Source organism: Bufo gargarizans, chromosome 3 (assembly GCF_014858855.1).
Source record: "Bufo gargarizans isolate SCDJY-AF-19 chromosome 3, ASM1485885v1, whole genome shotgun sequence".
Lineage (NCBI taxonomy): Eukaryota > Metazoa > Chordata > Amphibia > Anura > Bufonidae > Bufo > Bufo gargarizans.
In genome coordinates this window covers 17443834-17515565 of record NC_058082.1, presented here as the reverse complement: position 1 = coordinate 17515565, position 71732 = coordinate 17443834, and the positions used below count along the sequence as shown (strand labels likewise).

Sequence of the window (71732 nt, the reverse complement as noted above, 5' to 3'; positions counted from 1 at the left end):
AGGGGGGCACGTAGGTCATTCCTTCCTATAATCTGTTAGTGGAATAAAACTTCTAGGAATCATAATTTTTAGGAAAACTTGACAGCAATAGTAAATTATGTCAGAGTGACACGGACATACATAGCTGTGGGGAAACGCGTGTTTGACGGTGTTAAAGGGGTTATCCGACTTAAATAAATCTATTGTAATTGCTTTTATTGTAGACCAGTGAATGATTCTTAAAATCACTTACATCACCTATCTATCACTATTTGGCCAGTTCAGTTCTGGGTCATGTGACCCCTGACGTCAGCAAGCCTGCTCTACTGATGACGTTTCGTTTACAGCCTTCTCCCTGCTTGAGGCAGTGGCCAGGCTGTGTAAACGAAACGTCAGAGCCTCTGGTGCCCTCCCCCCTCCAGCTCTCCTCGCTGCCTCGGCTCTGGTGCCCTCCCCCCTCCAGCTCTCCTCACTGCCGCGGCTCTGGTGCCCGCCCCCTCCAGCTCTCTTCACTGCCTCGGCTCTGGTGCCCTCCCCCCTCCAGCTCTCCTCCTGCCTCGGCTCTGGTGCCCTCCCCCCTCCAGCTCTCCTCACTGCCTCGGCTCTGGTGCCCGCCCCCCTCCAGCTCTCTTCACTGCCTCGGCTCTGGTGCCCGCCCCCCTCCAGCTCTCCTCACTGCCTCGGCTCTGGTGCCCGCCCCCCCCAGCTCTCCTCACTCTCTCACTGCCTCGGCTCTGGTGCCCTCCCCCCCCCCCCTCCAGCTCTCCCCCGGCCTGGTGCCCCCCCAGCTCTCACTGCCTCGGCTCTGGTGCCCTCCCCCCTCCAGCTCTCCTCACTGCCTCGGCTCTGGTGCCCTCCCCCCTCCAGCTCTCCTCACTGCCTCGGCTCTGGTGCCCTCCCCCCTCCAGCTCTCCTCACTGCCTCGGCTCTGGTGCCCTCCCCCTCCAGCTCTCCTCACTGCCTCGGCTCTGGTGCCCTCCCCCCTCCAGCTCTCCTCACTGCCTCGGCTCTGGTATGCGATCTCTCATGTGCAGTACAGACCAGAGCCGAGGTGATCTCTTCTCCGGCAGCAGGGTATGTCATTCCCTCCTGCATTCACTGGGGCTAGAGGTGGCAGTTTGTAAACGTTCCCCTCTGCGTCTGAGGATCGTTATTACAGCCCTGGCCCCCCCTCCCCCACTAGTACACATTGAACACCCCTTGGGAAATATAAATAAATAATTGGCCATCATCATCATTATTCATCTATATAAAATCCCTATCTGCCACCAATATATGTATTTATCTAAGCAATATCCATATTGAATATACAGGTCCTTCTCAAAAAATTAGCATATTGTGATAAAGTTCATTATTTTCTGTAATGTACTGATAAACATTAGACTTTCATATATTTTAGATTCATTACACACCAACTGAAGTAGTTCAAGCCTTTTATTGTTTTAATATTGATGATTTTGGCTACAGCTCATGAAAACCCAAATTCTATCTCAAAAATTAGCATATCATGAAAAGGTTCTCTAAACGAGCTATTAACCTAATCATCTGAATCACTAATTAACTCTAAACACCTGCAAAAGATTCCTGAGGCTTTTAAAAACTCCCAGCCTGGTTCATTACTCAAAACCGCAATCATGGGTAAGACTGCCGACCTGACTGCTGTCCAGAAGGCCATCATTGACACCCTCAAGCAAGAGGGTAAGACACAGAAAGAAATTTCTGAACGAATAGGCTGTTCCCAGAGTGCTGTATCAAGGCACCTCCAGTGGGAAGTCTGTGGGAAGGAAAAAGTGTGGCAGAAACGCTGCACAACGAGAAGAGGTGACGGACCCTGAGGAAAGATTGTGGAGAAGGAACCGATTCCAGACCTTGGGGGACCTGCAGGAAGCAGTGGACTGAGTCTGGAGTAGAAACATCCCAGAGCCACCGTGTACAGGCGTGTGCAGGAAAGGGCTACAGTGCCGCATTCCCCAGGTCAAGCCACTTTTTGAACCAGAAACAGCGGCAGAAGCGCCTGACCTGGGCTACAGAGAAGCAGCACTGGACTGTTGCATGTCATTCGGAAATCAAGGTGCAGAGTCTGGAGGAAGACTGGGGAGAGGGAAATGCCAAAATGCTTGAAGTCCAGTGTCAAGTACCCACAGTCAGTGATGGTCTGGGGCGCATGTCAGCTGCTGGTGTTGGTCCACTGTGTTTTATCAAGGGCAGGGTCAATTGCAGCCGCTATCAGAGATTTTGGAGCACTTCATTCTTCATCTGCTGAAAAGCTTTATGGGAGATGAAGATTTCATTTTTCAGCACGACCTGGCACCTGCTCACAGTGCCAAAACCACTGGTAAATGGTTTACTGACATGGTATTACTGTGCGCAATTGGCCTGCCAACTCTCCTGACCTAACCCCATAGAGAATCTGTGGGATATTGGGAAGAGAAAGTTGAGAGACGCAAGACCCAACACTCTGGATGAGCTTAAGGCCGCTATCAAAGCATCCTGGGCCTCCATAACACCTCAGCAGTGCCACAGGCTGATTGCCTCCATGCCACGCCGCAGTGAAGCCTCCTGGGCCTCCATAACACCTCAGCAGTGCCACAGGCTGATTGCCTCCATGCCACGCCGCATTGAAGCCTCCTGGACCTCCATAACACCTCAGCAGTGCCACAGGCTGATTGCCTCCATGCCACGCCGCATTGAAGCCTCCTGGGCCTCCATAACACCTCAGCAGTGCCACAGGCTGATTGCCTCCATGCCACGCTGCATTGAAGCCTCCTGGGCCTCCATAACACCTCAGCAGTGCCACAGGCTGATTGCCTCCGTGCCACGCCGCATTGAAGCAGTCATTTCTGCAAAAGGATTCCCGACCAAGTATTGAGTGCAGAACTGAACATAATTATTTGAAGGTTGACTTTTTTTGTATTAAAAACACTTTTATTTTATTGGTCGGATGAAATTTGCTAATTTTTTGAGATAGGAAATTTGGGTTTTCATGAGCTGTAGCCAAAATCATCAATATTAAAACAATAAAAGGCTTGAACTACTTCAGTTGTGTGTAATGAATCTAAAATATATGAAAGTCTAATGTTTATCAGCACATTACAGAAAATAATGAACTTTATCACAATATGCTAATTTTTTGAGAAGGACCTGTATATTTGAATAATATAGATATTGCTTAGATACAGATAATGCTAATGATATTTTCACACTAGCGGCAGGACGTATCCGACAGGCTGTTCACCCTGTCGGATCCGCCCTGCCGCTATTTGCCCGTGCCGCTGGACGGATCCGTTATTGCAATGCATTTCTAGACGGATCCGCAACTGGATCCGTCTACAAATGCTGTCAGTTGTCACACTGATCGGCGGATCCAGCAGGCACGCAGCTCCGACGATGGAGCTGCCTTGCGGATCCGTCCTTCCGGTCTGCGCATGCACAAACCGGGAATACTGTGAAAAAGACTGACAGAGGGATCCATCCATCCGCATGACAAGTGTGTATTTTTTATTTTTTTTGCAAAGTGCAGAGCAGGGTGAGGGAAAGGTCAGGTTGTTCACGCCCAGAAATATTCATGAGGCAGAGCTCAGGCTTTGTCAGTACACGCCCCCTCAGCATGTACTTCAGCCTGTAAACACAGCAATAACACAACCATGAAAAGGTGTAATGTATGGGTTTTAACTTGATGAAATCTAGCTTAACCAAATTATATGTATATCCTGATGGATTTTAACTGTTTTTTAATTTTTTTTATTAACTCGGATAACCCCTTTAACTGGGGTAATTTATCAACTGGTGTACAGCAGAACTGGCTTAGTCGCCCATAGCAACCAATCAGATTCCAGCATTCATTTTCCAAAGGAGCTGTCAACAATGAAAGGTGGAATCTGATTGGTTGCTATGGGCGACTAAGCCAGTTCTATTGTTCACCAGTTTGATAAATGACCCCAAACGTGTTTATTATCACACCGCGCCGGCACATCTCATGCTGTATCATATTCCAAAGCTTCCAAGAATTGTCCCTGATCGGGGGCAGATGATGTTTAACCACCTCAGGACCGCCGTACGCAGGATTGCGTCCTGCCGGCGGTCCTGCTCTTCTGGGTGGACGCATATACGCGTCCTCCCGCGAGAGCCGAGATTTCCTGTGAACGCGCGCGCACAGGCGCGCGCGCTCACAGGAACGGAAGGTAAGCGAGTGGATCTCCAGCCTGCCAGCGGCGATCGCTCGCTGGCAGGCTGGAGATCCGAATTTTTTAACCCCTAACAGGTATATTAGACGCTGTTTTCATAATAGCGTCTAATATACCTCCTACCTGGTCCTCTGGTGGTCCCTTTTGTTAGGATCGACCACCAGAGGACTCAGGTAGGTCAGTACAGTCGCACCAAACACCACACTACACTACACACCCCCCCCCCGTCACTTATTAACCCCTTATAAACCCCTGATCACCCATGATCACCCCATATAAACTCCCTGATCACCCCCCTGTCATTGATCACCGCCCTGTCATTGATCACCCCCCTGTCAGGCTCCGTTCAGACGTCCGTATGATTTTTACGGATCCACGGATACATGGATCGGATCCGCAAAAAGCATACGGACGTCTGAATGGAGCCTTACAGGGGGGTGATCAATGACAGGCGGGTGATCACCCATATACACTCCTGATCACCCCCTGTCATTGATCACCCCCCTGTCATTGATCACCCCCCTGTAAGGCTCCATTCAGACGTCCGCATGATTTTTACGGATCCATGGATACATGGATCGGATCCGCAAAACACATGCGGACCGTCTGAATGGAGCCTTACAGGGGGTGATCAATGACAGGCGGGTGATCACCCATATACACTCCCTGATCACCCCCCTGTCATTGATAACCCCCCTGTAAGGCTCCATTCAGACGTCCGCATGTGTTTTGTGGATCCGATCCATGTATCCATGGATCCGTAAAAAATCATGCGGATGTCTGAATGGAGCCTTACAGGGGGGTGATCAGTGACAGGGGGGTGATCACCCTGATACCTGATCACCCCCTGTCATTGATAACCCCCCTGTAAGGCTCCATTCAGACGTCCGCATGGTTTGTGGATCCGATCCATGTATCCATGGATCCGTAAAAAATCATGCGGATGTCTGAATGGAGCCTTACAGGGGGGGTGATCAGTGACAGGGGGGTGATCACCCTGATCACCCCCTGTCATTGATAACCCCCCTGTAAGGCTCCATTCAGACGTCCGCATGTGTTTTGTGGATCCGATCCATGTATCCATGGATCCGTAAAAATCATGCGGATGTCTGAATGGAGCCTTACAGGGGGGGTGATCAGTGACAGGGGGGTGATCACCCTGATCACCCCCTGTCATTGATAACCCCCCTGTAAGGCTCCATTCAGACGTCCGCATGTGTTTTGTGGATCCGATCCATGTATCCATGGATCCGTAAAAAATCATGCGGATGTCTGAATGGAGCCTTACAGGGGGGGTGATCAGTGACAGGGGGGTGATCACCCTGATCACCCCCTGTCATTGATAACCCCCCTGTAAGGCTCCATTCAGACGTCCGCATGTGTTTTGTGGATCCGATCCATGTATCCATGGATCCGTAAAAAATCATGCGGATGTCTGAATGGAGCCTTACAGGGGGGGGTGATCAGTGACAGGGGGGTGATCACCTGATACCCTGATCACCCCCTGTCATTGATAACCCCCCTGTAAGGCTCCATTCAGACGTCCGCATGTGTTTTGTGGATCCGATCCATGTATCCATGGATCCGTAAAAAATCATGCGGATGTCTGAATGGAGCCTTACAGGGGGGTGATCAGTGACAGGGGGGTGATCACCCTGATCACCCCCTGTCATTGATAACCCCCCTGTAAGGCTCCATTCAGACGTCCGCATGTGTTTTGTGGATCCGATCCATGTATCCATGGATCCGTAAAAAATCATGCGGATGTCTGAATGGAGCCTTACAGGGGGGGTGATCAGTGACAGGGGGGTGATCACCCTGATCACCCTGATCACCCCTGTCATTGATAACCCCCTGTAAGGCTCCATTCAGACGTCCGCATGTGTTTTGTGGATCCGATCCATGTATCCATGGATCCGTAAAAAATCATGCGGATGTCTGAATGGAGCCTTACAGGGGGGGTGATCAGTGACAGGGGGGTGATCACCCTGATACCCTGATCACCCCCTGTCATTGATAACCCCCCTGTAAGGCTCCATTCAGACGTCCGCATGTGTTTGTGGATCCGATCCATGTATCCATGGATCCGTAAAAAATCATGCGGATGTCTGAATGGAGCCTTACAGGGGGGGTGATCAGTGACAGGGGGGTGATCACCCTGATCACCCTGATCACCCCCTGTCATTGATAACCCCCCTGTAAGGCTCCATTCAGACGTCCGCATGTGTTTTGTGGATCCGATCCATGTATCCATGGATCCGTAAAAAATCATGCGGATGTCTGAATGGAGCCTTACAGGGGGGGTGATCAGTGACAGGGGGGTGATCACCCTGATCACCCTGATCACCCCCTGTCATTGATAACCCCCCTGTAAGGCTCCATTCAGACGTCCGCATGTGTTTTGTGGATCCGATCCATGTATCCATGGATCCGTAAAAAATCATGCGGATGTCTGAATGGAGCCTTACAGGGGGGGTGATCAGTGACAGGGGGGTGATCACCCTGATCACCCTGATCACCCCCTGTCATTGATAACCCCCCTGTAAGGCTCCATTCAGACGTCCGCATGCGTTTTGTGGATCCGATCCATGTATCCATGGATCCGTAAAAAATCATGCGGATGTCTGAATGGAGCCTTACAGGGGGGGTGATCAGTGACAGGGGGGTGATCACCCTGATCACCCTGATCACCCCCTGTCATTGATAACCCCCCTGTAAGGCTCCATTCAGACGTCCGCATGTGTTTTGTGGATCCGATCCATGTATCCATGGATCCGTAAAAAATCATGCGGATGTCTGAATGGAGCCTTACAGGGGGGGTGATCAGTGACAGGGGGGTGATCACCCTGATCACCCCCTGTCATTGATAACCCCCCCTGTAAGGCTCCATTCAGACGTCCGCATGTGTTTTGTGGATCCGATCCATGTATCCATGGATCCGTAAAAATCATGCGGATGTCTGAATGGAGCCTTACAGGGGGGGTGATCAGTGACAGGGGGGTGATCACCCTGATCACCCCCTGTCATTGATAACCCCCCTGTAAGGCTCCATTCAGACGTCCGCATGTGTTTTGTGGATCCGATCCATGTATCCATGGATCCGTAAAAAATCATGCGGATGTCTGAATGGAGCCTTACAGGGGGGGTGATCAGTGACAGGGGGGTGATCACCCTGATCACCCCCCTGTCATTGATAACCCCCCTGTAAGGCTCCATTCAGACGTCCGCATGTGTTTTGTGGATCCGATCCATGTATCCATGGATCCGTAAAAAATCATGCGGATGTCTGAATGGAGCCTTACAGGGGGGTGATCAGTGACAGGGGGGTGATCACCCTGATCACCCCCTGTCATTGATAACCCCCCTGTAAGGCTCCATTCAGACGTCCGCATGTGTTTTGTGGATCCGATCCATGTATCCATGGATCCGTAAAAAATCATGCGGATGTCTGAATGGAGCCTTACAGGGGGGGTGATCAGTGACAGGGGGGTGATCACCCTGATCACCCTGATCACCCCTGTCATTGATAACCCCCTGTAAGGCTCCATTCAGACGTCCGCATGTGTTTTGTGGATCCGATCCATGTATCCATGGATCCGTAAAAAATCATGCGGATGTCTGAATGGAGCCTTACAGGGGGGGTGATCAGTGACAGGGGGGTGATCACCCTGATCACCCTGATCACCCCCTGTCATTGATAACCCCCCTGTAAGGCTCCATTCAGACGTCCGCATGTGTTTTGTGGATCCGATCCATGTATCCATGGATCCGTAAAAAATCATGCGGATGTCTGAATGGAGCCTTACAGGGGGGGTGATCAGTGACAGGGGGGTGATCACCCTGATCACCCCCTGTCATTGATAACCCCCCTGTAAGGCTCCATTCAGACGTCCGCATGTGTTTTGTGGATCCGATCCATGTATCCATGGATCCGTAAAAATCATGCGGATGTCTGAATGGAGCCTTACAGGGGGGGTGATCAGTGACAGGGGGGTGATCACCCTGATTACCCTGATCACCCCCTGTCATTGATAACCCCCCTGTAAGGCTCCATTCAGACGTCCGCATGCGTTTTGTGGATCCGATCCATGTATCCATGGATCCGTAAAAAATCATGCGGATGTCTGAATGGAGCCTTACAGGGGGGGTGATCAGTGACAGGGGGGTGATCACCCTGATTACCCTGATCACCCCCTGTCATTGATAACCCCCCTGTAAGGCTCCATTCAGACGTCCGCATGTGTTTTGTGGATCCGATCCATGTATCCATGGATCCGTAAAAAATCATGCGGATGTCTGAATGGAGCCTTACAGGGGGGGTGATCAGTGACAGGGGGGTGATCACCCTGATTACCCTGATCACCCCCTGTCATTGATAACCCCCCTGTAAGGCTCCATTCAGACGTCCGCATGTGTTTTGTGGATCCGATCCATGTATCCATGGATCCGTAAAAAATCATGCGGATGTCTGAATGGAGCCTTACAGGGGGGGTGATCAGTGACAGGGGGGGTGATCACCCTGATCACCCTGATCACCCCCTGTCATTGATAACCCCCCTGTAAGGCTCCATTCAGACGTCCGCATGTGTTTTGTGGATCCGATCCATGTATCCATGGATCCGTAAAAAATCATGCGGATGTCTGAATGGAGCCTTACAGGGGGGGTGATCAGTGACAGGGGGGTGATCACCCTGATCACCCTGATCACCCCCTGTCATTGATAACCCCCCCTGTAAGGCTCCATTCAGACGTCCGCATGTGTTTTGTGGATCCGATCCATGTATCCATGGATCCGTAAAAAATCATGCGGATGTCTGAATGGAGCCTTACAGGGGGGGTGATCAGTGACAGGGGGGTGATCACCCTGATCACCCCCTGTCATTGATAACCCCCCTGTAAGGCTCCATTCAGACGTCCGCATGTGTTTTGTGGATCCGATCCATGTATCCATGGATCCGTAAAAAATCATGCGGATGTCTGAATGGAGCCTTACAGGGGGGGTGATCAGTGACAGGGGGGTGATCACCCTGATCACCCTGATCACCCCCTGTCATTGATAACCCCCCTGTAAGGCTCCATTCAGACGTCCGCATGTGTTTTGTGGATCCGATCCATGTATCCATGGATCCGTAAAAATCATGCGGATGTCTGAATGGAGCCTTACAGGGGGGGTGATCAGTGACAGGGGGTGATCACCCTGATTACCCTGATCACCCCCTGTCATTGATAACCCCCCTGTAAGGCTCCATTCAGACGTCCGCATGTGTTTTGTGGATCCGATCCATGTATCCATGGATCCGTAAAAAATCATGCGGATGTCTGAATGGAGCCTTACAGGGGGGGTGATCAGTGACAGGGGGTGATCACCCTGATCACCCTGATCACCCCCTGTCATTGATAACCCCCCTGTAAGGCTCCATTCAGACGTCCGCATGTGTTTTGTGGATCCGATCCATGTATCCATGGATCCGTAAAAAATCATGCGGATGTCTGAATGGAGCCTTACAGGGGGGGTGATCAGTGACAGGGGGGTGATCACCCTGATACCCTGATCACCCCCTGTCATTGATAACCCCCCTGTAAGGCTCCATTCAGACGTCCGCATGTGTTTTGTGGATCCGATCCATGTATCCATGGATCCGTAAAAAATCATGCGGATGTCTGAATGGAGCCTTACAGGGGGGGTGATCAGTGACAGGGGGGTGATCACCCTGATCACCCTGATCACCCCCTGTCATTGATAACCCCCCTGTAAGGCTCCATTCAGACGTCCGCATGTGTTTTGTGGATCCGATCCATGTATCCATGGATCCGTAAAAAATCATGCGGATGTCTGAATGGAGCCTTACAGGGGGGGTGATCAGTGACAGGGGGGTGATCACCCTGATCACCCTGATCACCCCTGTCATTGATAACCCCCCTGTAAGGCTCCATTCAGACGTCCGCATGTGTTTTTGTGGATCCGATCCATGTATCCATGGATCCGTAAAAAATCATGCGGATGTCTGAATGGAGCCTTACAGGGGGGGTGATCAGTGACAGGGGGGTGATCACCCTGATCACCCCCTGTCATTGATAACCCCCCTGTAAGGCTCCATTCAGACGTCCGCATGTGTTTTGCGGATCCGATCCATGGATCCGTAAAAATTATACGGACGTCTGAATGGAGCCTTACCAGGGGGGTGATCAATGACAGGGGGGTGATCAGGGAGTCTATATGGGTGATCACCCCCCTGTCATTGATCACCCCCCTGTCATTGATCACCCCCCTGTCATTGATCACCCCCCCCTGTCATTGATCACCCCCCCTGGTAAGGCTCCATTCAGACATTTTTTTTGGCACAAGTTAGCGGAAATTTTTGTTTGTTTTTGTTTTTGTTTTTTCTTACAAAGTCTCATATTCTACTAACTTGTGTCAAAAAATAAAATCTCACATGAACTCACCATACCCCTCACGGAATCCAAATGCGTAAACATTTTTAGACATTTATATTCCAGACTTCTTCTCACGCTTTAGGGCCCCTAAAAAGCCAGGGCAGTATAAATACCCCACATGTGACCCCATTTCGGAAAGAAGACACCCCAAGGTATTCGCTGAGGGGCATATTGAGTCCATGAAAGATTGAAATTTTTGTCCTAAGTTAGCGGAAAGTGAGACTTTGTGAGAAAAAAACCAAAAAAATCAATTATCCGCTAACTTATGCAAAAAAATAAAAAATTCTAGGAACTCGCCAGGCCCCTCATTGAATACCTTGGGGTGTCTTCTTTCCAAAGTGGGGTCACATGTGGGGTATTTATACTGCCCTGGCTTTTTAGGGGCCCGAAAGTGTGAGAAGAAGTCTGGGATCCAAATGTCTAAAAATGCCCTCCTAAAAGGAATTTGGGCCCCTTTGCGCATCTAGGCTGCAAAAAAGTGTCACACATCTGGTATCGCCGTACTCAGGAGAAGTTGGGGAATGTGTTTTGGGGTGTCATTTTACATATACCCATGCTGGGTGAGAAAAATATCTTGGTCAAATGCCAACTTTGTATAAAAAAATGGGAAAAGTTGTCTTTTGCCAAGATATTTCTCTCACCCAGCATGGGTATATGTAAAATGGACACCCCAAAACACATTCCCCAACTTCTCCTGAGTACGGCGATACCAGATGTGTCACACTTTTTTGCTGCCAAGGTGGGCAAAGGGGCACATATTCCAAAGTGCACCTTTCGGATTTGCAGGCCATTTTTTACACATTTTGATTGCAAAGGTACTTCTCACACATTTGGGCCCCTAAATTGCCAGGGCAGTATAACTACGCCACAAGTGACCCCATTTTGGAAAGAAGACACCCCAAGGTATTCCGTGAGGGGCATGGCGAGTTCCTAGAATTTTTTATTTTTTGTCGCAAGTTAGTGGAATATGAGACTTTGTAAGGAAAAAAGAGAAAAAAAAATCATCATTTTCCGCTAACTTGTGACAAAAAATAAAAAATTCTAGGAACTCGCCATGCCCCTCACGGAATACCTTGGGGTGTCTTCTTTCCAAAATGGGGTCACTTGTGGCGTAGTTATACTGCCCTGGCAATTTAGGGGCCCAAATGTGTGAGAAGTACCTTGCAATCAAAATGTGTAAAAAATGGCCTGCAAAATCTGAAAGGTGCACTTTGGAATATGTGCCCCTTTGCCCACCTTGGCAGCAAAAAAGTGTGACACATCTGGTATCGCCGTACTCAGGAGAAGTTGGGGAATGTGTTTTGGGGTGTCATTTTACATATACCCATGCTGGATGAGAGAAATATCTTGGCAAAAGACAACTTTTCCCATTTTTTTATACAAAGTTGGCATTTGACCAAGATATTTTTCTCACCCAGCATGGGTATATGTAAAATGACACCCCAAAACACATTCCCCAACTTCTCCTGAGTACGGCGATACCAGATGTGTCACACTTTTTTGCTGCCAAGGTGGGCAAAGGGGCACATATTCCAAAGTGCACCTTTTGGATTTCACCGGTCATTTTTTACACATTTTGATTGCAAAGTTCTTCTCACACATTTGGGCCCCTAAATTGCCAGGGCAGTATAACTACCCCACAAGTGACCCCATTTTGGAAAGAAGACACCCCAAGGTATTCCGTGAGGGGCATGGCGAGTTCCTAGAATTTTTATTTTTTGTCGCAAGTTAGTGGAATATGAGACTTTGTAAGAAAAAATAAATAAATAAAATCATCATCATTTTCCGCTAACTTGTGACAAAAAATAAAAAGTTCTATGAACTCACTATGCCCATCAGCGAATACCTTAGGGTGTCTACTTTCCGAAATGGGGTCATTTGTGGGGGTTTTCTACTGTTTGGGCATTGTAGAACCTCAGGAATCATGACAGGTGCTCAGAAAGTCAGAGCTGTTTCAAAAAGCGGAAATTCACATTTTTGTACCATAGTTTGTAAATGCTATAACTTTTACCCAAACCATTTTTTTTTTTGCCCAAACATTTTTTTTTTATCAAAGACATGTAGAACAATAAATTTGGCGAAAAATGTATATATGGATGTCGTTTTTTTTGCAAAATTTTACAGCTGAAAGTGAAAAATGTCATTTTTTTGCAAAAAAATCGTTACATTTTGATTAATAACAAAAAAAGTAAAAATGTCAGCAGCAATGAAATACCACCAAATGAAAGCTCCATTAGTGAGAAGAAAAGGTTGTAAAATTCATTTGGGTGGTAAGTTGCATGACCGAGCGATAAACGGTGAAAGGAGTGTAGTGCCGAAGTGTAAAAAGTGCTCTGGTCATGAAGGGGGTTTCACCTAGCGGGGCTGAAGTGGTTAAAAACACCCGGTGTTTTGCCTGCCAGACAAACCCAAAGCTTTTCACTTCTGACAAATCCAGTAAAAAGTCATACACCACCATCTTACTGCACATCGGCATGAGGGAGGAAGAAGAGGGACCATGACCCTGAGAGGACGTGGACAGTCTACAGTCACAATCAAGCTTCTGTTCTAGTGTGAGGTAGAGATGTACCGAACTATTCGCTGGCGAACAATTCCCGGCGAACATAGCTTGTTCGCGTTCGCTGCTGCGGGCAAACATAATGCGATGTTCGGTCCGCCCCCTACCCGTCATCATTGAGCAAACTTTGACCCTGAACCTCACAGTCAGCAGACACATTCCAGCCAATCAGCAGCAGACCCTCCCTCCCAGACCCTCCCACCTCCTGGACAGCATCCATTTTAGATTCATTCGGAAGCTGCATTCACAGTGAGAGGAGGGACAGTGCTGCTGCTGCTGCTGCTGATTCAATAGGGAAAGCGTTAGCTAGGGCAGTGTTCTGTGTCCACAGACTCATCTGATCTCTGCTGTAAGGACAGTGTCCTGACAGCACCCCAAAAAGCCCTTCTTAGGGCTGGTACATCAGTCTGCTTTTATTTATTTTTTCCTCTGTAATCTAATTGCAGTTGCTGCCAGCGTGTGTGTCAGGCTCACAGCGTATACTGTGCCCACTTGCCCAGTGCCACCACTCATATCTGGTGTCACAGTTACTTGCATTTAAAAAAATTTAAAAATTTAATTTGACTGTAATATAATAGCAGTTAGCGTCTACTCTGGCAACTTCTGCAGTGCCACCAGTGCCACTCATATCTGGTGTCACAGCAGCTTGCACGCATAGTACAACTAAACTAATCTAAAAAAAAATCCAGGCAGAGGCAGGCCACCCCGCAGGGGCCGTCGTGGTCGTGGTGCTGTGATTCCCTTTGGCCCTAGAATAATGCCCAGTGTTCAGAGGCCACGTACCCTGAACTCGAAAAGTTCTGAGGACATAGTTGACTGGCTAACCCAGGACACCCAATCTTCTACAGCTTCCGCTCTGAACCTTGACGCGCCATCCTCCTCCAGCTCAGCTTCGGGCAACTCTCAAGTTACCACTCGCCCGCCTGCCGCCACCACCAACACTAGCACCACAGCTGCTTCACTTGATCTGTCAGAGGAGTTATTTACACATCAGTTGGATGAAATTAGTGACGCAACCATTATTGCCAGAGGATGGAGATAACAGGGATATGTCTCAGTCAGGCAGCATTACACACATGGACGTACAGTGTGATGATGATGATGATGTTGTACCTGCTGCTGCTTCCTTTGCTGAAGTGTCAGATACAAGTGAAGCGTTGATGATAACGATGTGTCCATAGATGTCACGTGGGTGCCTGCTCGAAGAGAAGAAGAACAGGGGGAAAATTCAGAAGGGGAGACAGAGAGAAGGAGGAGACGAGTTGGAAGCAGGGGGAGGTCGTCGCAAGGAGCTAGTGGCACAGTCAGACAGCATGTATCGGCACCCGGGGTCAGCCAGACAGCACGCCAATCAACGCATGCTGTTGCCACCACCAGAATGCCATCATTGCAAAGCTGGGAATTTTTTTGCCACGTTACTAGACGCTCATGCGCAATGCCTGTAGGCTCATGTGTCCTTTTCAGGAGGTGACAAACCTAGTCAGTCGCACCAAAGGCACCATCAGCGACATCATCCCATTTGTTTCCTTCCTAGAGCGTGCCCTGCAAAGAGTGCTGGATCAGGCCCTAGATGAGCATGAAGAGGAAGAGTTATGGTCACCATCACCACCAGAAACAGCCTTATCAGCATCGCTTGCAGGACCTGCGGCAACGCTGGAAGAGGAGTCTGAGTAAGAGGAGTCAGAGGAGGAATGTGGCTTTGAGGAGGAGGAAGACCAACCACAGCAGGCATCCCATGGTGCTCGTTGTCACCTATCTGGTACCCGTGGTGTTGTACGTGGCTGGGGGGAAGAACAGACCTTCAGTGAAATCAGTGAGGACGAGGAACGGGACATGAGTAGCTCGGCATCCAACCTTGTGCAAATGAGGTCTTTCATGCTGTCATGCCTGTTGAGGGACCCTTGTATAAAAAGGAAGAAGTAGAACGACCTGTACTGGGTGGCCACGCTACTAGACCCCCTGTGTAAGCAGAAAGTGCCTGAAATGTTAAAGAATTACCGGAAGTCGGAAAGGATGCAGCAGTTCCAAACAAAATTAAAAAGTATGCTTTACACAGCGTATAAGGATTATGTCTCAGCACAACGGTAATCTAACGTGGGAAGAGGTGAAAGTAATCCTCCTCCTACCACGACCACGCTGGCAAGGACAGGACGCTTTACAAATGTGTTGTTGATGGAGGACATGTAGAGCTTTTTAAGTCCTACGCATCGCCACAGCCCTTCGGGATCCACCCTCAGAGAACGACTCGACCGACAGGTGGCAGACTACCTCGCCTTAACTTCAGATATCGACACTCTGAGGAGCGATGAACCCATTGACTACTGGGTGTGCAGGCTTGACCTGTGGCCTGAGCTATCCCAATTTGCGATAGAACTTCTGGCCTGCCCCGCTTCAAGTGTCCTGTCAAAAAGGACCTTCAGTGCAGCAGGAGGTATTCCCCTTCGTGATCATTACCTTGTGGTGAAAAGGCTTGCGTATCACAATGAAGCGATCACCTCTATGAGTGTGTTGGCAATGGCAATGTTGGCACATCCCAGATGATATGGTCGTTGCTTCATTGTGAACAGACCAAAAGCGATCGGCTGGATAATTTTGCATAGAAAAAACATTAATTTTCTTTGTGATCATCTAAGGCGATCATTAAAGTCTACTAGGCCAACAATGGGCCCACACTGCAGATTCATTGTTTTCTGGGTCACTTAACTGTCACTGAACTACCTCAGCACGACCATAGGCTTTGAAAAAACCCCATTGCCTGCAATCTCCCAAACATGCGCACGAGCACAGTCATCACTACACCAAGATTGACGCATAGAGGAATAAAATTTATGTCATGAGTGTGTCAACTATTGACAACTCTTTGTGGTTGTCTAAAATCTATTCCATACACGTCCCCTGATAGTGGAGGTAACAGGGATTAAACTGATAGGAATAGTACTACTTAAACACACCATTCATTTCTGGTGGCACAGTACATTGCAAGCCATAAGCGCAGTGCCCCAAATTGGAAGTAAGAGGACCGACCTAGCATCTTTTTCCATCTCCCGGTTCCTAGAATCTATTCCACACACCGGCCCCTGATAGGGGATAAAACAGAGATTAAACTGGTAAGAACAGATTTTTTCAATTAAAAAAAAAGAGGACAGTCTCTGCGGAGCTGGGTATTTTTTGGCCGCGTTACTGAACGCTCATGCACAATGGCTGTAGGCTCATGCGTACTTTTGCGGAGGTGACAAACCTGGTCAGTCAAACCCAAGGCAACATCATCGACCTCATCCCATATGCGTTTTTTCTGGAGCATGCCCTGCGAAGAGTGCTGGATCAGGCCATAGATGAGCATGAAGAGGAAGAGTTGTGGTCACCATCACCACCAGAAGCAGCCTTGTTGTCATTGATTGCTGGACCTGCGGCAACGCAGAGAGAGGTGTCTGAAGAAGAGGAGTCAGAGGAGGAAGGTGGCTTTGAGGACATGGAAGACCAACCACAGCAGGCGTCCCAGGGGCTTGTTATCACCTTTCAGGGACCCTCGGTGTTGTAGGTGGCAGGGTGGAAGAAGAGACCTTCAATGACGTTAGTGAGGACAAGGAACAGGACCTGGCTAGCTTGGTATGCAACCTTGTACAAATGGGGAGTTTGCGGTTGTGCAAATGGACTCTTTGCGGTTGTTTGCGGTGCGTTAAACGGGGAGTGGACTGTGGACTGTGAAGCGGGCGTAACCCTTGCACTACCTGATCGATACAACATCATACCTGATCGTATACACACACTGGATGTTTTAAAGCACGTTATTCGAAACAATTTAGGATTGTTAGGTGATTTATGCCCTTTATGGATTAAAACCCGACTCTGCGTCAACTACGCAATTTGCCATGGGAGTTTTGCCAAGGATCCCCCTCCGGCATGCCACAGTCCAGATGTTAGTCCCCTTGAAACAACTTTTCCATCACTATTGTGGCCAGAAAGAGTCCCTGTGGGTTTGAAAATTCGCCTGCTTATTGAAGTCTATGGTGGTTCGCCCGGTTCGCCGGTTCGCGTACATTTGCGAAAATTCGCGTTTGCCGTTGGCGAATGGAAAATTTTATGTTCGCGACATCTCTAGTGTAAGGGACAGAAGAAAAATTGTGTAGAATATGGAAAGAGAGGGAAACCTTTCAAAATGAACCAAGCCTAGATTCGGGAGGACTGTCACACTCCTGCAGCTGTGCCTGATGAATAAATCTGGCCTTGCTGACGGTGCCCCATCTTGCCACCGTTGCTGCCTTCCTGCCTACCATCATGTGGCCTGCCTACCGTTATGTATAACAGATAAGATAAAGGTTTACTAAACAAGGTATAAATGTGCTAATGCAATAACTAATGACTTTGCTTGGTTCCAATCCTGGAGGAGCGACAGTACAAGGTCAGGACAATAAGTCCTAAAAGCTGCACCACAGATCAGCAGATAAGAACTTCTACTTGGTGTGGTACACCCCCAATGGTGGGAGATACCTGACCGCAGGTCTACTCTCTACAACACAATCGAGAACAAGATCATAGACCGGTGGTCATCCTGCACAGGTCACTATGATGAGGTGAGTTCAGGTGGGCTGAGCAGCTGTCGGTCCAGGAAATGCAACAGTCACGTGGACTTATAGAAAAGACTATTGTGTGTTTCAGCAACAAGCATTCCATTCAAGACGACACAACATGTGAACACAACCTTAGGGCTCATGTACACGAATGTTCAGTGTATTGTGGTTTCCGTGATCTATCTGCACCACAAGAAAATAGAATGGGTGTACATGGTCGGTGGCAACAGACGTGTGTAAGCCCTTAAGCCTCATGCACACGACCTTTGTTCGGGGACGCAAAAGATGCGGACAGCACTCGGTGTGCTGTCCGCATCCATTGCTCCGTTCCGTAGCCCCGCAAAAAAATAGAACATTACGTTTTGCAGACAAGAAAAGGCATTTCTACAATGGGCCGCCTGTTCCGTTCCGCAAATTGCAAAAGGACCACGGGCGGCTTCCGTGTTTTGCGGATCCGCGTTTTGTGGACTGCAAAAAACGGAACGCTCGTGTGCATGAGGCCTTAGTGTGAGGAATCAGAAGTGAAAGAGCTCCTCACCTGATGATGATGATGATGATGGAGGGTAGTAGGTGCAGTTTTGATTCTTAGTTCCTGAAAGAAGAAAGAAACACAAACAGTGATTAGTTGCCTCCATGTGTGTGACATTAGTGACGGTCATGCACTACTGAGGCATGACCACCACTATCTGACCAGCTATGGAGGAGTAATCTGGAGGCCATTTTGTAGGCTGTATAATAATGATGCTGCATGGTGTTGGTTTGTGCAGCACCTGAGCGCCTGAAGATTCATTTACACAAATGACTGATATTGGCAGAATCTCTGGGCTGAGGGGTTTACTAAATGCACATGATCTAATGTGACATAAAATCTATCTCTGCACAGTGGTGCCCATTAACTAATACCAATATAGTTACAGGGCTGTGTACCCCGTATTCCGCAGGAAGCTGTGTGGTGACTGAGGAGTATGATGAAGTCACTGAACTGCACTCAGTAAGGCCACTTTAGTCCTGAGGCCTCCAAGAAGCCCACTATGATGTTGTTGAGTGTTTCTGGGCGCTGCTCTCTCCTTCTGTCCGGTGCCACCCTAAATGTATTGGCCAAAATCCAGCTTCTTAAAGAGCCAGAGCTAATGTCTGGATGTCCCAGGATTTATTAGGGTCTTCCTCCCTCCATTCTGGGCCTGAACAATACAGTCCATTAGGTCCGCCAAGACTGATTCAGCTTTGTTTCGACATAAACAACCCGGCTCGTTTTCTGAGCTTCGCTGACTCTTTACAAACATTTTTGTTGATAAGTTCAGGACATGCAAACCCGCTCAACAAAATCACCCCAAACCCACCTTAGAAAGCCCAATTTTATAAGCCCATTCATTTTCAGCGTGAATTTGCCTAAAGTGTATTTGAAGATTAAGGACATTCTCTCTAAATTTGACAATTAAGCTCATATAGCTATCCGCTGACCATTCTGACCTCTGCCTGATCTCTACTAAAAACTGTGCCTGAAATGTAAAGTAATGTCACCAATGCAATATGTAAAGCTGTAAATTCCTATTAACAGGCTGGTAACCACCACTTCACACCAGTCATCACTAGATGGTGCTGGTACGTTCTCCTCTAAAAGGGACAGGAAGTGAGTAGTGAGAGTGAGGAGAGAGTCCGTTCAGAGTGAGAAGAGTCTGATGAAAGTTCCCCATGTAGCTACCACTTTAGCCCCTTGGCAGTGGCCAGGCTGAGGGAGGTTGGAGGAGGAATCATCAGAAGCTGTCTAGCACAGACCAGTGTAGACTTATATATAGAGCAAATCTAGTGAAGATAGCAACAGTCATAGCACCTAGTGACCAGGTGACTGGGAGAAGCCTCAAGCACCTGGACCACTACAACTAAGCACAAAGTTGTGTTTTACCACATCTATGGATCATGTGGTCAAAAGACCAAAAAATACCTTTAGGGGTCTCTAACTAATGATAAAATATGTCTTTATTCATTCATTACTAAAATCGTGATACTTAAATTCTATAAGGAACATCTAGTATTAAAACTTTCAGAATACAGTGAGATGTTGGATAGATTTGTTCTTCTCATATATGTAACTATCCACTGTTGCTTATTACTGGCAACAACTCAGGGATGTAGTTACATTGAGCATGGATTCATATAGATTCCTATCATGGTATTTCACCCATGAAAGTACTTGAAGCAGGGAATCAGTTTAGTGCCCTCATGTGTATCCAGTTGGACCAGAGATACATGTGGCTATCACTGTCTTATCATATCCCTGAAATATGGGCCGGTTGAGAATTAGTTAATTTAAATTTTTGTGTGTGCTTTGTACTATACCACTCAGTACACCAGAACTGGTGGTGACGTTTCCAAGAGAAGCGAGCGCACGGCATGCGACTAATGTGACGCACCGGCAACAGCAGCGGAGGCATGAAGCGCACAGCGTCATAGCAACCAATGACGCAGTGCGCTCCTGCTCTGAACATGAATCCAGGCCGTGTTACCACGGACCGCTCTCGGCCGCGGAACATGGCCGTGTGCATTCGGCCTTACTTGGGGATTTTTTTTACATGTGAGACCTTTTTTTTATTTTAACACTTTATTTTTATTTATTTTATTTCACACTTTTCATCCCCCATAAGGTCATACAAGACCTCTAGGGGACATTTAACTTCACTTATTTTTTTTTTTTTCACTATTGATTTCTCCTGTAACTGGGGCTGACATAGTAGCCCCAGTTACAGGGGAAATACACCCCCCAGAGAGGCTGTACAGCAGAATACTGCACTGTACAGCCTCAGTGCAGGGCTGATCGAGGTCTGTGAAAGACCCAACAGCTCCTGCACTCTCCGGCCCCGGCAGTCTGGAACACGAAGCGCATAGCATGATTAGCGTGCAGCTGCCATCTCTGAATGGACGTTCTGGACCGTCCATTCAGAGATATAGAACCACCTCCCGGATGTTTTTAGTCAACGTGCGAATCGATGGTAACATTGTTTCTCCACTCCACCCCTCCAGCTAGAAGGTTCGAGTTCAGCTAGAAACTGTATATAAGGAGAGCAGTCACAGACCCTAGTGTTCTGCAGTTATGGAACAGTGCTTAGAAGAGGAGACTCTGCCAGATACTTGAGTGACCAGAAGAAGACGCTTAGATGGGGAGTTCTGCTGCCGATAGCTCTATGCAAGTATCTCTCTTCTGGCAGTTTTTCTCAATTCAATGTGCAAGATCTGCAGGATTAAAATAGTTTGTGGTCCTGGCTACGGTGGGAAACAGAGTGGATGAACCAAGTTGGGGAGGAGTGACTTGGCTAAATGGCTGAGGTATGCCAGAAGCCATGGCCGTGTGCGAGCTAAATGAGGGACAAAAATTAATCGGGTAGGAAAGATTAATGCGGAACTCATAGAGCTAAGCTGGTGAAGGCTTTGGCAATATCGACCTGTGGGTTTGGAACGTAGTACGTAAAACAGGAATATTGCCATCTGCTAATTTTCTGGATGACGTGCGCTGGGACCCCGTGACTTGATGCTGCGGATGCCGCCCCTATGCGAAACGAATGGCCCAAAATGGCCTTGACGTCGAACCCTAGTCCGGAAGCTAAGATTCTGATGTGGTGAACAAACTGTGATGCCGTTGAGATGTTTAGAGTTTAAGGTAAAAAGAGGGCTGCCCGGCGTAGGATCTTTTGAGGTGGCTAATAGCTTTTTGAACACGGCAACCGGGCACCAGTCATTGAAGGTCTGGTAATAGCACATTTTGACTGGCGGTCCCACTTGAGAAGTTTTGGTGGAGTGGAGTGATAGGGTGCAATGCGTCTGCTGCCAGGCTAATTGATCTAAAGTTAGGCCTGCGTGTCCAGGAGAGCTGGTGAATTCCCCAGGCTCTAAGAACCTGTAAAAACAGGGGTACATGGCTGCTTTGATCACTATTTTTTTCTATGGCCTGAAAGGATCATTGTCTAGGGAGGTGGAAAAGGCCCTGAACATTGCCCCGGTTTCCTGCGGGACTCTGTCTTGCTGCTGTTCTTTTGAATCCCTCTCAGGGTGGATTTTATGGCTTGAGACGAAAATATGACAGGCTTGCTGGGTGATCTAAAGTGAAAAAATGTTGTACCCCTGCCAGGTATAATTTGATGGTATTGAATGATAGGTGAAGGTCTGTGTGACAATAAGCTAGGAATGCCATGACATAAGTTGTCCAATTGTTCTTGTGGATGTCTGAGGGAGAATTGTATGAAGGTTTCCCACCCTGTCTTGTAGTTCCTGGCTGTATTGAGGGATAAGGAGTTATGGATGAGTGACTTAGCCGTTCTGACATGCTTACTTAATCCATCGTCAGTGTCTCGAGGGTGTGTGGAGGGATCCCTGATGGATCTGCGTCTGGCATTACCTGAAAGAAGACAGGGAAGTTGAAACGGGAGAGGGCATCGGCCGCCGTGTTTGCTAAACCCTGTATGAACCTACATGAGAAATGAAAATTATACTGTAACGCAAGACACACTAGTCTGCGGACAAAAGGCATGATTTTTGGAGAAGAGGAACGGCCTTTGCTGAGGATTTCTATGACTGCCTGATTGTCTGTGACGAAGATGACTGGCTTATTCCTCGAAATCTCCCCCCAGATCTGGGCAGCTGCGACGATGGGATAGATTTCTAGAAGTGGAGAGGATTTGATGGAACTCTGAACGGAAGAAATCTGAGGCGGCCAAGGACCCACGAACCAGTGGTTGTTAAATATGGCTGCAAACCATTTTGAAGCTGCTGCGTCGGAAAAGACTGTGGGAGAATTATGGTCCCACGAAGGGACGAAGAGGGAGATGCCATTCCAGTTCGAAAGGAAATGGTGCCACATGTGTAGATCGGCCGTTGCGGCGGCATCGAGATGGATCAAAGCGTCCTGATCCAAGGCAGCAGGTAAAAGTTGCAGCAATCTGGAAATGAAAACCCGCCCCTGAGTCATGATCTTAGAGGCGAAATTTAACATTCCCAGAAGTGACTGGAGTTCAACCTTGGCGAAGGTCCTGGCCGTGAGCCGATTTCCTGATGGATCTTGGGATGTCTTGAGTTTTGTCGTCGTACAATCTGGCTTTCACATCTTACCTAGTGTTCGAAGAGGATCCCCAGGAAGGTTATTACTGAGAGGACCTTCAACTTTGTTGCCGGGGTAACGGGACATTTAGTTTCGGAAAAATATGTCGAGAAGTCCCTGGGAGCTGATTGGGTGCTGGATCTGATGTGTATCGATCACAGGAAGTCATCAAAGTAGTGGATGACCCTGGAGCAATCCTCCGTGATGACCAAGACCCAGTGGAGAGCCTATGGCGAATTGATCAAACAGCCAGGGCTGCTCTTTGGGTATCCAAAAGTCAATCTGTCTGCAAAATAGTACAGTGTCCCTCCACTTGATGCCATAGAAACGTCCATAATTGAGGTGAAACTGGAAGAAGTTTAAAGGCGTCGGCAATGTCTGCCTTGGAAAGCCAAGTGCCTGAGTCCCAGCTGGAGAATCAACTCGAATGGCTTCATCCAAGGAAGAGTACTGCATGGAGAAGTCCTCAGAAGGATATGAGCAGAATTTAACTAGGTGTGCTGGAAGCATGAGGAGCAGAAGGTCGAATATCAGCCTTTTTTATTTAAACTTTTTTGGGACCAGACCAATAGGGTTGACCCTCCAGATGTCAAAGGGAGGGACTGCAAATGGACCCAGGAGAAAACCCTTGCTGATCTCGGACTGGATGAGGATGTCCACTGATTCTGGATCTGCCAAGGCGGAACGGAGATTGGAGCCTTCCCAATGTTGTCTGCGGGGAGGAAACTAGCCCTGTGTGGAACCCCTGGAACCAGAAATCAAAAACTGACTACGAATGTGGGTCGTGATGATGCAGAAGGAGGGCGGCTAGTAGATCGATGTTGACTCCAGCTAGTCATAGATGTATATACGATCTTTGCGGACAAGACGACTGGGGATGGGCCCTGAAACAAATGGAGCAAACGTGCAACGCCTTGCATTTTGCTAAATAACAGTCAGAACAATTGAAATTATTGCAGACCTGACTTCTGCCCAAAAACACTATGGGCCTGCCCCATTTGTCGACGTTTTGCCCTGACTTGAAGAACCGGAAGGGATGGCAGAAGCTATACCTTGGTCCAGAGATCTTGAATTGGGATACCAGTCGGAGGAATGCGAGATGGATTGACAGGTGGCACAGGTGAGTGCTTTGAGACCCGCAAAATGCCTGCAGAACAGCTCCATGTCTAGTGTGGACCAATCCGTGATGTGCTGGAATTGGGACAGAGCAGCAGCGGTTTTGGCAGAGAACGAGCAATGATAGTCATAAAAAGCATGACCTCCATACTTGTGTCCCAAATCAGTGACCCTGTATAGGTAGGTGTCGAGTTCCTCCCTACGGTGTGTTTGCGCAGAGCATAGGATATCCCAGAATAGGCTGAAAGCCAGCACAAACTCCGGAATGGAGAGTTTTTTGTGCAACCGGGCAGCTTTGGATTTAAGAGTCACTGACACGTCTCCACATGCAATGGTCTTGTTTTCGTTGGAATCGTGGGTGGAAATCAGTATGGAAGCCAGGTTTATGTCTTTACCTGCCAAAATGTCCTTCCGGATGTTGTCAGGAACGAAGTGTGACGGGGCAATTGTAAAGGAGCTGGGGGCCCTACCTGGGGTTGGGGCATGAGTGGTGGAGGGGCCTGGAACCGGAGAAGTAGGAATGTTCGGAATTGACGGCCTGATCTCCACAACCAGCAACCTGCTCTGGATGTCAGACACTGAACTGGCAAGAGTGTTGATAGTTGAGTGAAGCTGGGCCAGCGCTGTCTGGATCGTGGACAGGGACACTTGTTCTTCCGCAGCTAAGATAGGCTCAGCAGTTAGTAGTCTGTACAACTCTGCTTTGCGAGCCGAGGCAGGATAGCGGATGCCTCTCCTAGTTAGTTCGGTCATTAGCTTTGGAATGGTCCACTGCCAAAACGAAAGATTGCTTCCATGGGCCGAGCTGGGTGATTCCGGAATGGAGCGAGTCTCTTGGCGATATCGGAAGCGTGGGACATCATGCTGTGGAATAAATGACGGAAAGTAAGGACAGCGAGTGAATCTGTGAAACCCTCTGAAAATAAATACCAAAGTGTGACAGGAAACCGTCACCAAGAAGAGGGGTAAGAGGGCTGAACCACCTGATGAGCTGGCCTAGATTACCTGAAAGAAAGGCGACATACATGATTCCGGCCAGATCCTGAATGACGAAGTAGTAAAAACCAAACTTACCTGGACTTGGCGTATAAAACCGTGGAACTGGAATGACCTGGATGGAAAGGGACCTGAGACTGGTACCTGGGGGAAATCACCTAAACGAAATTTGAACCAGACAGAACTTTGGGGTGACCCTGGAAAACATGGGGTGAGGCTTGAGAGATGCTGGAGATAAAGTAGAACCCTATGTGGATCAGGGAGCGGGAGCCCGCAAAGTCAAGGAACTTGACCGTGCCTGATACATGTGAGGCAAGAGCGCAAAACGAATAACCTGATGCGTATCAGGTGGTCAGGAACCCGTGAAGTAGCTGCGTGGCTAGTGGCAAATGCCCCTGAAGCGCATCAGGGTCCAACCAGGTTGAAACGGCCTGATGCGTGTCAGACAACCGATGTACCTGCTGCGTGGCAGGACAGTGAAAAGCACCTGATGCGTGTCAGGAATATACAAAAATAACATGAGAAAAACCCGTCCCTGATGTGTGTCAGGGCGGTAAATGAACCTGATGCGTGTCAGGAAAATAAAACATGAACTGCTGCGTGGCAGACAAAAGAACGAATGAACCTGATACGTGTCAGGGAAAAGAAATGACATGAATCTGCTGTGTGGCATACAAATGACCGGATAAAACCTGATGCGTGTCAGGACAATAAAAAGGCAAGAATCTGCTGCGTGGCAGACAATTACTGAATGAACCTGATGCGTGTCAGGAAAAATGACATGAATCTGCTGCGTGGCAGACAAACTACCGAATAAGACCGATGCGTCTCTGGAAAATAACATGACATGAATCAGCTGCGTGGCAAACAAATGACCGATGCGTCTCTGGAAAATGACATAACATGAATCTGCTGTGCGGCAGACAAACGACAGGACAAGACCCGACCGTCCCAGTAATAATAATGACGTGAATCTGCCGCGTGTCAGACAGACGACCAGATGACCCTGATGCGTTGAACCGGATTTTTTTTTTTTTTTTTTTCACTGCTGCACATCTTTCCCGGGCTAGTACTACTACTGGGGACGTCTGCAAAGGCCTATTGTGTCTGACCTAGCAGGAAATAAGTTGTCCCATGCCACCATCTATATGCAGGCTGTGGTTACTACAGAATAATGGCTGGGGCTACTAGTGGGGACGTCTTGCTGCAGGTGATTTATGGAGTTGGTATCATCTTTAAAGGGCTTCTGTCACCCCACTAAACGTTTTTTTTTGTTTACTTATAATCCCTATACTGCGATTTATGCATACATAATCTAATTAATAATTTCGGTACAGTAGATTCTGTTAAAAACGTACTTTTAAAATATGCAAATTACCTTGCTACCAGCAATTAGGGCGGCTACTTGCTGGTAGCAGCCGCATCCTTCTATCCTAAAGACGCCCCCTCCGCAACGCCCCCTCCGCATGTTGATTGACAGGGCCAGTGAACGGGATCGTCCTCTGGCTAGCCCTGTCTGCTATCAAGATCTCGTGCCTGCGCAGTAACGGTATTCAGTCGGCGCAGGCGCACTGAGAGGCAGCCACTTGCTCGGCCGCTCCATCCTCAATGCGCCTGCGCTGATAATGTCATCGAGTACACCCGTCTCCTCCAGGTGTACTCGATGACGTCATCAGCGCAGGCTCCCATTAGGGAACTTCCGTTTTTAAAAGTTCCCTAATGGACTGTAGTGGACTGTAGCATGGATTGGTCCCTAAACTATGCAACTACAGGTCCCAGAATAATAGGAAAACAAAGGTAAATGCTGCCGATGCTGTGGGCAGATTCTGAGCTAACCGCCCGGAAGACGCGGCCGGTGTTGCTCAGGAGACCAAGCGGGAGGCTGGGTCCAAGTATCGCGAGAGGATGGCGAACGGAATACACTGAAAGAAACGGGTGCCGAGGCTCCCAGAACGGGGAGCAGCTAAAGGCGCCGCAAGCTTACCAGATGGGCGAGATGATGGTAACGGCAGTGCGACTCAGGCGGCAGTGTGAACCGGGCAGCAGCGAAGTTCAGGCAGCAGCGAAGTTCAGGCGGAAGCGAGGTCGGGAGAGCGGCGGCGTGCGCAGGAGACCCGGAACTCAGAAGGGACGTCACGTAAGAGCGCGCCGTCCATGATGGGAGAGCGAGTCGGCGCCAAATAGGCCCCTCCCACAAACACAGGCTGAGCGTCAGCCTTAACTACATGTGGGAGTTTAAGCACAAACATAGGCTCTATTGCCCAGTAATTTGCTGGTGCACAAGCTTATCTTCCACCTAACCACGTTGCCGGCAGTGCAGTTTCGGCAGCACTTAGGAATTCTACTTCCTTTCGGGAACTGATGGTGGGCACATGCCCTCTTTGGAAGATGCCAGCTATATTGCTCCCAAAAAGCCATTCCTTCCTTGTACCGTCATGTGGCAGAGAACATGGGCAGCTCCTTGCAATTCTCGCAGTGTGGCAAGGTGCACGCCACCATAGACATATGGAGCTGCTGTTACAGGTAGGTACATGCCTTTCATGGCCCACTGGGTAAATATTTTATCTGGTGAGGCAGCACCGCACCAAAAAGGCCACGTTTGTGTTGGTCTCGTTTCCACACCAGCTGCTTATCCACCTCCTCCTCATTGGACACCCCCCCCCCCCCCAGCTGTAGGGCACAGGGTCACTCCCACTCCCTCCTATCATATGTGTAAAATGAAGTGTTTCCATGTGGTGTTAGAGCTGATCAGCCTGGGCGGGAGTAACCACACTGCCGATCACTTGGTAAAGTGCATCAAGCAGCAAATATCCTGTCAGCTGTCTCCCCGCCAACTCCAACTGGGCATGGTGCTCAGTGACATAGGCCGCACCTTCATGGCTGTACTGTATTTGGGGAAACGACACATGCTCCCTGCATGGCGCACATGATCAATTTAGTCATGCAACGCTTTGTGAAAAAGTACACTGGCTTACAGAAGGTTCTGGCCATGTCCAGGAGACCGTCCTTGCATTTCAGCCATTGTTATATGGTATGGAGCGTCCTCCTGGACTTGCAGTAACAAAATGGTATGCCATCACTCGGCTAAATCCGCTAAGTTCTAACTCCCTGGAATTCCACATTGTAGATGCTAGAGCGTATGTACAAGCCGCGTAAAGTGGTGAATGATTTTGTCCCTGGATAACCATACTTTTAATCCATTGCTATCAAAGAAAATGGGGGAATGTTTTCCTCCCTCCAAAAGGAAGGCCAAATTACTTTATTACCAGGAAGCACTGTGTACGCAATCTGTCACAGCTATTGGCGAGCAGACACCTGCTGCCCACGTGTCTGGTGCCCCTCTTCATTCCCCCTGCAGAGTCTCCTACCTCCCGTTGCCACTGCTACCACAAGTAGAAGAAGCCTCAGCAGCAGCAGGTTCAGTATCATCTACATGATGGAGTAAATTTTCCATGTACTGTACCAGGTTGACGCAAATCAGCAGACATATCGCCTCAATGCCCAGGTTCAGTTCTACTCTGGCCTTTCGATGGCACATACACTGTTCGCTGACTTCATGGGCTGCTGAGCAGGCAGACCGGAACACTAGCCCCAACTTGCCCAGTACATTGTCTCCGATCTCGCTTATCCAGCCTCCAGTGTCATTTCAGAGATGTTTTTCAGCACAGAAGGGGGTGCGGTGACACCCAAATGGACTAAGTTGTCTTCCGCCAGTGTCCAAAACATAATTTTTCTGAAATATAAAAAAGGCATGGATCTGTGAGGATTTTCACACTCCTCCGGCTGAGGACAATGAATAGATCTGCCCTTGTTGACCGTGCCCCATCGTGCCTCAGCCTCTGTCTGCCTGCCTACCATCATGTCCTGTACCATATGGCTGGTGCTGCTGCTGCCACCGCCGGAGCTGCTGTTCTCTGCTGTTAATCCTCTACTGTCATTTCCATTACCAGTACTGCCACTTCCATTACCAGTACTGCCACTTCCATTACCAGTACTGCCACTAATTACCAGTACTGCCACTAATTACCTGTACTACCACTACCATCACCAGTACTGCCACTACCATTACCAGTACTGCCACTTCCATTACCAGTACTGCCACTTCCATTACCAGTACTGCCACTTCCATTACCAGTACTGCCACTACCATTACCAGTACTGCCACTAATTACCTGTACTGCCACTACCATTACCAGTACTGACACTTTTATTGCCAGAACTGCCACTACCATTACCAGTACGGTCACTTCCATTACCAGAATGCCACTACCATTACTTTTAATGCCACTACCATTACCAGTACTGCCACTACCATTACCAGTACTGCCACTACCATTACCAGTACTGCCACTACCATTACCAGTACTGCCACTACCATTACCAGTACGGTCACTTCCATTACCCGTACTGCCACTACCATTACCCGTACTGCCACTACCATTACCTCTACACAGTCACCACTATTGCCACTACTACTACCCCTTAACAGCCACACACAAATACTGCTTTGTCTGATCCATGCTGTGCTGCTACTGCTGCCTCTACTATTGCAGCTGATGCCACTGTTACTCTACCCTTTCCACATCCAAACTGCGCTGCTTCTACTTCCAATTCAAAGAGAGAATTTTTCTAGGCTCGTTCAGAACAAGCCATTTTTTCATTGCTTCTCTTACCCAAATAAATGTAATAAAACGTGATCAAAAAGTCACACACACTTCAAAATGGTATCAATAAAAACTACAGATTGTCCCACAAAATGAGCACCCCCCCCCCCCCCCCACACACACACACAGCTCAGTAGATATAACTCAAAAAAACTTATGGGGTCAGAATATGTTGATGTAAAAATTTACAATAGCCCAGCATAAATTTACATCAGCGGCCGAGCATTTAAATATGAGGTCCGCTGGAGCGTGCAGCAGGCACCATAGCCACCGGGTGTCTTCTGTTTTAAACTGAAGACACCCGGGACTAATGTCCACTGCTGGCGTTAATGCCATTTGTGGACTTTTAACCCTTCAGATGCCCTATCGGGGTTCAGAGGAGCCGGATTGTATGTGCAGCAGTCCCTGTCCTCCTGCTGCACATTAGTTCCAATTGAGCCCCTGCCTGTGGCAGAGCTCTATAGGAAGATAGTAAATAGAGATGAGCGATTTTCATACTTTAAGATTTGTTCACTCTTCGTTTGGTGGTAAAAGCAGAATTGAGTTATCGATTCTGTTACCACGGACCATAACGCAATTCTATGACGGAATACATAACAGAATGCCTTCCGTTATTCATTCCGTCGTAATAGAAGTCTATGGGCTGCAAAACGTATCTGTCCCGCTTCCGTTATGCAGGGAAGTCCTCTCCTGATCCCGAGTCCTCTCCTGCATAACGGAAACAGGACGGATCCGCTATACAGGCCATAGACTTCTATTATGATGGAATGAATAATGGATGGCCTCTAAAGGCATTCAGCCATAGAATTGCGTTATGGTCCGTGGTAAGGGAATCCATAACGCAATTCTGCTCTTACCACCAAACGAAGCGCAAATAAATTTTATAACATGAAATTCGCTCATCTCTAATAGTAAACGTCTCATCTACTCTAAGGCTAATGCACAGGAGTCTATGAGAGAAGCAATCTGATGACTGCTGATATAGTTCCTTATGGGAAGTATAAAAAGGTGTAACAATGTTTTTAATTAGAAAAAAAAGACCGAAAAAGTTAAATCACCCCCCGTTCCCCCAAATGTAAATAAAAATATGTAAACAATAAAATAAAATACACATCATAGGCATCGCCGTGTGCGAAAACATCAAAATATAATATTTTTCCCATACGGCAAACGGTGAAACAGAGTCAAAAGTCAAAATTTGCAGTTTTTTGTTGCTTCACCTCCCTCAAAAACTTAAATAAATAGTGATCAAAAAGTCATACACAGCCCAAAATGGTATTATTGAAAAGTACAGATTGCAGAGGAAATAATTAGAGGTCAGTTTTACCGCATAAGAAATGGCATTAAAAAAGAAAAAACATAAAACTGCGGTGGAATGGTGTTTTTTTATAATTCCACCCCATTTGGATTTTTTTTCCTGCTTCCCACCACATTTTATGCAACCATTTATGGTGCCATTAGAAAATGCATCTTGTCCCACAAAAAACAAGCCCTCGTACGGCTACGAGAATGAAAAAAAGGCTGGGAGTAAAAGTCAAAAATAAAAAAATTGAAAATGTCCTGGTCGTTAAAGGGACAAACACCCCACCTTCAGGAAGGAGATAACGCCAGGGCGCAATGCCGATAGGCCCCACGTCCCTACTCCCTAAGAAGCCACCGTCAGTGGGACTAGTTGCCAGGGTGATGGACTGATGCTGACGGATTGTAGATCTTACGTCCTGGTCACTTACCCCCCAGGTAGGCACAGTTGTAATAGCTGCACTTTTTATGAGTGCTCTGCAGGGTGGTATTTCTCTTCTCCTCATTATAATCGGTGACCTGAAACACTTCATTCCCTGGAACAATCACTATGTCATTCCGTAGAAGATACGAGAAGTTCAGTAATTTCGCCCCAAAGCAGGTGATAAAGGATAATGTAATGCTTCTATTTTCTTCCAATCCAATGTTAGTTAAGGTATTAATATATAATCCCAGTCTTACTGGGGCCTGAGGGTCAGATGGCGGCTTAAACAGAAGCTCTGGGAAACTCCTCTGTGTGTACAGTGGTTTTCCATCACACCCAGGTTGAAGCAAATTGAAAGCTCTGGTAATATAGAAATGCAGTGAATGGAACCTGAAGGTCTTGGGATTTTTACTATATATTTGTATATCCCTATCCAGAAGTTTGCTAACAGAGAAATTCTGAACTGAGAAGACTATTAATGCGATCCCGTATTCATCCTTAAAACCGTCAGGAAGACGTCCCAGCAAATGTTTTTCTTTTTTCCATAAATCAGATGCAATATTCCAGGAAACATTAAGGTCACGTGTCTTCATTCTTTCCTTCCTCAGTAATCCTGGAGCTATAGACTCCATTTTCTCAGTGCATCCGATGTATTGGTCATCAAATGAACCCTCAAACATTTCCAAGTCGTAAATGATGCAGAAGACCTGCAAAATCCAAAAACATAAGTCAAAGACATAAAGACAGAGCAGAGGGGGAAGAAATCAACAAGAAATTTAAAAAAAAAGCTCTGGGTCGTGTTACCAAACCTTGCAGCATGACCACAGCGCTCCTTGATGTTCTCCTGGAGCCGGTGGGCAGTTTAGGTAGGTGCAGGCGGTGCGATGATGCAGACTGGAAGAGGCCTGTGTCCTGCACCAAATCACTGACAACCGCAGAGGGGTAAGTATTTGTGCTTAGAATTTGTATTTGGCAGTAGGCTGTTAGGCCAGGTTGAGATTAAGGGAGCAACCCCAGCCAGAAGCTGCACCTCTTATCCCTGACCTGGCTGCACCACCAACACTACGGGTGGGCCAGATAAACAATTCAGTGTTGACCTTCAACCCTAAGGTGCAACCCTACGTACTGCCCTGGAAGCAGCCTCATGCACCTTCTGTTTGCCTGCCAGAGCCCTTTCAGCCGGAGGTTTTGAACCCCTTTGCATCGGCTAGGGATTCCGGCTTGCAGCATGTCACAGCTGCATTCTCCAGGCTGTCTGCACAGCCAGTACCTACAACCACCACCAGAGGTCAGTGGCGTACTGCTGCAACTATGAGCTACCAGAGGCAAGAGCCCCCCCTAATGGGCTTCTGTAGCTCAAGCAGCGAGGAGGACATGGATGCCCTCCTCTAAATGCATTTTTCTTTAAAATAATGACATTTGGGAGCCACGTCGTGGACTATTCCTGACGGGTGAGGACCCGTTGGCATTGTGTGCTTTTAACATTTTCTATTTTCAGGTTGCCCTATTTTGTCCTCACCCTGATGGTCATGAGCTCTAAGGACTCCCCCCATCAGCATTTAACCCCTCATGTCCAAGTTCATTGTTTTAGCCCCTTTCTCAGGTTACTTGATAGCCTTATGGAACTACGGTTCTAAATATGCTGCTTTTATAACATTTTATACCTCCTTGGATTACAATTAACTCTTTTATCCCTGTGGATTACAATTGACTTTTTACCTGTTTCCAGAGGCTTCAACTTCAAACACTTCTAGTCAAAGGACTCAAGTTATTTTTGAGCCTACCCTTAATAAATTGCACTATTTTATTTAAAATGTTCACCGCAACATAAAAGATTGCACCCAAAGAAAAGACTCAAAAGATACCTGAGCTCTTTGTGATTTCATACTGTGATATTTTTGCACTAGTTACCAGTTTACCTGTTATGCAACGTTTAAGATAACCTGCCCATTGTGTGTATTCTCCCCTAGGTGCCGCAATGTGACCTTCCTGCACTATTTGTGACATTTGCACTTACCAATGTAGCAACTTACTCTTGTGTGCCTTATTTGACAGCTCTTGTTCTCTCCTTCCTTTATATGAACTGCCTTTATGCGGATGCTTAAAACTAATGGCCTACTCTTAGTGCACAGGTAGGACCAAGTGGTAAGTCCCGGCAGGTCCAGTAACTACATGGGTAACCCCGCTGCTTTGGGAATCGTTAGAAGCCATAGACCGCTTTATCCTGTTTGTTTCATGTTCAGGATTGTTCCAATCCCGTGGTGTCTCATTTCCAGGAGATCCATGGGATTGTAATACCCTCCTCCTGTGACATTGCCAGAAGAGCATGGAGACTAAAAATACCTCCCCTTCTGAGCCGATGCCTAAGGTATGGTACCTCAAGCCTTAGAGCCATATTTTAGCTACCCCATAGTCACCATAGTGATCGTGCTTTAAGCCAAATTTCTCAGGCTTTGGTGCATGAAAGGGAATACAGGATAAAGCCACCCTTTAATTTGTGGGCATTCCATACATAATGGTGGGACTACAGAGTAAAGACCCCCCCCATGCTTTCTTAGGTGTTTTAGGGCCAGAACACTACAAAGTCAGTCAGTAATGTTTGCTTAGTGCAGTATTAGGTTCACTGGTTATACCAAGAGAGGGAAACTGTGTGTTGTACACCTTCCTCTAGCGGGCAGGAACCTGGGAGTAGTAAGAGGGTATATGTTTCTTCAAACTAAAAGTGACAGGTACCACGCCCCCTTTTATACAGATACCCCGCCCCTTTTATATTGATTGATATTGTTTGATATAAAATTTATAGTGTTTGATATAAAGTTTATATCACTTGATATTGTTTGATATAAAGTTTATATCGCTTGATATAAATTTTATATCGCTTGATATTGCTTGATATTAAGTTTATATTGCCTTATATTGTTTGATATAAAGAGTATTCGTCCATTAAGGTCTTACCACTTCTGCCAGCTTCTTACTAAAGATGGCAACATCCTCCCAGACATTCTTCTCAGATTACTGTTAGTGCTAAAACAGGATGTTGAGCTTTTTGAGAGACTCACGACAGCTTACTACAGATGGTGAAATCTAATGTCCGGCAGTTATAAATTAAAATAAATAAATAAATAAGAGAGACATCAACTAATGAATGTGCTAATAGTTGCAACATGTGTTTTACAACAGGATCCGCCTATATAAACAGGACACAGTCTGTGCATGGTTAGCACAGAGATACGTATCCCCGTACATGCATAGGTCTATCCAACTATCTGTCTATATCCAGCTATCTGTTATCTATCTATGTATCTATACATCCATATACCCCATCTATCTAAATTCTATCTATCCTTCTATCTATCTATTATTTATCTATCTTTCTAGCTACCTATCTATAGTCTATCTATCCATCTATCTGTTTTCTATCTACTTATCTATAGTCTATTTTTCCATCTATCTGTCTATTATCTATCTATCTATCTATCTATCTATCAATTATCTATTTTTCTATCTACCTATCTATAGTCTATCTTTAAATCTATCTGTTATCTATCTATCTTTCCATTTATCTATCTATCTATGTATCTATACAGCCATATACCCCATCTATTTAAAGTCTATCTATCAATTTATCTACATATCTATCCTTCTATCTAACAATTATCTATCTATCTTTCTATTTACCTATCTATATTCTATCTTTCCATCTATCTGTTATCTATCTATCCATTTATCTATCTATCAATCCATTTTTATCCAGACAACTGTCGATCTATCTATCTATCTATACATCTATCTTCTATCTATTCATTTCTCTATCCAACTATCAATCTATCCAGCTATCTGCTATATATCTATGTATCTATACATCCATATACCCCATCTATCTAAATACTATCAATTATCTATCTATCTAGCCATCTACCTGTTTTCTATCTATCAATTTATCTACATATTTATCCTTCTATCTATCAATTATCTATCTATCTACCTATCAATCTATATAACAATTTATCCATTTAACTATCTATCTTTCTAGCTATTTCTATCTATCCATTTTATCTATCAATCAATTTTTATCCAGACAACTGTCTATCTATCTATCTATCTATCTATCAAGCTATCGGTTATCTATCCATTTATCTATCCAACTATCTATTATCTATGTATATATACATCCATATACCCCATCTATCTAAATTCTATCTATCCTTCTATCTATCTTTCTATCTACCTATCTATAGTCTATCTAGCCATCTACCTGTTTTCTATCTATCAATTTATCTACATATCTATCCTTCTATCTATCAATTATCTATCTATCTACCTATCAATCTATATAACAATTTATCCATGTATCTATCTATCTTTCTATCTATTTCTATCTATCCATTTATCTATCTATCAATCCATTTTTATCCAGACAACTGTCTATCTATCTATCTATCTATCTTTCTATCTACTTATCTTTAGTCTATCTCCCCAGCTATCTATATTTATAGTGCTTGATATTAAAATTTATATTGCTAGATATTAAATTTATAGTGGTTGCTATTACAATTCTATATTGCTTGATACTAATTTTATATTGCTTGATATTAAATGTATATACTGTTGTGCACTGTCACAACCACCCCCCAAAACTATGTGTCAAAACACCTTAGAATTTCTCTGTGCCAAGTATCCCCACCACTCTGTGGCAATATACACTGCAATGTTGCAAAGTTGTATTCATTTAAAATGTTTACACAATACAAAATTTCAAAATTTCAAAATGAGCAATTTATCCGTATATCTATCGACCCCAATCTAACGTCTCAATAGATAAATATTTTATCTATCTATCTTTCTATCTATTTCTAACCATCTAGCTACTATACCATGGCTATCTATCAAACATCTATCTATTTACATTTCTATCTATCAAACACCTATTTATCTATCTATCTATCTAACTGGCTGTCATTCTATCTTTCTTACTATCTATTATCTATCTATCTATTATCTATCTTTCTATCTATTTTTTATTTATTTTTTTATTTAATTTTTTTATTGGGAAAACTACAAAACATTTACAATAAAAAAAGAATTTTTTTACAATCTCTCAATTCTTAGTGACCCAAATAGTTATATATAAATATATTCCGCTCATCTTTTCATGGTATTTATAGAAAAGAAAAGAAAACCCTCCCCTCCCTCCCTCCCAATTTGTGGTGCGTCAAAGTAGGACCCCTATATATGAAACAACCTGATCTCAGCTAACCAAACCTCCAACCACCCCATATCCTACTCCATTGGTATTCGTTTTCCCTCCGTCTATATAGAATTTTTTCATAGTTCTTTACTTTATCAATTAAATTTATCCATGTGTTTATGTCTGGAGTGGATCGGGCAAACCAGGTCCGGCTGATCAAAACTCTAGCCAACATCAGTATTCTGCTCAAAAAAATCTTTTGATGGTTATGATTTTTTAGTTTGGAGAGATCATTAAGAACAAATACTTGTGGTTCAAAAGGAATTCGAATTTTTAGTTTACACATAATACAGTTATTGATACCATTCCAGTAGTTTATAAGTTCTGGACAGGTCCATATCATATGGAGGAAATCTGCTCCAACAGTATCACATTTGGGACAGTTGGACGTGTCTCTTAACCCACATTTGTTCATCCACAAATGGAGTAATATATAATCTGTGGCAGATATAAAATTGTATTAGAACATGGTTAAAGTTCTGGGATAGTGAAGTTAAATTCCCAAAAATATTCTCCCACCCTTCTATTTGTAAATTCGGACAATCCACCTCCCACAATTTTTGTCCTGGTGAGTGTATATCACTAAACCGTACCTTAAGTAATAACTTATATATATTTGAAATTTTTATTCTAGAAAGTGTACCCCCTACCCAATCATTCAAAAAGGATAAATTATCTATATCCAACATCCGCTTATCATCCAAACTTGATAATACAGAACGCAATTGGAAATACCTAAACCATGAAAAAATTTTTATATTTTGTGTCATTTCTGTATAAGGTTTAATTTCTCTATCTTTAACTACCTGTGAAATATATAAAATTTTATTTTTCTGCCAAAATGTGTCGGCTGCAATTTCATCCAGCCTTTGTAAATACAAATTATGCCAAAGAGGCGTAAATGTGAGTGAACCCTTAACCTTCAACCATGTCCTAGTTGTAGCCCACACCTTAAGGAGTAGTTTTATAGTCTCTCTATAGCCTTGCTCATAACTCTTCAATAGGCCAGATTCCAACAAGGAAAAAATATTATTGTGAGCGTGACTAGTTACCAACTTCCCCAGAAGTGCGCTATGCTCTGATTCGTAGCATCTCAGTAGCTGGGCTGCAATAAAGTACCCCTTAAAATAGGGGAGGTTTAAACCCCCGCACTCCACTGATCTATACAGGTACTCCAGCTTAATTCGAACTCGCTTTCTTCCTCATATTAGATCATTAATTAGTCTCTCCATAAGTTTAAAATGTTTATCTTGTATCCAAATAGGTGTATTCCTGAGCACATAAAGAAATTGTGGTAGTATCACCATTTTAACTAGTGAAACTCGATCAGCTCTAGATAAGGGAAGTTTCAACCAGATTCCTATTTTAGCTCTGATCTTTACCATTATGGGGATCAGATTGAGTTCTACAAAATTTTCGACCCGAGGCGATATAGTCAAACCCAAATATTGAAAAGTATCAACAATATCCAACCGTGTAGCAGGAACCTCTTTCTGTGGCAGGGGGTCTATTGGGAGCAAGCTGGTCTTAGCCCAGTTTATAAGAAGACCAGACACCTCACCAAATAATTTAACCATTTGAATAATCCTAGGGAGAGTGGTTTCCGTATGATCTATAAAAAACAGGACATCATCTGCATATAATGAGATACGGTCTTGTGTTCCTAACGTACCAAATCCTTTGACCTCATCGTCCTGCCTGATGGCCATCGCAAGGGGTTCGATATATATATCAAATAATAAGGGAGATAATGGGCAACCCTGACGGGTGCCTCTGTTTAGCTCGATACTACCACTCAAGATTCCATTAAGACTCAATTTAGCCCTTGGAGATCCATACAACAACCTAAGAGTGCGTATAAACCTCTCTCCAAAGCCCATCCTAACAAGAACCTTCCAGAGAAAACGCCACTCCACCCTGTCAAAGGCCTTAGAGGCATCCAATGACAGGATGGAGCGGGCGGTCCCCCCAGGGGCCTGGATATTAGAAAATAGCCGATGTAAATTATGATGTGTACCCTTGTTTTTAATAAAACCGCTCTGATCCGGATGGACTATGGAGGAGATGACCCCAGAAAGCCTTGTAGCAAGGACCCTCGCCAAAAGCTTTACATCTGCATTAAGCAGTGAAATTGGTCTATAAGATTCTAAATCTAGAGGGTCCTTGCCTTTTTTTGGAATTAGTATCACTGTAGCCTCCATCATTGAATCTGGCAACATCCCATCCTTCATTGATTCAGTAAAAACCTCCAGTAATCTAGGAAAAATACAGTCCCCATATTTACTATAAAGTTCATATGGAAGGCCGTCTAAACCAGGAGTAGAATTGGCTGAACATAATTTAATAGCTCCCTCAAGTTCCTGAATTGAGACCTCCAATTCTAATGCTTTCTTTTGCGTCTCAGTGATAGTTGAGAAGTTGATCCTATCTAGATATAAATCTATCTTATCGTCTGTAATATTAGAATCAGCCTTATACAGATCAAGAAAATAATCAAAAAAGGCCTTCTCCACCGGACCCTGTCCAGTAACTATCCTACCATCCCTCACTCGAACCTTGTCTATATGTTTTTTGGGTTGTTGATTGGAGATTACTCTAGAGAGGAGCTTACCGGGTCGCCCAGACTCTGTAAAGTATTTTTGCCCTTTAAAGAAGAGATTCTGTTGAGCTTTATCCAGTAAAAAATTAGCATATATTTGTGTGGCTTTTTGCATATTTTCCCTATTATTCTCCGTCTTATTTATATGGAAGGATTCTGTCGCTGACATTACATGTTTTTCTAAATTTTTCTGTTTTTTTCCATATTCTCTTCTAAGATTCGTAATATTACTAACCATCAATCCCCTCATGTACGCCTTAAAGGTATCCCATACCACTTGAATTTTTGCTGAGCCGTAATTAATATCCCAGAATCGGCCTATTTCATTTCAAATTATTTCATGTGTCTTTATGACTGATAGCCAGTAAGGGTTTAGTCTAAAGGGAGGTTTTGATGTATATCTTTCCTGAGACAAGCATAGTTCAAATACTAACGGGGAGTGATCAGATATTGACCTTGTTTCATATTTCATTCGTTTTATCAATTTCACATATTTGCTATTTATCAGTACCAGGTCTATTCTGGACAGTGATTTGCCTGCTTTACTAAAGCATGAAAAAACCCTTTTCCCCTGTCCCAGAAACTCCCAAGCGTCCTCAAATCCAGCCTCCAGGCAAAACCGTGCGAGGGGAGACCCCTGGACCGGGCTGTCACTCCTAACAGTCATAGAGACCCTGTCACATAGAGGATCGATGACACAGTTAAAATCGCCAATAATCAATGTTGGACATTCTGGCCATCTATCCATGAATAATAGAAGGGAATTAAGAACCAAAAGAGAAAATGGCGGAGGGATATAAACAAAGGCCAGAATGCATAACTCTCCCCCTAACCTGCAATATAGAAAAATAAATCTTCCCTGTTGGTCGACAGAGGATGCCTCACAAACGAAATCAATAAGTCTATGTATCAAAACCGTAACACCTCTCGAGTAGTTGGAGAGGGTAGAATGATACGTGTGCACAGCCCATCCCCTGTCGACCACCCTAGTGGTCTCCTCAGTAAGATGGGTCTCTAGCAGGCATACTATTGCTGGTAAATGGGCCTGAGTCAGGTCAAAAACCGCTTGTCTCTTACCTTTTTCCCCCAAACCACGTACATTCCAAGAAAAAATTCTAATCATCGTCATCTACAATGGTTAAGTGGAGGATCAGGAGAGAGGGAAAAAGGAAAAAACAAGAGAAGGAAAAAAAAAGAAAATAGCAAACTGAGAAAAGGGGAACCATGCCCACTTTGACGCACCACAACCCAACCCCACCCCCCCTCACCCCCCTCCCACATGCAATCCACCACATATTGTAGTAGATTTCTTTCCTATGACCAACCCTCGACCCTCCCCCCACTCAGCCACCCCCACACCGCGATTAAGAAGCAAAGAAAACTATTTTTTTGGGGGTATAAGCCCCTTATAATACTAATTATTCCCGCCCGATCGTAACCCAATTGAGTCATCGATTGTTTCGCTCTAGCCAATCCGTGGCTTCTTCTGAGGTATCAAAAAAAAAGATTTTATCTTCAAAAACAATCCGCAATTTGGCCGGGAATATAAGAGAATATTTAATATCCCTTTCTCTTAGCTTCTTTTTAACAGTCATAAATGTACGTCTCTTTTCTTGTATTTCTTTCGAAAAATCAGGAAAAAAGGCCAGTCTAATCCCATTATACAGAACCGGTGAGGATTCCCTCGCCCTTCTCAGGAGGACATCTCTGTCCCCTGTAGTCAGTAGCTTAGCAAGGATTGACCGAGGTTGTCTCCCTGGAATTGGTTTTCCTCCTGGGACCCGATGGGCTCTTTCAATCATAAAAAGAGGAGAGAATGACTCTTTACCAAAGTTCTCAAGAATTAATTTCTGTACAAATTCGGTTGGTTTTTTTTCTTCCTCACCCTCTGGGATCCCTATTATTCTCACATTATATCTTCGTGACCTATCCTCCAGGTCCACTGCCTTTTTCTTCAAGAGATTATATTCCACTTTAAGTGTAGAAACTTCCGTATTTATTTTTTTGGATTCCTTCTGTATTAGGGTGACAGAACTTTCAAGGGTGTTGACTCTGTCTCGCATTTTGGACAATTCATCTTTTATTAGTCCCACATCAACTTGAATAAATCCAAGTTGGGTTGTAACCACCTGTATTAGGTCCCCGTTCTGTTTAACCGCTAGGAGTATTTCTTCCAGCGGTGAAGAGTTATCATTAGGGATTGCTTCCCCCATTATTCCATCTTCCTCTTCAGGGTATCTAGCGCCTTTTTGTATTTCTAGGTCTGTTACCTCTGATTCATAATTTTTTTTTTCCAAAAACTCCTTTTGTCCACCCCTCGTATTGACCCTTGGGGACTTCAGAAACTGGTCCAATTTTGTTGGTTCAGCACCTTTGGACCCATGTTTCTGACCTGATAGATCAGTCGAACGCCTAAAGGCTTTTGGGCCCATAGCTTATTCCTCTTTATTCCTTTTTTTAAAATATTTTTATTTTTTTTTTATTTTTTTGGAGTATTTATTTTGTTTTGTTTTTTTGTTTTTTTTTTCCCCCTTATTCCACCTCCTTCTCTCCTTTAAATATATATCTTTTCTTCTTTGCTCTCCTTCTTTCTCTTTTTTTTTTTTTTTTACTTTACTTTTTCTTTTTTTTTTTTTTTTTCCTTTTTCCTTATCCCCCTTTCCCTTTTTTTTTTTTTTATAGTGCCTTCTTCTTAATTCTGTTTCTCTTCTCTTCTTTTTTTTTTTTTTTTGTGTCCACTCTTCTTTATACTCTTTCCCCTCTTATTATTATATATATATTTTTTTTTTCCCCTCTCCACCTTATACTTTAAACTTTAGAGTTCACTTTCTTGTAATCATGTGCAATCATGTGCAATTATGTCAAACTCCGTTCAAGGTTAGTTGGAGTCAGCAATCGTGAGGAGGTTAGTCACTAAAGAAGAGAAGCTTATCAGCTTATCATCTTCTCCAACAATCCATTAGGTGGGGGGAACAAAAATAGGGGGGGAACACAGAGGTTACTCACGGCACCAAAGGGGGGGTAGCAGTTCAGGCAGGAGCCGGAGGCACAGTCCACGGGGGTAAAGGAAAAAAGAACCTCCAGACAACAAACTGTTCACAACGACATGGTGGGCGATAAAGGAGGCAGGAGCGCAGAATCGGGAATGGCAGAATCAACAAGCAGCAGCATGCAGGCTTGGACAAAGAGCAGGAACCGGAGGCAGCCCCCACATCCGAACCAGCAGTCGATAACAGCGCCGCGGTTCAACAACGCTGATCACCCGTTCCCGGTCCCAGAGAGGGTGGATGGAGGATTCGGCACAGAGACGCCAGCATAATCGAAGCGGCAGCGGTGTAGCTGAGCAGCGGGGAAAGCCGGGAGCGCGACGTCCACTACGTCATCACGTCATCCTCGACACAAGTATCCCCACCACTCTGTGGCAATATACACTGCAATGTTGCAAAGTTGTATTCATTTAAAATGTTTACACAATACAAAATTTCAAAATTTCAAAATGAGCAATTTATCCGTATATCTATCGACCCCAATCTAACGTCTCAATAGATAAATATTTTATCTATCTATCTTTCTATCTATTTCTAACCATCTAGCTACTATACCATGGCTATCTATCAAACATCTATCTATTTACATTTCTATCTATCAAACACCTATTTATCTATCTATCTATCTATCTAACTGGCTGTCATTCTATCTTTCTTACTATCTATTATCTATCTATCTATTATCTATCTTTCTATCTATTTTTAACCATCTAGCTACTATAACATGGCTATCTAGCAAACATCTATCTATTTACATTTCTATCTATCAAACATCTATTTATCTATCTATCTATCTAACTGGCTGTCATTCTATCTTTCTTACTATCTATTATCTATCTTTCTATCTATCTATTATCTATCTTTCTATCTATTTTTAACCATCTAGCTACTATACCATGGCTATCTATCAAACATCTATCTATTTACATTTCTATCTATCAAACATCTATTTATCTTTCTACCTATCTAACTGTCTGTCTTTCTATCTATTATCTATCTTTCTATCTATTATCTATATGTCTTTCTATCTATTTAGCTATCTATTTATCTAGCTTCTAATATCTATCTAACTTCCCATCTTTCTATCTATTTTCCTATCAATCTATCCATTTATCTAACAATTTATCCATTGATCTGTCTTTCTATCTATCTTTCTATCAATTATTCTATCTATCCAGCTATCTAACAATTTATCCACTTATCTATCTATGATCAATTTATCCGTCTATCTGTGCCAATATAGACAGACAAACCCCACCACTCTGTCAATACACAATTTGAAATGTTTACACAATACAAAATTTCAAAAATGTTGTACAATATGCTGTAAAAATGTCAAAATGATCAATTTAGCCGTAAATCTAGCTATCCCAATCTAACGTTTCAATAGATAAATATTTTATCTATCTACCTATCAATCTATATAACAATTTATCAATTTATCTATCTATCTTTCTATCTATTTCTAATCATCTAGCTACTATAAGGCTGAGTTCACACGAGCGTGACAGATTTGGTCCGGATGCGTTCAGGGTGCGTTCAGTTAAACTCGCACCATTTTGCAAGCAAGTTCAGTCAGTTTTGGATGCAATTGCGTTTAGTTGTTCAGTTTTTTCCGCGCGGGTGCAATGCGTTTTGATGCGTTTTTCACGCGCGTGATAAAAAACTGAAGGTTTACAAACAACATCTCTTAGCAACCATCAGTGAAAAACGCATCGCACCCGCACTTGCTTGCAGATGCAATGCGTTATTAACGCAGCCCCATTCACTTCTATGGAGCCAGGGCTGCGTGGAAAACACAGAATATAGAGCATGCTGCGATTTTAAAGCATTGCAGAAGTGATGCATGAAAAAAAACGCTCGTGTGCACAGCCCCATTGAAATGAATGGGTCAGGATTCAGTGCAGGTGCAATGCGTTCACCTACTGCATTGCACCCGCGTGGAAATCTCGCCCGTGTGAACGCAGCCTAACAGGGCTATCTATCAAACATCTATCTATTTACATTTCTATCTATCAAACATCTATTTATCTAGCTATCTAACTGGCTGTCATTCTATCTTTTCTTTCTATCTATCTTTCGAGCTATCTATCCATTTATCTAACAAATGTATCTTTCTATCTATCTAACTGTCTGTCTTTCGATCTATTTTGCCTAACAATCTATCCATTTATCTAACAATTTATCCATTTATCTAACAATTTATCCATTTATCTATCTATCTATCTATCTATTTCTAACCATCTAGCTACTATAACAGGGCTATCTATCAAACATTTATTTACCTTTCTATCAAACATCTATTTATCTTTCTACCTATCTAACTGTCTTTCTATCTATTATCTATCTAGCTTTCTTTCTATCTATTATCTATCCATCTTTCTATCTATTATCTATATGTCTTTCTATCTATTTTAGCTATCTATTTATCTAGCTTCTAATATCTATCTAACTTGCTATCGTTTTATCTATTTTCCTATCAATCTATCCATTTATCTAAGAATTTATCCATTGATATGTCTATCTATCTTTCTATTAATTTTTCTATCTATTGAATCTGTATTCCGCGCACTCTGTATGGAGACTGACTGTAGGGTTCCACCCCAATAGATCCAATAAGAATTCACAGCAGCCTTAGGTATCGATGCTTAGGCACATTTATTGATGTTAGTTTCACATGCGACAATATGTATAACGTTTCGGCATACCAATGCCTTCGTCAGATTCTACAGAAAGAGAATTTAAAGTCATATTAAACAAAAAGAAAACATAAAAGACATAATACATGACCAGTGATCATACAAAATGTACAAAGTCAAGTTCATTATGGCAAATACATCAGACGTTGCAGGAACATCAGTAGACAATAAAGGTTCAGGTAATTCGTATATCCGGTGCTGTAAGTCGTATACACACAAGCAAGGGGTCCAGACAGGCAAGGAGGTCTCTCATTGTAAAGCTAGACGGATAAAGCCTGTTGAAACTCATTCTGTCACTTTTATATTAAGGAAAATTAACAAAAAATCAGGCAAGTTCACATATGTAGTAAAGGCTATATAGCCACTTACCTATGCCACAAGGTGAGGGAGAAGACAAGATAGATGGACGCAGTGGAAATCAGCATGTGCATAGCATGCTTAGACTAAGGATGGCGTCTGAGGAGGCGAATGGTGGGCTGACATTTAAAAGAGCCGCCTATCGTCACGTGAGGCCGGCGCGATCCAAAACGCCGATGCGTTCCAGCTTGGAACGCATCGGGCGCATGCGCAGCGGAGGCGGAAGTACGTAACCGGAAATGAGGTGCCGAGGCCTGGGCAAATGACTGGTAACCAGGAAGACGGTGCATGGAACGCACCGTGGCCAGCAATGTGGGACAACTAGTGGCGATAACGGATAGGCAGCCATCATCATATGTCAGCCGTACTATCGCTATATAATAGTGGAATAAGGGTGAGAAATAGGAAAAGCGGAGAAAAGAAACAGTAAATCACAAGGAGAACAGAAAATAAGAACAAGGAAATAACGAAGTCCATTATAGCCCAGGTGGTACAGAAATAAGAGTAAATAGAGTAAACACCCTTATTCCACTATTATATAGCGATAGTACGGCTGACATATGATGATGGCTGCCTATCCGTTATCGCCACTAGTTGTCCCACATTGCTGGCCACGGTGCGTTCCATGCTGGAACGCACCGTCTTCCTGGTTACCAGTCATTTGCCCAGGCCTCGGCACGTCATTTCCGGTTATGCACTTCCGCCGCCACTGCGCATGCGCCCAATGCATTCCAAGCTGGAACGCATCGGAGTTTTGTATCGCACCGGCCTCACGTGACGATAGGCGGCTCTTTTAAATGTCAGCCCACCATTCACCTCCTCAGACGCCAGCCTTAGTCTAAGCATGCTATGCACATGCTGATTTCCACTGCGTCCATCTATCTTGTCTTCTCCCTCACCTTGCGGCATAGGTAAGTGGCTATATAGCCTTTACTACATATGTGAACTTGCCCTGATTTTTTGTTAATTTTCCTTAATATAAAAGTGACAGAATGAGTTTCAACAGGCTTTATCCGTCCAGCCTTACAATGAGAGACCTCCTTGCCTGTCTGGACCCCTTGCTTGTGTGTATACGACTTACAGCACCGGATATACGAATTACCTAAACCTTTATTGTCTACTGATGTTCCTGCAACGTCTGATGTATTTGCCATAATGAACTTGACTTTGTATGTCTTAGGACATCTGTGACAGTGCACAACAGTATATACATTTAATATCAAGCAATGTAAAATTAATATCAAGCAATATAAAATTGTAATAGCAACCACTATAAATCTAATATCCAGCAATATACATTTTAATATCAATCACTATAAATATAGATAGCTGGGGAGATAGACTAAAGATAAGTAGATAGAAAGATAGATAGATAGATAGATAGATAGATAGACAGTTGTCTGGATAAAAATGGATTGATAGATAGATAAATGGATAGATAGAAATAGATAGAAAGATAGATAGATAAATGGATAAATTGTTATATAGATTGATAGGTAAATAGATAGATAATTGATAGACAGAAGGATAGATATGTAGATAAATTGATAGATAGAAAACAGGTAGATGGCTAGATAGACTATAGATAGGTAGATAGAAAGATAGATAGATAGATAAAAGGATAGATAGAATTTAGATAGATGGGTATATGGATGTATTTATACATAAATAATAGATAGTTGGATAGATAAATGGATAGATAAAGGATAGCTAGCTAGATAGATAGATAGATAGATAGACAGTTGTCTGGATAAAAATGATTGATAGATAAAATGGATCGATATAAATAGCTAGAAAGAAAGATAGTTAAATGGATAAATTGTTATATAGATTGATAGGTAGATAGATAGATAATTCATAGATAGAAGGATAGATATGTAGATAAATTGAAAGATAGAAAACAGGTAGATGGCTAGATAGATAGATAATTGATAGAATTTAGATAGATGGGGTCTATGAATGTATAGATACATATAGATATAGCAGATAGCTGGATAGATAAATGGATAGATAGAAGATGGATGGATAGATAGAAAGATACAGTACAGACCAAAAGTTTGGACACACCTTCTCATTCACACACTGAAGGCATCAAAACTATGAATTAACACATGTGGAATTATATACATAACAAAAAAGTGTGAAACAACTGAAAATATGTCATATTCTAGGTTCTTCAAAGTAGCCACCTTTTGCTTTGATTACTGCTTTGCACACTCTTGGCATTCTCTTGATGAGCTTCAAGAGGTAGTCACCTGAAATGGTCTTCACTTCACAGGTGTGCCCTGTCAGGTTTAATAAGTGGGATTTCTTGCCTTATAAATGGGGTTGGGACCATCAGTTGCGTTGTGGAGAAGTCAGGCGGATACACAGCTGATAGTCCTACTGAATAGACTGTTAGAATTTGTATTATGGCAAGAAAAAAGCAGCTAAGTAAAGAAAAACGAGTGGCCATCATTACTTTAAGAAATGAAGGTCATTCAGTCCGAAAAATTGGGAAAACTTTGAAAGTGTCCCCAAGTGCAGTCACAAAAACCATCAAGCACTACAAAGAAACTGGCTCACATGCGGACCGCCCCAGGAAAGGAAGACCAAGAGTCACCTCTGCTGCGGAGGATAAGTTCATCCGAGTCACCAGCCTCAGAAATCGCAGGTTAACAGCAGCTCAGATTAGAGACCAGGTCAATGCCACACAGAGTTCTAGCAGCAGACACATCTCTAGAACAACTGTTAAGAGGAGACAGGCCTTCATGGTAGAATATCTGCTAGGAAACCACTGCTAAGGACAGGCAACAAGCAGAAGAGACTTGTTTGGGCTAAAGAACACAAGGAATGGACATTAGACCAGTGGAAATCTGGGCTTTGGTCTGATGAGTCCAAATTTGAGATCTTTGGTTCCAACCACCGTGTCTTTGTGCGGCGCAGAAAAGGTGGACGGATGGACTCTACATGCCTGGTTCCCACCGTGAAGCATGGAGGAGGAGGTGCAATGGTGTGTGGGTGCTTTGCTGGTGACACTGTTGGGGATTTATTCAAAATTGAAGGCATACTGAACCAGCATGGCTACCACAGCATCTTGCAGCGGCATGCTATTCCATCCGGTTTGCGTTTAGTTGGACCATCATTTATTTTTCAACAGGACAATGACCCCAAACACACCTCCAGGCTGTGTAAGGGCTATTTGACCATGAAGGAGAGTGGTGGGGTGCTGCGCCAGATAACCTGGCCTCCACAGTCACCGGACCTGAACCCAATCGAGATGATTTGGGGTGAGCTGGACCGCAGAGTGAAGGCAAAAAGGCCAACAAGTGCTAAGCATCTCTGGGAACTCCTTCAAGACTGTTGGAAGACCATTTCAGGTGACTACCTCTTGAAGCTCATCAAGAGAATGCCAAGAGTGTGAAAAGCAGTAATCAAAGCAAAAGGTGGCTACTTTGAAGAACCTAGAATATGACATATTTTCAGTTGTTTCACACTTTTTTGTTATGTATATAATTCCATATGTGTTAATTCATAGTTTTGATGCCTTCAGTGTGAATCTACAATTTTCATAGTCATGAAAATAAAGAAAACTCTTTGAATGAGAAGGTGCGTCCAAACTTTTGGTCTGTACTGTAGATAGATAGATAGATAGATAGTTGTCTGGATAAAAATGGATTGATAGATAGATAAATGGATAGATAGATAACAGATAGATGGAAAGATAGATAGATAATTGTTAGATGGAAGGATAGATAGGTAGATAAATTGATAGATAGACTTTAGATAGATGGGGTATATGTCTGTATAGATAGATAGATAGATAGATAGATAACAGATAGATGTAAAGATAGACTATAGATAGGTAGATAGAAATATAGATAAATGATAGATAGATAGATAGATGATAGATAGGATAGATAATAGATAGATAGATAATAGATAGATAGATGGAAAAATAGACTATAGATAAGTAGATAGAAAACAGATAGATGGATAGATAGACTATAGATAGGTAGCTAGAAAGATAGATAGATAATAGATAGATAGAAGGATAGATAGAATTTAGATAGATGGGGTATATGGATGTATAGATACATAGATAGATAACAGATAGCTGGATATAGACAGATAGTTGGATAGACCTATGCATGTACGGGGATACGTATCTCTGAGCTAACCATGCACAGACTGTGTCCTGTTTATATAGGCGGATCCTGTTGTAAAACACATGTTGCAACTATTAGCACATTCATTAGTTGATGTCTCTCTTATTGAGACTGTACCCTACGCACGCTGCAATTGGCGTCACGAACAAAAACTATAGACTTATATACCCATATTCCGGAACCACTGCATAATCTTGGCGTCCGTGTAACCTGTACCACGGTCCTGCTCATTGCATTTCCACATTTGCAGCCATGGATTCAAGCTGAAATCCGTTTCTAGTTCGCACAATGTTGTGTCGGCTCATGAGATCACTATTAGGAGATATCAGCGTCCTTCTCATTCATAAGGAGGTGCCCTCTGATAAGAAGTGTATAACGTTCTTCCTGTACCGTCATGTCTCCATAATTATGATGGCCACCACAAGCTTCCATGCACTATATGGGGAGGAGTATAGGGACACCTACACATTACACCGACAGGAGCTGTCCTCACATCCCTCTCAGAAGCATTACTATGGAGCTGCTCCACCCTTTGCTCTTCTATGAAGGCATTGGAGTCTGTCTGTGGGAATTTTTTGCCCATTGATGTAGAAGAGCATTTGTATATAGCTGCGGCTTTCTCCTCATTGGGAGCACATAGACATTCAGCTGAACTGAGAGTGTATATATATGGGGGAGTTGGGCGAGATGACCGTCAGAGGAACGATCGCTCAGCCAACAGCTACTGAGGGTTTATGGGCACCATTAGAGGTTTTATCTTTTGGATTTTTTTTTTTTTTTTTAGCCTTTTGTATTTCATATAACAGACTGCAATACTTCTGTACTGCCGTGTATTACTGTCTGTCATACTAGGCCTGTACATACTGTAGACATTGGGGCCTCTAGCTGCCATCAAACCTACTGGGACCCCGTAATCACATTGCAGGGGGGCTGAGGAGGTGACAGACGGAGGGTTCTCCACGTTTAACCACTTAGGCGCCATTGTTAATAGCAGTTTCGGCATCTGGGGGTTTACACTGTCAGGATCGGAGTTATTTACAATCGTGGCCATTACGTCCCTTTCCCAGTAATATTATAAATCTTATACCTGTAGAGATTTCAGGACAAACAGCCCGAGGCAGAAGAGAGGCAGCCGGGGACGAGACATCGGAGAAAGAGACCCTACAAGAAACACATCGGGTCACTAGAATAAAATGTCAGGAGGCTGAGGGGACAGGAGACAGGAGGGAAGGATAAGAGACAGACAAGAGGGAGAAGAGACAGAAGGGAAGGATAAGAGACAGACAAGAGGGAGAAGAGACAGAAGGGAAGGATAAGAGACAGACAAGAGGGAGAAGAGACAGAAGAGAATGATAAGAGACAGACAAGAGGAAGAAGAGACAGAAGAGAATGATAAGAGACAGACAAGAGGGAGAAGAGACAGAAGGGAAGGATAAGAGACAGACAAATGGGAGAAGAGACAGAAGGAAAGGACAAGAGACAGACAAGAGGGAGAAGAGACAGAAGAGAAGGATAAGAGACAGACAAGAGGAGGAAGAGACAGAAGGGAAGGATAAGAGACAGACAAGAGGGAGAAGAGACAGAAGGGAAAGATAAGAGACAGACAAGAGGGAGAAGAGACAGAAGAGAAGGATAAGAGACAGACAAGAGGGAGAAGAGACAGAAGAGAATGATAAGAGACAGACAAGAGGAAGAAGAGACAGAAGGGAAGGATAAGAGACAGACAAGAGGGAGAAGAGACAGAAGGGAAGGATAAGTGACAGACAAATGGGAGAAGAGACAGAAGGAAAGGACAAGAGACAGACAAGAGGGAGAAGAGACAGAAGAGAAGGATAAGAGACATACAAGAGGGAGAAGAGACAGAAGAGAAAGATAAGAGACAGACGAGAGGTAGAAGAGACAGAAGAGAATGATAAGAGACAGACAAGAGGGAGAAGAGACAAAAGGGAAGGATAAGAGACAGACAAATGGGAGAAGAGACAGAAGAGAAAGATACGAGACAGGTGAGAGGGAGAAGAGACAGAAGGGAAGGATAAGAGACAGACAAGAGGGAGAAGAGACAGAAGGGAAGAATAAAAGAACAAACAATAGGGAGAAGAGACAGAAGGTAAGGATAAGAGACAGAAGGGAAGGAAAATATACAGACAAGAGGGAGAAGAGACAGAAGGGAAAGATAAGAGACAGACAAGAGGGAGAAGAGACAGAAGAGAAGGATAAGAGACAGAATGGAAGAATAAGAGACAGAAGGGAAGGATAAGAGACAAACAAGAGGGAGAAGAGACAGAAGGGAAGGATAAGAGACAGACAAGAGGGAGAAGAGACAGAAGGGAAGAATAAGAGACAGACAAGAGGGAGAAGAGACAGAAGCGAAGGATAAGAGACAGACAAGAGGGAGAAGAGACAGAAGGGAATAATAAGAGACAGACAAGAGGGAGAAGAGACAGAAGAGAAGGATAAGAGACAGACAAGAGGGAGAAGAGACAGAAGGGAAGGATAAGAGACAGGGCTGCAGACAGTAAGCGACAGACAAGAGGGAGAAGAGACAGAAGAGAAGGGTAAGAGACAGGGCTGCAGACAGTAAGAGACAGGCTGAGGGTCTGCAGTTGATGGATTGTCCCCACTTACCCCTGGACCTGGTGCCCAGTGTCTTCTCAGTCTTCTCCTCCTCGGTCGCTGCTTCTCTGGATGATCAGGTAATGATGATGATCGGAGCTTCTCGTAGCTGAGACGTTATATTTATCCCTCAGTGTTACAGCTGGAGTCGTAATAACACTTCATGTCACCTGGGACACTTCTATACCAGACTGGCAGAAACAAGATCCAGCAGCCGGAGAAGACGGCGACAGCCACGAAAAGGTGACAGACGTCAGTTACCAGTATACTGTCACAATGTGAACCCCAGTCCTGTGGTCTGACTGTCGTCTAGATCAGTTACAGACACACAGCCTGCGGGATTGTCCTCTGTTTTCGATGCTTTATCTCCCCGATGTGCAGCTGTTTCCACATGTCTCCTGTTCGCACGGTGCTGCCAACATTCTTTTTCATTCCCTGTGCATTTTGTGTCAGGTATATTTGATGCAAGCCCCAGAAGAGTGGAGCGGAGGATAGGAGTGGTAGTGTCTCTGGTTGCAACAGTTATTCAGAGTGCCAGTTTTCAAACCATTGCTCCCTAGAGCCAGGGCAGCATTAGGGCATACCCTGATGTTGGGGTGCAGAGTCCCACTATCCTCGTGGGTACTGCAAAGTTGTTGTATTATACTTTTTATGCCTTATATAGCCTGTTTGTATGCTGCAATGTGTCCTTGTGCATAATCCCTGCTAACAGGTGTATTAGAATTGATTTACACTGAGCTCACCACTAGGGGGATATAACACCTCCCATATATACAGTACAGACCAAAAGTTTGGACACACCTTCTCATTCAAAGAGTTTTCTTTATTTTTATGACTATGAAAATTGTAGATTCACACTGAAGGCATCAAACTATGAATTATCACATGTGGAATTATATACATAACAAAAAAGTGTGAAACAACTGAAAATATGTCATATTCTAGGTTCTTCAAAGTAGCCACCTTTTGAAGGTAAACTTCCTGCTGACCATACTTTGGACGTACAAGTGCCTGATGCCATCAATCCATTGCCAAAAACTGATTGGGTGAGCAAACACCAAAGATGTCTAGCTGATGCACAAGAAATTGTTCACCATCGCATGAATAATGCTCACAAATAGCAGCAAAAAGATTATGACCAATCTTCATAAGTGCAAGATAATGCACCTGGGACGTAAAAACCCAAGAGCAGAATATAAAATCAGTGATACAGTCCTAACCTCAGTATCTGAGGAAAGGGATTTAGGGATCATTATTTCAGAAGACTTAAAGGTAGGCAGACCATGTCATAGAGCAGCAGGAGATGCTAGCAGAATGCTGGGGTGTATAGCAAGAGGAATTACCAGTAGAAAGAGGGAGGTGCTCATGCCGCTCTACAGAGCACTAGTGAGACCTCATTTGGAGTATTGTGCTCAGTACTGGAGGCCATATCTCCAGAAGGATATTGATACTTTGGAGAGAGTTCAGAGAAGAGCTACTAAACTAGTACATGGATTGCAGGATAAAACTTACCAGGAAAGATTAAAGGACCTTAACATGTAGAGCTTGGAAGAAAGATGAGACAGAGGGGAGATGAGAGAGACTTTTAAATACATAAAGGGAATCAACAAGGTAAAAGAGGAAAGAATATTTAAAAGAAGAAAAACTGCTACAAGAGGACATAGTTTTAAATTAGAGGGGCAGAGGGTTAATAGTAATATCAGGAAGTATTACTTTACTGAGAGAGTAGTGGATGCATGGAATAGCCTTCCTGCAGAAGTGGTAGCTGCAAATACAGTGGAGGAGTTTAAGCATGCATGGGATAGGCATAAGGCCATCCTCCATATAAGATAGGGCCAGGGGCTATCCATAGTACTTAGTATATTGGGCAGACTAGATGGGCCAAATGGTTCTTATCTGCCGACACATTCTATGTTTCTATTTTCAAGCAATTGCGATAAACTATTTGAGGTAATTTGTTTTCTCTGGTGATCTCATAGGTGTCAGTTGCTCGATTTGGGATAGCTGAAATGATGTAGGGAACTCTTTCCCACTTACTGTCCAACTTGCTGGTGCGATGATTGTTCTTAAACCATACATAATAACCAATTTCAAGAGGCTCTGCTTTGGCAGATTGGTCATAATCTTTTTGCTGCTTTTTGTGCATCAGCTAGACAGCTTTGTTGTTTGCTCACCCAATCAGTTTTTGGCAATGGATTGATGGAATTAGGCACTTGTACGTCCAAAGTATGGTCAGCAGGAAGTTTACCTTGTCGGTAGAGTTGAGCGAACACCTGGATGTTCGGGTTCGAGAAGTTCGGCCGTACTTCCCGGAAATGTTCGGGTTCGGGATCCGAACTCGACCCTAACTTCGCCCCGAACCCGAACCCCATTGAAGTCAATGGGGACCCGAACTTTTCGGCACTAAAAAGGCTGTAAAATAGCCCAGGAAAGGGCTAGAGGGCTGCAAAAGGCAGCAAAATGTAGGTAAATCCCCTGCAAACAAATGTGGATAGGGAAATTAATAAAAATAAAAATAAAATAAATTAAAATTAACCAATATTAATTGGAGAGAGGTCTCATGGCAGAGAATCAGGCTTCATGTCACCCAACACTGGAACAGGCCACTGTCAGATATTTAGGCCCCGGCACCCAGACAGAGGAGAGAGGTCCCACAGCAGAGAATCAGGCTTCATGTCATAGCAGAGAATCAGGCTTCATGTCATAGCAGAGAATCAGGCTTCATGTCAGCAGAGAATCAGGCTTCATGTCATAGCAGTGAATCAGGCTTCACGTCACCCACCACTGCAACAGGCCATTGTCAGATATTTAGGCCCCGGCACCCAGGCAGAGGAGAGAGGTCCCATAGCAGAGATTCAGGCTTCATGTCATAACAGAGAATCATGCTTCATGTCACCCAACACTGGAACAGGCCACTGTCAGATATTTTTAGGCCCTGGCACCCAGACAGAGGAGAGAGGTCCCATAGCAGAGATTCAGGCTTCATGTCATACCAGAGAATCAGGCTTCCTGTCACCCAACACTGGAACAGGCCACTGTCAGATATTTTTAGGCCCCGGCACCCAGACAGAGGACAGAGGTCCCATAGCAGAGAATCAGGCTTCATGTCATAGCAGAGAATCAGGCTTCATGTCATAGCAGAGAGTCAGGCTTCATGTCAGCAGAGAATCATGCTTCATGTCATAGCAGAGAATCAGGCTTCAAGTCACCCACCACTGGAAAAGGCCATTGTCAGATATTTAGGCCCCGGCACCCAGACAGAGGAGAGAGGTCCCATAGCAGGGATTCAGGCTTCATGTCATAGCAGAGAATCATGCTTCATGTCACCCAACACTGGAACAGGCCACTGTCAGATATTTTTAGGCCCCGGTACCCAGACAGAGGAGAGAGGTCCCATAGCAGAGATTCAGGCTTCATGTCATAGCAGAGAATCAGGCTTCCTGTCACCCAACACTGGAACAGGCCACTGTCAGATATTTTTAGGCCCCGGCACCCAGACAGAGGAGAGAGGTCCCATAGCAGATAATCAGGCTTCATGTCATAGCAGAGAATCAGGCTTCATGTCATAGCAGAGAATCAGGCTTCACGTCACCCACCACTGGAACAGGCCATTGTCAGATATTTAGGCCCCGGCACCCAGACAGAGGAGAGAGGTCCCATAGCAGAGATTCAGGCTTCATGTCATAGCAAAGAATCAGGCTTCATGTCACCCAACACTGGAACAGGCCACTGTCAGATATTTTTAGGCCCCGGCACCCATACAGAGGAGAGAGGTCCCATAGCAGAGATTCAGGCTTCATGTCATAGCAGAGAATCATGCTTCATGTCACCCAACACTGGAACAGGCCACTGTCAGATATTTTTAGGCCCCGGCACCCAGACAGAGGAGAGAGGTCCCATAGCAGAGATTCAGGCTTCATGTCATAGCAGAGAATCAGGCTTCCTGTCATCCAACACTGGAACAGGCCACTGTCAGATATTTTTAGGCCCCGGCACCCAGACAGAGGAGAGAGGTCCCATAGCAGAGAATCAGGCTTCCAGTCATAGCAGAGAATCAGGCTTCATGTCATAGCAGAGAATCAGGCTTCATGTCATAGCTGAGAATCAGGCTTCATGTCAGCAGAGAATCATGCTTCATGTTATAGCAGAGAATCAGGCTTCACATCACCCACCACTGGAAAAGGCCATTGTCAGATATTTAGGCCCCGGCACCCAGACAGAGGAGAGAGGTCCCATAACAGAGATTCAGGCTTCACGTCATATCAGAGAATCAGGCTTCCTGTCACCCAACACTGGAACAGGCCACTGTCAGATATTTTTAGGCCCCGGCACCCAGACAGAGGAGAGAGGTCCCATAGCAGAGAATCAGGCTTCATGTCATAGCAGAGAATCAGGCTTCATGTCATAGCAGAAATCAGGCTTCATGTCATAGCAGAGAATCAGGCTTCACGTCACCCACCACTGGAACAGGCCATTGTTAGATATTTAGGCCCCGGCACCCAGACAGAGGAGAGAGGTCCCATAGCAGAGAATCAGGCTTCATGTCATAGCAGATATTCAGGCTTCATGTCATAGCAAAGAATCATGCTTCATGTCACCCAACACTGGAACAGGCCACTGTCAGATATTTTTAGGCCCCGGCACCCAGACAGAGGAGAGAGGTCCCATAGTAGAGATTCAGGCTTCATGTCTTAGCAGAGAATCATGCTTCATGTCACCCAACACTGGAAAAGGCCACTGTCAGATATTTTTAGGCCCCGGCACCCAGACAGAGGAGAGAGGTCCCATAGAAAAGAATCAGGCTTCATGTCATAGCAGAGAATCAAGCTTCATGTCATAGCAGAGAAACATGCTTCATGTCACCCAACACTGGAACAGGCCACTGTGAGATATTTAGGCCCCGGCACCCAGACAGAGGAGAGAGGTCCCATAGCAGAGATTCAGGCTTCATGTCATAGCAGAGAATCAGGCTTCATGTCACCCAACACTGGAACAGGCCACTGTCAGATATTTTTAGGCCCCGGCACCCAGACAGAGGAGAGAGGTCCCATAGCAGAGAATCACGCTTCATGTCATAGCAGAGAATCATGCTTCTTGTCACCCAACACTGGAACAGGCCACTGTCAGATATTTTTAGGCCCCGGCACCCAGACAGAGGAGAGGTTCATTCAACTTTGGGTTGCCCCTCAATATAATGGTAAAATGAAAATAAAAAGAGGATTGAATGAGGAAGTGCCCTGGAGTACAATAATATATGGTTAAGGGGAGGTAGTTATAAATGTCTAATCTGCACAAGGGATGGACAGGTCCTGTGGGATCCATGCCTGGTTCATTTTTATGAACGTCAGCTTGTCCACATTGGCTGTAGACAGGCGGCTGCATTTGTCTGTAATGACGCCCCCTGCCGTACTGAATACACGTTCAGACAAAACGCTGGCCGCCGGGCAGGCCAGCACGTCCAAGGCATAAAAGGCTAGCTCTGGCCACGTGGACAATTTGGAGACCCAAAAGTTGAATGGGGCCGAACCATCAGTCAGGGGTGTGCACACGTACTGTTCCACCATGTTAGTGAAATGTTGCCTCCTGCTAACACGTTCCGTATCAGGTGGTGGTGCAGTTAGCTGTGGCGTGTTGACAAAACTTTTCCACATCTCTGCCATGCTAACCCTGCCCTCAGAGGAGCTGGCCGTGACACAGCTGCGTTGGCGACCTCTTGCTCCTTCTCTGCCTTCGCCTTGGGCTTCCACTTGTTCCCCTGTGACATTTGGGAATGCTCTCAGTAGCGCGTCTACCAATGTGCGCTCGTACTCGCGCATCTTCCTATCACGCTCCAGTGCAGGAAGTAAGGTGGGCACATTGTCTTTGTACCGTGGATCCAGCAGGGTGGCAACCCAGTAGTCCGCACATGTTAAAATGTGGGCAACTCTGCTGTCGTTGCGCAGGCACTGCAGCATGTAGTCGCTCATGTGTGCCAGGCTGCCCAGGGGTAAGGACAAGCTGTCCTCTGTGGGAGGCGTATCGTCATCGTCCTGCGTTTCCCCCCAGCCACGCACCAGTGATGGGCCCGAGCTGAGTTGGGTGCCACCCCGCTGTGAACATGCTTCATGCTCATCCTCCTCCACCTCCTCTTCATACTCATCCTCCTCGTCCTCCAGTAGTGGGCCCTGGCTGGCCACATTTGTACCTGGCCTCTGCTGTTGCAAAAAACCTCCCTCTCTTCGAAGAGACTGGCCTGAAAGTGCTAAAAATGACCCCTCTTCCTCCTCCTCCTCCTCCTCCTGGGCCACCTCCTCTTCCATCATTGCCCTAAGTGTTTTCTCAAGGAGACATAGAAGTGGTATTGTAACGCTGATAACAGCGTCATCGCCACTAGCCATGTTGCTGGAGTACTCGAAACAGCGCAACAGGGCACACAGGTCTCGCATGGAGGCCCAGTCATTGGTGGTGAAGTGGTGCTGTTACGTAGTGCGACTGACCCGTGCGTGCTGCAGCTGAAACTCCACTATGGCCTGCTGCTGCTCGCACAGTCTGTCCAGCATGTGCAAGGTGGAGTTCCACCTGGTGGGCACGTCGCATATGAGGCGGTGAGCGGGAAGGCCGAAGTTACGCTGTAGCGCAGACAGGCGAGCAGCGGCAGGATGTGAACGCCGGAAGCGCGATCAGACGGCCCGCACTTTATGCAGCGGCTCTGACATGTCGGGGTAGTTGTGAATGAACTTCTGCACCACCAAATTCAGCACATGCGCCAGGCAAGGGATGTCAAACTGGCTAGTCCCAGAGCTGCAACGAGATTTCGCCCACTATCGCACACCACCAGGCCCGGGCTTGAGGCTCACCGGCAGCAACCACTCGTCGGTCTGTTGTTCTATACCCCGCCACAACTCCTGTGCGGTGTGGGGCCTGTCCCCCAAACATATGAGTTTCAGAATTGCCTGCTGACGTTTACCCCGGGCTGTGCTGAAGTTGGTGGTGAAAGTGTGTGGCTGACTGGATGAGCAGGTGGAAGAAGAGGAGGAGGAAGCCGAGTAGGAGGAGGAGGCAACAGGAGGCAAAGAATGTTGCCCTGCGATCCTTGGTGGCGGAAGGACATGCGCCAAACAGCTCTCCGCCTGGGGCCCAGCCGCCACTACATTTACCCAGTGTGCAGTTAGGGAGCTATAGCGTCCCTGGCCGTGCTTACTGGTCCACGTATCTGTGGTCAGGTGGACCTTGCCAAAGATGGCGTTGCGCAGTGAACACTTGATTTTATCGGATACTTGTTTGTGCAGGGAAGGCACGGCTCTCTTGGAGAAGTAGTGGCGGCTGGGAACAACATACTGTGGGACAGCAAGCGACATGAGCTGTTTGAAGCTGTATGTGTCCACCAGCCTGAATGACAGCATTTCATAGGCCAGTAGTTTAGAAATGCTGGCATTCAGGGCCAGGGATCGAGGGTGGCTAGGTGGGAATTTACGCTTTCTCTCAAATGTTTGTGAGATGGAGAGCTGAACGCTGGCGTGTGACATGGTTGAGATGCTTGGTGACGGAGGTGGTGGTGTTGGTCGTACATCCTCTGTTTGCTGGGCGGCAGGTACCAACGTTCCTTCAGAGGCGGAGGAAGAGGCCAAGGCGGCAGCAGCAGAAGAGGTAGCAGGGGAGCCTGAGCGAGTTCCTTGTTTTTAAGGTGTTTACTCCACTGCAGTTCATGCTTTGCATGCAGGTGCCTGGTCATGCAGGTTGTGCTAAGGTTCAGAACGTTAATGCCTCGCTTCAGGCTCTGATGGCACAGCGTGCAAACCACTCGGGTCTTGTCATCAGCACATTGTTTGAAGAAGTGCCATGCCAGGGAACTCCTTGAAGCTGCCTTTGGGGTGCTCGGTCCCAGATGGCGGCGGTCAGTAGCAGGCAGAGTCTCTTTGCGGCGGGTGCATTGCTTTTGCCCTCTGCTCCCTCTTTTGCTACGCTGTTGGCTCGGTCTCACCACTGCCTCTTCCTCCGAACTCTGAAAGTCAGTGACATGACCTTCATTCCATGTGGGGTCTAGGACCTCATCGTCCCCTGCATCTTCTTCCACCCAGTCTTCCTCCCTGACCTCCTGTTCAGTCTGCACACTGCAGAAAGACGCAGCAGTTGGCACCTGTGTTTCGTCATCATCAGAGACGTGCTGAAGTGGTATTCCCATGTCCTCATCATCAGGAAACATAAGTGGTTGTGCGTCAGTGCATTCTATGTCTTCCACCGCTGGGGAAGGGCTAGGTGGATGCCCTTGGGAAACCCTGCCAGCGGAGTCTTCAAACAGCATAAGAGACTGCTGCATGACTTGAGGCTCAGACAGTTTCCCTGATATGCATGGGGGTGATATGACAGACTGATGGGCTTGGCTTTCAGGCGCCATCTGTGTGCTTTCTGCAGAAGACTGGGTGGGAGATAATGTGAACGTGCTGGATCCACTGTCGGCCACCCAATTGACTAATGCCTGTACCTGCTCAGGCCTTACCATTCTTAGAACGGCATTGGGCCCCACCAAATATCGCTGTAAATTCTGGCGGCTACTGGGACCTGAGGTAGTTGGTTCACTAGGACGTGTGGCTGTGGCAGAACGGCCACGTCCTCTCCCAGCACCAGAGGGTCCACTAACACCACCACGACCATGTCCGCGTCCGCGTCCCTTACTAGATGTTTTCCTCATTGTTACCGTTCACCACAATAAGAAAAAAATTATTTGGCCCAATGTATTGATTTCAAATTCAGGCCTTTTTTTACAGGCACCTAACACTATCTGGCTATCTATTTAGGTACTGTAATACACTAATACAGGCACAGCAGTAACGACAGATTTAGCTGAATATAAATTGTAGGCCTAGTATTTAGGCGCTGGATGACAGGTATACGTTTACGAACAGAATTTGACTTGGAAATGCACGGTAGCGTGTGAAGTTATTGAGGATGACCCTATCCGCACCTTTAATCTAATATACCCTTTTATGGATAGATTTAAACTTGGCCTGAAACATCAGAAACCACTGATTTAGGGAATTGCTAAGTTGGGAATTGTATTTCAACCCAGAACAAAAACGGTGCTTTGACGGACACTAAATAACTTGACCAGCCACAGCAATAACCACAGATTTAGCTGAATATAAATTGTAGGCCTATTATTTAGGCCGGGAGAAGACATCACTTAAGCCAGACGAATCCAGGAAGTGGATGTCGCGCTGGACGAAGGTAAGTATGAAAACTGAAGATGGGAATACCCCTTTAAAGGTAATGAAATTGTAGCCTTACTGATAGAGGACTTTAGGAATGGTCCTGGTGATCCTGGTTCAGGCTTGTGAAGTTGCCAAAGGCTGGTAAATCCTTCACGGTGGAGTCCAAAGGTCCTAAGGCACTAATAAGATGTGTCCATAACCTTTTGGGGGTCTCCTTTCTTTAGCGTTTTCTGAGTAGATAAAGCACTACAGCTCTGGGCTGAGATATTTAGCTGAGGGATGAAGATAACAGACTGCATACACTGCTAGGCTGTGCTCAACTGCAACTCTAGTCTCAACAGGAAGTTGTCCTTCATTACTCTTTCAACAGTATAGGCTCTACAGACTTAGCAGGTAGTTCAGGCACTTGAATTGGAGGTTGATGTTCCTCTGTAACACTCATCTGGAAGGATTCCTCCTGGAGTATCTTATTCCTCATAACACATTTTCAAGCAATTGGGATGAACTATTTGAGGTAATTTGTTTTCTCTGGTGATCTCATAGGTGTCAGTTGCTCGATTTGGGATAGCTGAAATTATGTAGGGAACTCTTTCCCACTTACTGTCGAACTTGCTGGTGAGATGATTGTTCTTAAACCATACATAATAACCAATTTCAAGAGGCTCTGCTTTGGAAGATTGGTCATAATCTTTTTGCTGCTTTTCGTGAGCATTATTCATGCGATGGTGAACAATTTCTTGTGCATCAGCTAGACATCTTTGGTGTTTGCTCACCCAATCAGTTTTTGGCAATGGATTGATGGCATCAGGCACTTGTACGTCCAAAGTATGGTCAGCAGGAAGTTTACCTTGTCGGACAAACATGAGATAGTAAGGTGTATACCCTGTGGAACAGTGAATGGTATTATTATAGGTATACATCAATTGAGGTAGAAGAGTAGGCCAATAATTTCTGGTAGCAGATGGCAGAGCTCTAAGCATTTCTATTAAGGTCTGGTTCATTGTTTTACAAAGTCCATTACCTTGGGGATGGTAAGCTATTGTTCTGATTTTCTGGCAATGGTGAAGTGAACACAGTACTTTGAAGAGTTGTGACTCAAAGGCAGATCCTTGATTTGTAAGTATTTTCTCTGGACATCCGTATGGTAACAGGAAATGTTTCCAGAAGGCATCTGCAGTTGTTTTAGCGGTCAAATCCTTAACAGGTACGGCTACAACAAATTTCGTGTAGTGATCAATGATGGTCATAGCGTATGTGTAACCTGAGCGACTTGGTTCCAGCTTCACATGGTCAATTGCAACGATCTCCAATGGTTTTTGGCTTACAATAGAATGTAAAGGTTCTTTTTTATCATGCTTTTCACCTCATCCAATAGCACAGGCGGAACACTCTCGACACCACTTCTCAATGTCTTCTCACATTCCAATCCAATAGAATCATCTACGGACGGTAGCTTCTGTCTTCTGCACGCCAAAGTGTCCTGATTTGTCATGGTACATCTTGAGAATGATGCTTGCATTCCGACGGGGGATTAGGATTTGGTATACTGTCATAGGTAACTGAATCCAGGCTTCTTCTCAATAGTAGGCCCTTCTGCAGAAAGAGTTGTTTTCGGTGTCTCCACAACTTCAACAGTTCTGGGTCTGCATTTCTTCTGCGGATTCTCTCAGGTGTTCTTCCACTTGTGAGGAAGTCATGTAGTTCTCCGATTACTCTACTTTCTGACTGAAGTTTGATCAATCTCTCCTTTTCAATTTGAGACTCTGGATTGTTCTGTAGATGGGGATTTATGACTCTTTTGTTTTTGATGGAGAGGATGCTTTGTTGGGCAAAATGTATGTAGAAATTAGGCATCTCCACTTCTTCCCAGACATCTACGTGTGCAGTAGGATCTTCCTTGGTAGGCAGGCGAGATAAAACATCTGCATTCTCGTTGGACTTGCCTGTTCTGTATTTGACAGTGAAGTTGTAGTTAGCAAGGTGTGAGGCCCATCTTTGTTCTAAGGCGTTATCAGTGAAAGCTATGAAGTGAGTTGCTGCAAGGTAGTCCTTCAATTTTTCAGTGACAGCCCACACAAGTGCGAGGAACTTTAATTTGAAAGAGCTATAGTTCCGGTCATTCCTTTCAGCTCTTTTCAGGGATCTGCTAGCATAAGCAATTACTCTCTCTTTACCTTCTTGCACATGAGACAGGACAGCTCCCAGGCCTTACTGGCTGGCATCAGTGTAGAGATGGAAGGGCTGATGGTAATCTGGATATCCCAAGACAGGTGGTTCGGTCAGATTCTTCTTCAGGATCTGGAAGGCAATTTCCCTGTCTTCATTCCACTCCACAGGTATCTGCGTCTTCTGATACTTTTTTGGGTGTTCCTGAATTGGCTTAGCAATCTGGGTGAAGTGAGGGATGAAGCGTCTGTAGTATCCTCCAAAACTAAGGAAACTTCTCACCTCTTTCACTGTGGTAGGAGTAGGCCAATTCCGGACTGCAGCTAACTTTTCAGTATCTGGTTTAACACCTTCTCCACAGACATGTCCCAGGTACTTGACTTCTGGCTTCAGCAGGTAGCACTTAGAGGGTTTGATCTTAAGTCCATGTTTAATGAGGACTTGGAAGACTTCTGCAAGATGTTTTAAGTGGTCTTCGTAGGATTTAGAATAAATAATGACATTGTCCAGGTAGAGTAAGACAGTCTCAAAGTTTCTATGGCCTAAACAGCGTTCCATTAGTCCAAAGGGCATGGAATTAAAATCAAATAGGCCCATGGGGATGGTAAAAGCTGCTTTCTCTCGGTCTTCAGGAGCCATGGTTACTTGCCAGTATCCACTGGTCAGATCAAGAGTATAGAAATAGGCTGATGATCCCAGTGCTGTCAGGGATTCTTCAATCCTGGGTAAAGGTTAGGCATCCTTGTGGGTGATTTGATTAAGTTTTCTGCAATCCACACAGAATCTGATGTTGCCATCCTTTTTCCGGACAAGAACTAAAGATGCAGCCCATGGACTATGGCTGTCTTGGATCATATTGGAATCCTTCATCTCTCGGATCATTTGTTTCACAGATTGGTACATTCTTGGTGGTATAGGCTGGTACCTTTCTTTTATTGGGGGGTGAGAACTGGTAGTGATAGTGTGTTTGATCCCACGGACTTCCCCATAATCCGTAGAGTGCTTACTGAAGACTTGATGATGTTCCTTCATGATGTTTAAAACTCCTTCAATTTGTTTTTTGGGCGTAGAGTCGTCTCCCACATTGAGTTCTTCCCACCATGATGCAGACGGAGCATGTTCGGGAGTACTGGAGCTCTGCGCGGATTGTCCTATTTTAGTTGTAGGCAAGCTGAGAATATCCTGGAAAAAGACTTGTAATAACTGAGCAACAGGATAATGTTTATGGAGGGTAACATCTTGATCATTCACGTTTATGAGACGGACAGGCACTTTTCTTTGGGAAACAGTCACTTAGCTCCTGGCAGCTCTGACTAGAGGATGGTCATCTAGCTCTAAGGGCTCTACCGTGGCTTGGTAGTCTTGACCTTGAATTCCCAGGGCGGCACTACACCATAAGAGTGTCTCTGTATTTGGTTTGAGGATGACAGGCTGGTTACCTCGGATGCGGACACAGCAGGTTTCTCCTTTCTCATTGGCGAATTTCTATTGTGCGCTTAGCACACGGATGGTTTGTTGTATGCCACTTTTGGAGGCAGGTAAAGCAATAGGCAAAGATTGATGTAATGCCTCAAGCATTTTGGTGTAACAATTCCTAAGGACATTCATTCCTAAAATCACTGCAGAGCCACCTTTGTTTCCGTCTTGTACAACAATAACACCTTTTCTAGGTAGGGTGGTTTCTCCTACTTGCAGAGTTGGTTCCCAATAACCATGTATTGGCACGGGTTTCCCATTGCTAGCTGTAAGATACAACCAGGATTCTAGTGGTTGTGTAAGTTGGTTCTGGTCCCAGTATTTATCAAAAGCAGGCCGTAAGATGGTAGTGACCTGAGATACGGTGTCCAGTAGGGCTACAAAGGGAATTCCATTAATTCGGATTGCTACTTCTGGACGGGATCCTACGTATCTGGGCATCCAGTTGGGATCTAGTGGACCTATTGGTTTACATTCCGAGAGGCGGTTCTCAGCCTCGAGGTTTTCTCTTTTTACTGCCAGCACATTGTTTCTGTATGTCCTATTGTAACATCCCAGAGTTATGTTACAAAACTATTTTTCCTCACTACTATTTGTTGGTAACATGTGCCTTGTCATCTAATGTGATTTTATTTAATATTCCTCATAAATGTGCATTTAAAGCCCTGTTAAATGTATTTTGCTGTAATTTTCTTGTGCACCAGCAGGTGGCAGCAATGTTTAGCAGAGACTTAGTTCAGTGTAGTGTTTCTAAACTGGAATAGTACATTCCAGTTTAGCTCCCCCCTCTTTGAGGAGGTGTGGATTGTTCCCACATTCTGCCTCATGGGGTGGAGAAGGAAGTTCAGTTAGTGTTCCAGCTCTCACTGCATGGGGAAGGCTGTGCTGGTAGGAGCTCCCAGTTCTAGGGATCCAAGCCAGTCTCTTGTCTCGGCTGAGACAAAAGATCATCATTCCCAATCTGAGCCTTTAGCCTCGGCTGGTGAGAAAGCAAGCAGCCACCTCCATGACTCCAGGAAGAACCATACCCTGTGAGCACAACTGTGAGTACCGTCCAGAGACTAGGAGAAGCCAAATTCCTCCTCAGCTAGTCAGTCCCCAACACAGCAGAAGACAGATAGCGCAGAAGATATAGATTCCTGCCACATAGCAGAGCCATAGCAGATGATTTATCCTGCAAGAGAGCTCCAGACACATGATAAAAGCAGAAGATATAGATTCCTGCCACATAACAGAGCCATAGCAGACGATTTATCCTGCAAGAGAGCTCCAGACACATGATAAAAGCAGAAGATATAGATTCCTGCCACATAACAGAGCCATAGCAGACGATTTATCCTGCAAGAGAGCTCCAGACACATGATAAAAGCAGAAGATAAATTCCTGCCATACATTGCCAATACCTGCTGGGACCCAAGACTATTGCTGTATCTCATATGGATTACTGCTGCATCAAGTAAAGACAAGTTTGAACTATATTCCAAGTCTGGATCTCAATTATTGCTACTAAATCCCTCAATTGCTCCTACTAGCACTACTCATTTTATTGCAAGTGAGCCAAGATCCAGGAGTCCAGCCGTACTCAGGTAGGAGACACCGTTGACACCATTACTGCTACCACACAGAGACATTACACCACTCTGGCATTCCTAACCTGGTATGTGAGTTGCAATACCTTAAAGGGCCCTGAGACGGTATCCTGCGCACGCTGCAATTGGCGTCACAAGCAAAAACTATTAACTATTACTTACACCTGACCCAGTCATTGCATATTATAACGTCAGAGTTCATTATTCCAATCCGGCTTACTGCAGTATCTTATGACAATAGGTACAAATAGGTCGCCTGCGGGCGTTGGAGCGGTCATTTGGGCGCCCGCCAGGACTTCTGGGATATATATCTTTGTAGTCAGGAGGGAAAAGTTCTTTTCGTACAGGTCTCTCATCCTCCAATAATAAAGGCTTCTCCCACTGTTCTAATTTCTGACACACCTTCTCCAGGCTTTTTGTCTGTCAAGGCTGCTACGGCATCAGGGACTGGAGTTTGAGCTGCCTGACTGGTTACCGGACAACATTTGGAAGGGGTAGGAGGCATATGGACAAGAGTTTCAGCAATTTTAGTAGGCTTTGCTGCGTACTTTGTCCCAGAATGCTAATGGCTAGCTCTTTGAAGTCTAGGAAGGCGTCACTTGGGTGTTGTGCAGCTAACATTCTCAACTGGCTTTTTAGATTGTCAGTGTTAACACCTTCAATGAATTGTTCCTTTAAAGTTTTGTCTTGGTTCTCAGCCTCACGGGGGTCTACCTGAACCACAGCTCTAAGGGCTTCTTGTAATGATAATGCACTCACCGGTTTGTTGTTTTGTGCTGAAGAACCTCATTTTGACTTCTGACACGGTCTTGGGTTCAAAGATGGTGCAGTGTAGAGTCTATCAAAGATCTGTCCCAGTGTTCTTCTTTCAGAGCTGGGCCAGGACTTCACCTCCCGGAGTGCGGCTCCCTCTAATTGGGCTAGAAGAATTTCCATTTTCTTGCTCTGTGGAAACAGGGTACAGTCTGAACAAGGCACACATTTTCTCTTTAAAATGTCTTAGGGTGTGAATTCCCCAGAGTATCGTGGGAACCAAGGGGCCCCAAAGTAGTAGGGCATGGTCAGTGGCATCATGCTGGCTGCTGCAGTGACTGGTGGTGGACTGGGGCCAGCTGCGACTGCTGCAGGGGATACGCTGAGGTCAGGCTGCGTGGCTTCCTCCTGAACAGACATGGCAATGACAGTTTATTTAAATGCTGCAGGCGAAATTTGACTTGGCACACTTTTTTAGATGGGGTTGCTATGGGCAACCGTTGCGGGTGTATGGCCCTTCAAGAAGAGATGGGCCAGTGATGGCCGGAGGTTATTGCAGGGTGAAATTTTGGTTAAATGTCCCCTTATGACTAATAATAAGTTCTGTACAAGTTGCAGACTTAAATCGGGGCTTGTACTTGCTTATTTTTCCATGGAGGCAATCTCGATCCTCCGTTTTTTCTGTCCGCACCAAATCTCGCAATGCGCAAGAGTACGTCACATGCAAGTCCTGTGCGTGGCGTCTCTTCAACGCAATTCCACAGCAGAGGGGGCGGTGACACAATTTGCATATAACCCGACCTCCCTGGACCGTTACAGGAGCGGTAGGCGGCTGTCATGCCCTGCTCGGACGGTGTACGGAGGTCTGTCAGATTGGCAGCACGTGTCTAACCATTTGTTTTGTTTTCTTCTGGAATCATGCTGGATCTGCCTTCCGTCAGGTGCTCTGGGTGGGGTCATTGGCTTAAATTGCCTTCACTCCCAGAGGGCTGCGCGGGTTATAGAATTCACTCTGGCCTTGGATTCAAGGAAGGAAGGATTGTCTGTTCCAGCTCAGATAAGTTTGGTTTTTGTTTTGTTATTTGCGGTCTAGGCTGTTTGTGTGTCTTCTGTCCCTTCTCCCCTTTCACCATCTCAGGGATTCTAGGGTGTTTGCATTCTAGGCACGAGGACACTTCATTCTTACCATCAAGGTCTGAATGTGGGCTTAGCAGCATAGGGAGAGAAGTCAGGGATGTACTAGGAGGTGACCATTCCCCTGCATCTAGCCTAGACACTTGTTTATTTGGTGATCTGTATATCTGAGATACTGTCCGCCGTGACAGCGGCACTTTAAATAATCACTTTGTATAAGGGGCGGTGCGCTAACGTTCTCTGCGCTGAAAGGGGGTGCAATTTGAATTTCCCGCCAAGCTGCTCTGTGATTGCACAGAAAATAACTACAAGTCCGTTAGGCGGCAATTTTTATTTATCAGAAATCCTGTTCTATAAGGCACAGAGGATACTGATCCTGTTCTATAAGGCACAGAGGATACTGATCCTGTTCTATAAGGCACAGAGGATACTGATCCTGTTCTATAAGGCACAGAGGATACTGATCCTGTTCTATAAGGCACAGATGATATAGATCCTGTTCTATAAGGCACAGAGGATACTGATCCTGTTCTATAAGGCACAGAGGATACTGATCCTGTTCTATAAGGCACAGAGGATATAGATCCTGTTCTATAAGGCACAGAGGATATAGATCCTGTTCTATAAGGCACAGAAGATACTGATCCTGTTCTATAAGGTACAGAGGATACTGATCCTGTTCTATAAGGCACAGAGGATACTGATCCTGTTCTATAAGGCACAGAGGTTACTGATAATATTCTATAAGGCACAGATGATACTGATCCTGTTCTATAAGGCACGGAGGATATTGATCCTGTTCTATAAGGCACAGAGGATACTGATCCTGTTCTATAAGGCACAGAGAATACTGATCCTGTTCTATAAGGCACAGATGATACTGATCCTGTTCTATAAGGCACAGAGGATATAGATCCTGTTCTATAAGGAACAGAGGATATTGATCCTGTTCTATAAGGCACAGAGGATACTGATCCTGTTCTATAAGGCACAGAGGATATTGATCCTGTTCTATAAGGCACAGAGGATATTGATCCTGTTCTATAAGGCATAGAGGATATTGACCCTGTTCTATAAGGCACAGAGGATACTGATCCTGTTCTATAAGGCACAGAGGATATAGATCCTGTTCTATAAGGCACAGAGGATACTGATCCTGTTCTATAAGGCACAGAGGATATTGATCCTGTTCTATAAGGCACAGAGGATACTGATCCTGTTCTATAAGGCACAGAGGATACTGATCCTGTTCTATAAGGCACAGAGGATACTGATCCTGTTCTATAAGGCACAGAGGATATTGATCCTGTTCTATAAGGCACAGAGGATACTGATCCTGTTCTATAAGGCACAGAGGATACTGATCCTGTTCTATAAGGCACAGAGGATACTGATCCTGTTCTATAAGGCACAGAGGATACTGATCCTGTTCTATAAGGCACAGAGGATATTGATCCTGTTCTATAAGGCACAGAGGATACTGATCCTGTTCTATAAGGCACAGAGGATACTGATCCTGTTCTATAAGGCACAGAGGATACTGATCCTGTTCTATAAGGCACAGAGGATACTGATCCTGTTCTATAAGGCACAGAGGATACTGATCCTGTTCTATAAGGCACAGAGGATACTGATCCTGTTCTATAAGGCACAGAGGATACTGATCCTGTTCTATAAGGCACAGAGGATATTGATCCTGTTCTATAAGGCACAGAGGATACTGATCCTGTTCTATAAGGCACAGAGGATATAGATCCTGTTCTATAAGGCACAGAGGATACTGATCCTGTTCTATAAGGCACAGAGGATACTGATCCTGTTCTATAAGGCACAGAGGATACTGATCCTGTTCTATAAGGCACAGAGGATACTGATCCTGTTCTATAAGGCACAGAGGATACTGATCCTGTTCTATAAGGCACAGAGGATACTGATCCTGTTCTATAAGGCACAGAGGATATTGATCCTGTTCTATAAGGCACAGAGGATATAGATCCTGTTCTATAAGGCACAGAGGATACTGATCCTGTTCTATAAGGCACAGAGGATACTGATCCTGTTCTATAAGGCACAGAGGATACTGATCCTGTTCTATAAGGCACAGAGGATACTGATCCTGTTCTATAAGGCACAGAGGATACTAATCCTGTTCTATAAGGCACAGAGGATATAGATCCTGTTCTATAAGGCACAGAGGATACTGATCCTGTTCTATAAGGCACAGAGGATACTAATCCTGTTCTATAAGGCACAGAGGATATTGATCCTGTTCTATAAGGCACAGAGGATATTGATCCTGTTCTATAAGGCACAGAGGATACTGATCCTGTTCTATAAGGCACAGAGGATTCTGATCCTGTTCTATAAGGCACAGAGGATACTGATCCTGTTCTATAAGGCACAGAGGATATAGATCCTGTTCTATAAGGCACAGAGGATACTAATCCTGTTCTATAAGGCACAGAGGATATTGATCCTGTTCTATAAGGCACAGAGGATACTGATCCTGTTCTATAAGGCACAGAGGATACTGATCCTGTTCTATAAGGCACAGAGGATACTGATCCTGTTCTATAAGGCACAGAGGATACTGATCCTGTTCAATAAGGCACAGAGGATACTGATCCTGTTCTATAAGGCACAGAGGATACTGATCCTGTTCTATAAGGCACAGAGGATATAGATCCTGTTCTATAAGGCACAGAGGATATTGATCCTGTTCTATAAGGCACAGAGGATACTGATCCTGTTCTATAAGGCACAGAGGATTCTGATCCTGTTCTATAAGGCACAGAGGATGGGGGGCGGAGCTAGCCGCGGAAGAGAATGGCCGCCTGAGCTGAGAGCTCCTCACAGCAGCACCTCTTTAAAGCTATTTAACGGGTTCCCTCCCTGCTCTATGATGGGGAAATCTAAGAGAGACAAGCCTAAGGAGGCACAGATGACGCCCAAACATGCCAGAGGACAATCCGACCTGGATAAGTTCCTGAGGAAGAAGTTATCTTCGCCGGCAGTTAGATCCAAGATGGCGCTGGAAGCAGCCGCTGCCGCCGCCGCTACATGCACTGAAGACTCTGATGATGAAGGCTCCTGTGCAATGTCCGAGGGACGCAGCGAGCGTGGCGCGACACCCATCACCAGGGCTTTCCTTAAAGAGTCGTTAGCCCTCGCTTTTGAGCCAGTCCTGAGAGAACTATCCGCCATCAAGACGGAGTATAAACAGACGGGACATAGAGTGGCAGCCCTAGAAGACTCCCAGCTCGCTATAACAAATCATAGCCGTGCGATGCAGTCAACTGTGGAAGAGATCCAAGAACATTTGAACACCACTTACCTGTATCTGGAAGACCAGGAGAACAGGAGCCGCAGAAAAAACATTCGCATCAGAGGTGTTCCTGAAAGCGTGC

The 71732-nt window shown here is 45.2% G+C and overlaps 1 protein-coding gene across 1 annotated transcript; it reads right to left on the bottom strand.

Annotated features, from left to right (window-relative positions):
- Positions 1–17606: 17606 nt before the first annotated feature.
- LOC122931324 (ecto-ADP-ribosyltransferase 5-like) lies at positions 17607–52160 on the bottom strand. Its single transcript, XM_044285389.1, has 5 exons — positions 52032–52160; positions 50494–50567; positions 31316–32015; positions 18262–18315; positions 17607–17662 (listed from the first exon to the last, which is right to left on the bottom strand). The coding sequence occupies exons 2-5, from the start codon at positions 50551–50553 to the stop codon at positions 17607–17609; spliced, it is 870 nt and encodes a 289-aa protein (XP_044141324.1). The 5' UTR covers positions 50554–50567; positions 52032–52160.
- Between the last annotated feature and the right edge of the window lie 19572 nt (positions 52161–71732).

Coding starts and splice junctions, on each gene's coding strand:
- LOC122931324 (XM_044285389.1), bottom strand. CDS start 50,553: ATGTCTCGTCCCCGGCTGCCTCTCTTCTGCCTCGGGCTGTTTGTCCTG. Junction 32,016..50,493: donor TTGTCCTGAAATCTCTACAG/GTATAAGATTTA, acceptor TGGATTTTGCAG/GTCTTCTGCATCATTTACGA. Junction 18,316..31,315: donor CAACTGTGCCTACCTGGGGG/GTAAGTGACCAG, acceptor TTCTTCTTTCAG/GAACTAAGAATCAAAACTGC.